This window comes from Rhipicephalus microplus, chromosome 1 (genome assembly GCF_043290135.1).
Source record: "Rhipicephalus microplus isolate Deutch F79 chromosome 1, USDA_Rmic, whole genome shotgun sequence".
NCBI classification, from domain to species: Eukaryota; Metazoa; Arthropoda; class Arachnida; order Ixodida; family Ixodidae; genus Rhipicephalus; species Rhipicephalus microplus.
In genome coordinates, this window is record NC_134700.1 from 188234608 (window position 1) to 188295555 (window position 60948).

Genomic DNA, 60948 nt, shown 5'->3' on the forward strand with positions numbered 1-60948 from the left:
CGGGCATTTTTTTAAAATGATTTTTGCCATGTTACGTGGTATACTGTTGAGAACGTCAGAGCAGAGTCGTCTACGTTGAGGACCAACGTTATTGCATTGCCGTGTACATTGGGCCATTCATACGCCCACGTCACGCCTCTATTGTGTCGCCGGCAGAGAGGAGGGGGAGCTGCGTTCATCTTGATATTTGACTCATTTCCGCGGCGCGTAGCGTTGCAAAGTTTGGCAGACGTGATCACGAACGCATCATCTACGCATTGCGCTTGTCCGCTCAAAATTGTCAAACCTGGTGAGTGGCCCTTTAAGGCATAATCCTCAGCGTCAGCACGAACCTCGCTTGAGGAGAGGGAGAAGGGGGGGGCGTTCCCGAGTGAGCCACTAGATGGCGCAGCACGAAGCAGAATTACAGTCGCCGTGTATTAACAAATCTTCTCGTTCAGCGTGTTGCTAACTCTTTATATTGTCGGTACTTTAAAGCTTTTTGGCATCCCTAGAAACGATCTTATATTTACACAAACGCTACCACTCAGAAATTTGATGTGGCGTGCGTTTCTTGAGTGGTAGCGTGCTTTATTGAGATGATAGCCTGCGTGAATAAGTGAGCGTTTCTAGCAACACCAAGTTGCGCTAAGTTACCTACAATATGTATATGTACTTTTTAGGTAAGCAGAGTTTGACCGCTTTCCACGTGCCACTCTTTCGAAGTTGCGCAAGTGCAGTCACGCGGAATAGCGAGCTGCGGTGAAGCCAACTTGTCGATCGTTCGTTCCTGAACATGGCATGTCTGAGATTGCGTGCACGCCTATTCCGATTTGAAGAAAAAACGTACAGTCGACCGCACAAGTTTACGGACCACGCGCATGCATGGCCGAGTGCCTCTTTGCGACACATCCGCTACGTCAGCGGTGGTCGACAGCACCGCAGTGCCTTGAAAGCATCCCTCCCCTAATTGATGGCCTGTCTTCTTTGTGATTGTGTACAAATATTTTTCGCCTTTCGCTTTTCAACGCGACACACTTTTGACATCTGCTTCTACGAGCTTATTACTGGAAAGCAGTCTATAAACATAACTGTTATGAGATTTATGACAAAGTGCCACCTAGCCAACGGAACGCCGTTCGAGGCACGCCGCGATAGTTTCAATCCTTCTGTGAAAACAGCGATGTGATGGCAATACTGCACATGAGCGCTTCGAGGGAGAAGCACGAACTAAAAATGCGCTACGTGGCAGTATCTGAAAGGCCAGTGAATAAGAAGACGACCTGTGTCCAGCCCAGAACTGCGGTCGACGGTAGATAGCGCACCGCTAGTGGCGTGGACAGGCAGTTTGGTACGCGCTCGCGTGGTCCACAAACTTTTGTGGTCGACTGTACTTCGAATAAGGATTCAGGAGCCCTTCCGTTTTTGGGAAACACGGAGGACCTTCAAGCTTCACTTCTAGTGAGTTGAACGCGATATCCTGTTCCTAGTGCGTTCTCTATGCATGTACTGCATAAAATCTTCGCGAACTTGCTGTACAGGCACTACGTGGCCTTGGTGGAATGGGCGCAGTAAAGGGTGTGCTTTTTAGAGTGAGTGACCGGTATTAAACCATGAAGTCTTGATAATCATATGTTGAGACGCCTGATGGCAATGTACACTTCTATCACGCATTATAACTGCAATATTAACGCGATAGTGCTAAAGAGTTTGTTTCGCAGAAGTTTTGCCGTCGATGTCAGTGTCGGCGTCGTGATTTGTGAGAGAAAAATCAACTTACGCATGACCGAAAAACCGAGAAGTATGCAAATAAAACACATGAATATAAAATCTTGGTTCAGAGTGGGGACCAAAATAAAATCATTGGGTCCGAGTGGCGATCGAACCCGGGTCGTTCGCGTGGCATGTGCATGCTCTACCACACAGCCACTTGTCTGCTTGCGAATACAGGGAGAAGGATTTCCTCTGCTTGCAAATGCAGAGAAAGTAGGTTTCACGCCTTGCAAACACACGCGTCCATGATTCACAATGCAACATAAAACATTGCAGTAAAAATGCGCGGTAGAAGCACCCATTGCCAGCGTGCCTCATGACTTGGGATTTCTGTGATAGCTTCGTGGCTTAAGTAAGGACACCCATTACAAAAGGCACACACGTTACTGCGCCTATTCTCTAAAGGCCATGTAATAGGTACATAGAAAGCCGAAAATCTTTCATGCACTAAGTGTTTGAAGTACGCGTTAGGAACAGACTATAGCTACCACGTTCAACTCCTGAAGGCGAACTCTTAAGGTGTCGTAACTTTTTAAATTTTGTATTGTGAAGCATACATACAGGGCGCGTTTATTTGTGAAGCATGAAAGTTACTTTCCCTGCATTTCCAAGCAGAGGAAATATATTCACGCTATTCTTAAGCAGACGCGTTGCTGTGTGGTAGAAGACTCGCCTGCCCCGCGAAGGACTCGAGTTAGATCGTCGCTCACACCCAGAATCTTTATATGCGGATCATCCTATGGTCAAGCTCAATTCGGTGTGCGGTGTGAACACCTTTACTGTGCTTGTGGGTGCTCTCCCCTGTCTTTCCTCTCCTACGCTAGACCGCCCCCCCCCCCTTCTCACGCCTCGCAGTGCCGACGCAGGCGGCGTCTGCTGGCCTATATACGCTCGCTCGCCCCTCTCTTTCCTCTAAGCATCCCTCCCCGTGGCGTTCACACACCTTTTGCGCATGCACCATAGAGAAAGAAGAAGACAAGAGCGGACACTCCGCGAAACCTGGCCTCAGGAAGTGCGTCACGACTACGTAACGAACTAGTGCTCTCACCAAACGTCAGAGGGCGCAAGCGCAAAAAAAACAGTTATAATCAATGCAACAAAATTGTTTTTACAAAATAATAATTATACGCCCAAATTTGGTATGTTCTTTATACATAAAAAACAATTTATTAAACACACCTCACGCGATTATTCTTCTTCAGCCGTACCATAGAGAAAGAAGAAGACAAGAGAGGACACTCCGCGAAACCTGGCCTCAGGAAGTGCGTCACGACTACGTAACAAACTAGTGCTCTCACCAAACGTCAGAGGGCGCAAGCGCAAAAAAAAAACAGTTATAATCAATGCAACAAAATTGTTTTTACAAAATAATAATTATACGCCCAAATTTGGTATGTTCTTTATACATAAAAAACAATTTATTAAACACACCTCACGCGATTATTCTTCTTCAGCCGTACCATAGAGAAAGAAGAAGACAAGAGCGGACACTCCGCGAAACCTGGCCTCAGGAAGTGCGTCACGACTACGTAACAAACTAGTGCTCTCACCAAACGTCAGAGGGCGCAAGCGCAAAAAAAAACAGTTATAATCAATGCAACAAAATTGTTTTTACAAAATAATAATTATACGCCCAAATTTGGTATGTTCTTTATACATAAAAAACAATTTATTAAACACACCTCACGCGATTATTCTTCTTCAGCCGTACCATAGAGAAAGAAGAAGACAAGAGAGGACACTCCGCGAAACCTGGCCTCAGGAAGTGCGTCACGATTACGTAATCAACTAGTGCTCTCATCAAACGTCAGAGGGCGCAAGCGCAAAAACAAAAATGTTATAATCAATGCAACAGAATTGTTTTCAAAAAATAACTATACGCCCAAACTAGGCATGTTCTTTATACATAAAAACAATTTATTCAACACACCTTACGCGATTATTTTTCTTCAGCCGTACTGTCATAAACACCATCCACCCAGCGACAAGCCCATGCATGACTGACAGCGAGAAGCTTTCGTCGCTTTCGTCAACGTCGGCTGCGTCGGCGTTTTCAAGCGTGAGATAACAGGTGAGGCACGTTTTCAAGCGAAGCTTGTTGAATGACATGTTGTTGGTCCTGTTGGGTCATTTTTTCAGAAAACGGTTACACTTGCGCGAATAAGACACCATGCAACAAACATAGAAATATGCACACACACACGTTGCGCTTCGAGTGTGCGAGTTTGTTTCTTACGTGGCGTCTCATTCACGCAGTTGTAACCTTTTTCTGTAGCTTGTGGGGACGGGGAGGTTCGCTAAAAAGAAAGTTGGCGGCTCTATGCGGCGGCTAGACGGGAACATTTTGCAACGTATGCAGTATAGCAAAGGCGGCACGGCGTCAAGCCGAGGCGACGCGTGCTGCGTCTGCCACGGACGCGAGCATCTGTACCTTTCATCAGTGAAAGCTGGCACTGTTGATAATTCCAAAAATCACAAATTACTTGTTTCCTTGTTGGTGCCTTCTCTTTTCTTCCACGTTCTACCAATTTATGCGTTTGAAAGAGTTGTTTACGTTTCCCCATGCTACAAGCTTTGTAACTTGTACCAACTGCACATATATGCAGGTTCTCTGAGCGTCGCTTCAAATAGTGACTGTGACATGACTGCAGAAGCTGCACTGCAAGGTGCGGATGAGCTTCATTTTGTGTTATTTTAAGCCTCTTACTGACACATTGTCGTAATTTCATTTCTTCAGGAGCTGCGGTAGAGGCTTTAAAAAGCGGCTCCCACACATTGAGGTGCCCCGATAAACAGGGTGCGTTCAGTGTCGCGATTTCTTTTTTTTTTACCCAAATTGACTGTTGACCAAACCTCTGCAGGTGGCAGCTCCCTTGTAGCTGGTGAAAGAATTTCTGCTGACTTCGTCTTGCCGGAGAAAACCTTAACCAGTCGTTCAGCTGTCACAAAAGGAACTTGTGTGACCGGTAAGTTGTATGTTCACTTCAACACCAGAGTGGATTGATATTGAGACTTCCGCAGGCCGCTCGCAAGATTGTTCCGGCAGCACTGTCCGAGGCACTGAACAAGCTTCACAAGACCCTCCAGAAGATGTCTCCGCCAACAGCTCCACGTCTGAGTGCCCTAGAGAAAATGGTGACTATGCTTTTATTGCAGCTGTTTTTAATGTGCTATTTTATGTTAAGGACATTCTGAGGAAACTATCCTCAAAAGGACACTACGTGTGCACTTACAAAATGTAAGGGTGGGCTCTCAGTGATTTTCATTTTTTTTGTGCATTGTCAACATTGTGAATGGTTTGTTTTTAGGTAGTGGAATCGAAAACTTTGCACCACAGAAAGTTGTGCACCTTGGGTCTGAAAGAGCGAGGAAAGTGCTCGTATGGGATTAGTTGTTCTTCGCTTTTACATTCATTTTTTTGTTTATTGCAGTGCGTTCCTGTGTGCCAGCGACAATGTCTCCATCAATGAAGTACAAGCAAACCATTAAACATCTGCAAGCCAAAGTAGCAGCACAGCGGAAAACTATCAAAAGACTGCGGAGACAGCCTCACCAAACTAACCACTCATTCATTGCATACATTGTTTTGGTTACCCGCTATGAGGAGTAGGGACGCTGTGTATTCGCTCGAAGTGATTTGCATAACCTCAAGAAGAATGTTGGGTATCCTGTCTATTTTCGTAGCAAATGCGGGCGAACTGTACACTTTACTGTGGGTTGCTTGGTCACTGTGTATGCTTTATCTCTCCAGCTCAAATAATATATCGATAACAAAACCTCTTGTGGAAATGTCTTCGAGCGGGTAAGGAACACAGTATGAAGTGGGCACGGTTCACGTTATCACGCTTCTCGTATTTTAGCTTCTCATCAACCTCCTCATCTCACCCATCAAAATTTTCAAAAGAATACCCAAACTTGTAGCGTTTGATGGGGCTGCGGACGCTGCCATTTTATTTTTATATAGCTTGTGAGTGATAACGTACGATGTAGAGCCTTTGTGAAAAATAATGAGCCAAAGTGGTTTCCTTCTGCTATTTATTAGCCCTGTAATACCGCTCTCGTAACACCAATTAAGGTCCACAATTCTGGATAAGTGATGACTACAATCTATTTTAGCTCGCAAGCATCACAACAACACCCAGACGCAAATCACTTGGGATCTTAAGTTTTTGATGATAAGAAGAGCCACAAGACCTGCCAGTGTTGTAGCATAAAGTTTGTCTTTCACGTAGTGAGCAAGCTGCAAAGCCCTACCTTTCTGAGGACAAGCAGGCATCAAGTCTGCTTTTTTTTTATTTTGGGCTAGCTGTTCTTAAGCACAGCCAGCACACTGCAGCTTTGCCTTTCTGCTATATTGTGTCGTGTGGTTTCTGTGCACTCTTTTTTTCTATGCATTATTTTGGTTAACCACAGGCGTGATTCGCGACTTCATTGCTGTGTATATGTCACTTCTTCCTTCTTCCTTCTTCTTCAGCATTGTGCGCTGTGTTTTTGCCATAGATCCTTACTTACCCACGGGCCCGGTGTGGCATACTTCACCAGCTTCTCGGCTTCTGCCAACTCTAGCGATGTGTGCGTTGTCTGTGTCCTCTCTGTATTTGTTACAATATTTGTTACAATTTATTTGTAAGGCGACATGCATTTGTTGTCTACCTTTGTCATATTGTGCTTTTTATATTCTCAGACTCTACCTTGCCTTTGAATAAATCATTGCGGATACTCTGTCTCTTTGACTGATATATACATTGATCACTTGTTCCAAAAGAACAAGTGATCAACAAGTGAACAAAAGAACAAGAACAAGCGCGATGAATAACATCGTAGTGAATTATCACTACCTGCATCTCTCTTTATTATAACTTAATCGAAATATAAAAATAAAAATTCAAAATTTGCGCCAGTGAAACCGAAACAGGAAGCGCATGCCACTTGCTCTCACCAACCACCAGGTGTGCTGGGGTCGATTGGGCCGCTGGGGTCCACGGGAGTGTCCACTCTTCACCTTTCTTTATTTGTCTATGCATGCACCCCCTCCCAGTCCTTTTCTACACATTGCCTTTTTATCACCTCGCAATGCCGACGCAGGCAGCGTTTGCGAATCTGCGCTCTCTCCCCGTCTTTCTCCTCTAGGCATCTTTCCATGCGGCGTTTACACCAACTACGCACGCGCCCCATTTACATTTCTACCGTCCCTCCACTCTCACCTCACAATGCCTACGCTGGCAGCGTCCTAGTTCTCTTGGAACAGAGACAAATCGCTTGCATTCTACCACCAGGGAATGTACGAGAGGGGGAGGGGGGCAAAAGTTTTTAGACTATGCTCCCATAGGAATACACGAGATGCTGGCCTGGGATCTTTTGACCCCCCTGTAATTCTACAATAGCCCGCGTATTTTCGACGTGAGGTATAAGAAATATAAATGTGGAGCTATTTTAGGCAGGACGCAGCTCCCACCAGTTAGGTATCCATATTTTTTAAGGGGCTCAAGGTGCCGACTATACTCGGCGACAACTTTTCTTGGCATTGGAGCGAAGGCTACAGAGCCCAATCGCGGGCAAACTACCACCAGTGAATCTAGTTTCTTAACAGCGCCCGTATTTTCTTCGTGAAATAAAGAAGTTCCCCCTTTATTTTCCACGTGGAGTTCTTTCAGACAGGACGCAGCTCTCACCAATAAGATAGTCGCATTTGCTTTACTTTATTCGTTGTTACTTCGCGTTTCTGAACGCGCGAGAAAGTCCCGCATTTTTTACGTGCACCTCAAACGCTAAGCGGCGTCTTTGTCTACATGAAACGCTGATGGCGCGCCCCCTTCACTTTCCATAGCGTTACGCGACGCGTGCCGAAATGGACTGCTTCGCATAGTGCTGCATGTGTAGAAGCTCCGCCTCCGTAGCTTTCCCTTCAGTGCCAAAAAAAGTACGCACGCGAGAGGAGCGGCTCCTGCTTTCGGGAATGTTTTCTTGTGGAACCCACAGATTTTTCGCCCAGTTTTCAGTTTCATCGTGTGCCTAATTTCTCAAGGAATCAAAAGATACCACCTTTGTGCCGGTGAGTGAACTTTTAAACAGTCTTTGGAACATTTTTGCACGGAAACGCCACCGGAGGATTTCTGCCTTTCCAAGGAGGCGATCACTGCCGATGCGCCGGCCCGATGCAACGTGGCTCAACATTCTGCGCGTTCAAGGAGTGGCCTTTGACAATGAAGTACCAAGTAGATGGAGAAGCCATCCCTCCAGAGGATTGATTGACCGGGAGACATGGGTTGGAAGGAAGCCCAAATGAGACGCTCAAGGAATACGCTAACCGCAGTTAGCGTTCCCACGGACAAGAGCTTGACCAAGGCTGGCGCTGGGGGAGACGCTCGAGCCAGCCGTAGTAGAAATGACACCAAGCACAAGATCGCGCAAGCGGGACGCATGCCGGCACTACCAAAGAACTTTAGTACCACCGCGTCGAAGATAAGATATCTCGAGAATTGGCGCTGGAGACGTGGCTGATGGAATAGTACTGGCGGCAGGCGTCAAAGAGAAGAAGGTCATGCAGGACGTCATCTAACCTAACTTGCAGCAGAATATTATGGTGGCAAGCACTCCGGACCAAAACAGAGCTTCAAGATACCTCAAGGTTAAGAAAATTGACATTGGATCGGGGGGGGGGGGGCAAGGTTTATGAGGTTAGCGCATAAGCTACGACACCCCACGACACTTCTGAAGGAGTGATTCGCGGAATCCCAGCAAGCAATACTCAGAAAATTGTGACTCGAAATATTGTGAACACGAACTACCCGCTGGCGCGGCAGGCCAAGAAAATCAAGGACACTGGGACAATCATCATAGCGTTCGAAGGACACAAAGTGCCGAGATTCGTCAGACATGGTCCTTCAATTTTGTAGTGCTTCCTTTACCGCAGTTTGGCCGCTAGGGGGTCACGGTGTGCGGACGCGCGTCGCATCGGCTCCGCAGATTTTCTATAGTTTTCGGCAATTTCTTTCCAGCCATTCAGTTCAGAGTATTCCCAAGTGACTGCGAAAGTCCTGCGGTCTCTCCCGATACCATTTGTGCAGGTGAGCCCGTGTTTCGGTCACTTTTAGAAGATTGCCCGTACCGCCACGCTGGCACGACAGTCAAGCCAGTAGACAAGGCACGGTAGGCCTGACAAGTCGTCGGAGCAAGCGGGTGCCCCATCCGCTGCGCCGGCGCCCGAAATGGAATTCGTGCAAGTCGAAGGGGAGGAGATATCGCCGACGGAGTTCGGAAAAGAGCAGGGATGGTGTGAGATCAAACGAAACACCAAGAAGGTGGGTGGAGACGCCTACCCGGCGAAGAACCAGCAAGCAACGCCAGCGTCTACCGAGAAAGAAGGTGGCGTTTATACAGAAAGCGACGCAGTACGTGCGGAAGATCACCATGACGAGCCGAATGCCCAACCTGCCGACGGATGACTACAAGATCATCGTGCGACCCCGGGATGGCTTCAACGTATTCCACTACCAGAAGGACCGCGTCCACTGCTGCATACGCAACGCTGCAGGGGTGGGGCGCGAGGTAGCCGAGGAGGACAGCGTCTGTCTCAATGAGCGACAAAACGTTATTGTGGTAAGCACGCCGTCAGAAGATCGCGCTAGACAATATAGAGGCATTTGCAAGTTGCGAATTGGCGACCGTGAGTTCGAAGCGAGTGCCTACAGAGAGGCTCCGGAGAACACGTCCAAAGGCCTCATCAGGGGCATATCGCTAGACGAAAAACCGGCGGACGTCGTGAGAAGTCTGGTTAACCACCGCAACCCAAACGTCCTGCATGCCAAGCGCATGGGAAACACGACCAACGTGATAATCCTTTTCGACGGCTACTACGTGCCTCGTTACGTGAACTACGGCGGGATGGTGATAAGGTGCACTCTTTACAAGAAACATATCGATATGTGCTACGAGTGTGGTCGTCTGGGACACAGGGCCGACGTGTGCCCCAACCCGAAAGACAAGAAGTGCCGTGGGTGCGGATGCGGCAACCCGCCTGACGATCATCGGTGCGAGCCGGTGTGCCAACTGTGTGGAAAGGGTCACCTCACCGGAGACCGCAAGTGCAAAGCTAAGTACAAGACACCCTACCTAGTCAAGCGCCGACAGTGGGAACGCAGAATGCGCGAGGAGGCTGAGGCCGCCTACAGCAGTAGCAGCACCGTCAACGACGGGGAGGAGGGCTACGGATGACGCCACGCACCGAGACGACGTCGCGGCAACAGTCGATCGGCCTCGAGGGAGACCCGCGCGCGGAGCCGCACTCGCTCCCGTAGTCGTTCTCGAGCCCGCTCTCGCAGCGTCTCCCGACCCCGTTCAGCGAAGCCTCGCAGCACGTCGACGGCCCGAGCCAACCACACAGCTGCAGCCAAAGGCGGAGGAGAGGTTGACCCCCATAAATTGAGGTGGGTGGACGTCGCCTCCGGACGCGCGCCCAGCGCACCGCTAACGCGAACCGAGACGGCCATTGATAGAAACCCAGATGTAGACAGACGCGGCAGCTCTGCTTACAAACGCAACAGCGACCCAGAAAGTCTAGTGCAGAAACGATTGGATCAATTCGAATCAATAATCCAAGAACTACAGAAGGAAAATGCAAGGTTAAGAAACGAAATTGCAACGTTGAAGGGGGAAGCCCCGACAGTTCTCTTTCCTCCTCCTCCTCCAATTAAACCCGTCGCAGCCGACGCGGCTGCTAGTACAGCCGAGAGAGTGGAGGAAGTCATGGAGGCTCAAGACGCGCACCCCGCACTCACCAAACGTAAGGCACTTGACCCGGAACAATTCGACGTCAAATCACAGGAACGCGAGGAGAAACTCCGCGAACGAGTCGATAGACTCGATGACAAGGTAGACGCGATGATGACCCAACACGCGCAGCAAATCGCGCAACTTAACAACGCAATCGCTCAGCAAACTGCACAAATTGAACAGTTGAGCATTGCAATATCTCAGCTCACAAAAATGGTCGCGACGCTGCAAACGCGCATAGACAATATCGAAATGCGACTTCCGGGCGCAGTGGGTCGCCCAGTACGAACGACTGGGAACCGTACTTTAGGCCGTTACCCGACGAAGAGGCGCAGGATCAGCCGGACGGCAAACCATAACACGCACAGTCACCATGGCTCGACATGAAACCACACAAACACAACGCGTACAACAGCATAACACACGGAACACGTTCACTATCTGGCAGTGGAAGTGCAGGGGGTACAGGAGGAAACGGGCGCTTCTCCAACAATTCTTACGTAGCCGGCAGCGACCGGACGTAATACTATTGCAGGAAACCAATGACCCGGTCAAGCTGGCGGGGTACAAATCTATAGACGAAGCTGTGACTGCGGGAGCCCCACCGGCCGCTGCAACGCTGGTGCGACGCAACCTCACCGTGGCGCAACGCGAACTTATGAACGTTAGCATACCGCATGTATTCATAGAGCTCATCCCGACGAAAGGGCGCGGCCCCGGCCTGTTTGTGCTGAACGTGTATAGCAGACCCAAAGCCAGACACCGCTTTAGCACGTTACTGCGAGAGGCACGCGAGGCAGCTGCCGACGGGCCCTTGCTCATCGCGGGCGACTTCAACGCGCCCCACGCGGCGCGGGGGTACGGTTACGAAACGCCAAAACGCAAGCGCCTTTGGGATGATGCGCAGAATGAGGGCCTTGAGCTCATCACAGACCCTTCCGCGCCTATGTGCAGGGGCAACAGCGTATGTGCAGACACCCCACCCGACCCCACATTTACCAAGAACGTTGCAAGCGCGCGATGGCACAGTACACAGGAGGACCTGGGTAGCGATCACTCAGTGATCGCGATCCAGGTCGACGCTGAATCTCGCCACCGCGTTCATCCAGAAGGTACCAAGGGCAAGAACCACCGGCTGGTTAATTGGGACGCCTTTCGCTAAGTCCGGAAAGAGCAGAATCGTGGCAGTGCGGCTATTGAGGATATAGATAGCTGGACTGCGACGCTCAAGGGGGATTTAGAAACGGCGACACGGGAGGTTCCGCCAGAAGCACAGCTCGAAGTGGTAGACAGCAAACTCCTACACATGTGGGAAGCCAAGCGCAGCCTGCAAGACAGGTGGAAGCGTCAACGCCACAATCGAACGCTGCGCAGACGCATAGCACAGCTAAGCAGGGACATGGAAGAGCACGCGTTACAGGTATGCAAAACGCAATGGGAAGAGATCTGCAATGGGATGGAGAAGCAGCTGGGACGGGCCAAGACGTGGCATCTCCTCCGGCACCTCTTAGATACAGAGGAGACGAAAACATCGCACGCACATAAGGTTAACAAGTTGCTGCACAACTACAAAGGCACCCACGTGGACTTTCTAGATGACGTGCGAAGCCGTTACTTTCAGTCACGTAGCCCCCTCGCGCACTCGGCATACGCCTGGGAGGGTGAGGGTAACGCGGAGCTAGACGAGGACTTCAGCGTTGCAGAGGTGAGGGCGGTGCTGCACAGGCTCAACACAAAGTCGGCGCCAGGCCCGGACGGGATAACCAACAAAGCGCTACGTAACTTGGACGATGAGTCGATAGAGCAACTGACGGCTTACATGAACGAGTGCTGGAATGCGGGCGCTATACCGAACTCGTGGAAAACGGCGCGCATAATTATGATCCCCAAACCGGGCAAACGAGTACAGATTGATCAGGACGTCTTGAGGGGCTAGTTGGTTCATTCTATTCAGGTAAAAATTGCGCTGAAATAGAAAGGACACCACAAAGAAGGAACACTAAAACAGATCGAGCGCAAACTACCAACTGTTTTTTATTGACTGTAGAACGTTGATAAATAGGGAACCCGTACATAGCTGCGCCGACGCGTCGAGGATCAACACGTGCTACTTAACGCACTTTATCAATCAAAAAGGACACTTCTGCACCGTAGAGCGATACCGAGGCCTCACTTACACAGCTATCACCTTTCATGTTGATGAAGAAAGCTTCCAACACCTCACGAGCACACGTATCTCTGCTATGTCCCAGTATCTTAGTCTCCTGAAATAGTGGTTCACATCCACATGCTGCGCAGTGAGCAGGCAAATTTCCCATTTCACTATTTTTGATTGACAGCTGGTGTTCACGTATGCGATCATTAACGCAGCGGCCTGTTTGGCCCACGTAAGATCTGCCGCAGGAAAATGGAGTCGCATATACCACTCCCACATCGCATTGCACCACCGGGTTGGCATGCTTCTTGTTACACAGGCTAGTGCGCTCATTGCCGCTCGAAATTCGCGCGCACAACCTCGAGAGCTTTTTAGGTGCAGAAAACACCATGTCAACTCCGTGCCGGTTAGCAACCTTCTTCAGGTTGTGCGTCACCCGGTGTAAATAGGGTACCACTAACGGCCTCTCACGCCCCCTGGGCGCGTCTTTCAGGCACTGCTTCCGTGATCGCCCTTTTAGCTTCTTCAGGAGGGTTTCGGCCACCGCCGCCAGCACAGACTGCGGGAACGCGGCAGCCTTCAGTCGTTCAATCTGAGCACGGAAGCTGGCCTGCCTCTCATGCGAGCACGACCTCACCAGCGCAGACTCCAAACACATTGAAGCGATCGCCCTCTTTACTACCTTAGAATGTGATGATGTATATGGTAAAGGCTTCTTTCTAGCACGCGGACAGTACGCATAACAAGTATGTTGATGCTTGAATATGAGCTTAAGATCTAAAAACTGAAGCGTTCCTTCCTGCGGTAGCTCGTAAGTGAAACATAGACCCCTCCCATACTTGTTAAACTTCTTTACAACGTTGTGCACATTAATGTTAGTACTCGTTTGTTTGTCCAAAACTACCAGGAAATCGTCTACGTACCTAAAAATTTTTTTTTAACACTCCGTCACTTCTAAACACCTCAAGCAGATCGCGGTCAATGTAGGCCAAGAAAATGTTACACAAAACAGGGGCAACACAGGAACCAATACAAATGCCTTTTCTTTGGAGGTACAAACCCTTGTCAAAACCTATGAAAGTGTGTTTCAGATAGAATTCCAAAAGCGACATAAAATTATCAACACTCAGACCCGTGGAATTTTGAAAACCAATAGCTGAATTCTCTAAAATGCAATCCATAACACACTCAAAAAGTTCAACATGGGAAACAGAATAAAACAGATCTTGCACATCCACTGAGAAAGTCGAGCTACCGCAGGAAGGAACGCTTCAGTTTTTAGATCTTAAGCTCATATTCAAGCATCAACATACTTGTTATGCGTACTGTCCGCGTGCTAGAAAGAAGCCTTTACCATATACATCATCACATTCTAAGGTAGTAAAGAGGGCGATCGCTTCAATGTGTTTGGAGTCTGCGCTGGTGAGGTCGTGCTCGCATGAGAGGCAGGCCAGCTTCCGTGCTCAGATTGAACGACTGAAGGCTGCCGCGTTCCCGCAGTCTGTGCTGGCGGCGGTGGCCGAAACCCTCCTGAAGAAGCTAAAAGGGCGATCACGGAAGCAGTGCCTGAAAGACGCGCCCAGGGGGCGTGAGAGGCCGTTAGTGGTACCCTATTTACACCGGGTGACGCACAACCTGAAGAAGGTTGCTAACCGGCACGGAGTTGACATGGTGTTTTCTGCACCTAAAAAGCTCTCGAGGTTGTGCGCGCGAATTTCGAGCGGCAATGAGCGCACTAGCCTGTGTAACAAGAAGCATGCCAACCCGGTGGTGCAATGCGATGTGGGAGTGGTATATGCGACTCCGTTTTCCTGCGGCAGATCTTACGTGGGCCAAACAGGCCGCTGCGTTAATGATCGCATACGTGAACACCAGCTGTCAATCAAAAATAGTGAAATGGGAAATTTGCCTGCTCACTGCGCAGCATGTGGATGTGAACCACTATTTCAGGAGACTAAGATACTGGGACATAGCAGAGATACGTGTGCTCGTGAGGTGTTGGAAGCTTTCTTCATCAACATGAAAGGTGATAGCTGTGTAAGTGAGGCCTCGGTATCGCTCTACGGTGCAGAAGTGTCCTTTTTGATTGATAAAGTGCGTTAAGTAGCACGTGTTGATCCTCGACGCGTCGGCGCAGCTATGTACGGGTTCCCTATTTATCAACGTTCTACAGTCAATAAAAAACAGTTGGTAGTTTGCGCTCGATCTGTTTTAGTGTTCCTTCTTTGTGGTGTCCTTTCTATTTCAGCGCAATTTTTACCTGAAAAGAGTACAGATTGACAACCTTCGACCGATATCCCTGACGTACTGCGTTGGTAAGGTCATGGAACATGTGGTTCTCGCTCGCCTTACCAACTACCTCGAGGACCGAAACATGCTCCCACACACGATGCTGGGGTTTCGTCGTAACCTTTCCACGCAGGACGTTATGCTTCAACTCAAGCACGATATCGTAGACAATCCCACACGATCCACCAAAGCGATACTCGGGCTCGACCTCAAAAAGGCGTTCGACAACGTTAGCCATGCTGCGATACTTGAAAGTATACGAGCGTTGGGACTGGGCGAGAGAACTTACCACTACGTACGGGATTTTCTTACGGGCCGCCGGGCCCGATTAGTGATCGGCGGACTAGAATCGCAGGACATATACAGGGGGTTTACGGGCACGCCGCAGGGCTCCGTAATCTCGCCCATGCTCTTTAACCTCGTGCTTGTCGGATTACCACGAAAACTTGCTGAGATAGAAGCCCTCCACCATAGCTTGTACGCCGATGATATCACCCTCTGGGTTGCCGAGGGAAGTGACGGCCACGTAGAGCAAACGCTGCAGGAAGCCGTCGACGTGGTGCAGGACTACCTTCGCGACACTGGCCTCGAATGTTCCGCCGCTAAATCGGAGCTCCTGCTCTATAATAGAGACCATCGCGCAGGGGCCGTAAACCCAAGAACGCCGATTCTGCATTCGAGTGCGCATATAGAGAAATTAATGTACGCACATCAGACGGCGCTGTCATCCCACAAGTTAACACCATTAGGGTACTGGGCTTGCGCCTGTCCGCCAACGGCCACAACGGCGAAACCGTTTGCAGACTAGTGGGCGCGGTCAATGAAACAATCCGGTTGCTGAAACGAATAACAAATCGGCATAGCAGAATGAAGGAAAGCAATACCATTCGCCTGGTACATGCTTTCGTTATGAACCATATAACGTACGTCGCCTCCTACCTCAAGTGGCAGGCGACTGAACGCACCAAACTAGATTGTCTCATCCGCAAGGCGTACAAACGCGCAATCGGATTACCGGCCAATACCAGCACGGAAAAATTCCTCGAGCTGGGGTTGCACAATACTCTAGATGAGATAATCGAAGCACACAACATCGCCCAGTACGAACGTCTGGCGAAGACCAGAACTGGTCGACACATCCTCGAGACACTGGGTATCAACCACCATATGCAGCGCGGCGAAAAGGTCGGGATACCCAGACGTATTCGCGAGCGCATCGTCGTTCTGCCGTTGCCTAAGAACATGCACCCGACACATCACATCGGTCGGCGCAACAGGAGCGCCCAAGACCTTGAAAAAAAATTCGGCAATAGCAAGGACACAGTTTACGTGGACGCGGCCCGTTACGACTGCCACCGCGGCTTCGCGGTCGCGATCACGAATCATGTAGGAACTTGCGTCACGAGTGCGACGATAGGCACGGAAGAGACGGAGGCGGCCGAAGAAGCTGCCATAGCCCTCGCGATAGCCACCACGGACGCCGAGGTGATAATAGGCGACTCGCAGGCGGCGATACGCAACTACGCCAGCGGCCGGATCTCCCGCGAAGCGGCCCACATTCTCCAAATTCACGAACGCAACATCTGCCGCAAAAACGACAGTTTCCTCGCATGGACCCCCGCCCACACGGACCCTCCGCTTGCGGGCAACGCGACTGCCCACACCGCAGCTCGAGGACTTACACGCCGAGCTGCGACGCCTGCCGACAGTCCCGATGTCTCGCACAGTTCGACAGCGATGCGGGAATGGACGTGGGGGGATCGCATGACCACTTTCAGAGACATCACGCAACACTACAGGCTGAACAGATGCAAATATACACCACCCCACGCCAAACTAAACAAGAAACATCAGGTTGCCTGGAGACAACTACAGACACACACATACCCGAATCCGGTGATCCTTCGCCTTTGCTACCCAGGCATTTATACGTCCGACGCGTGTAAGGCGTGCGGAGTCAGAGCGACGCTGCAGCACATGCTGTGGAAGTGTACCGGTAACGCGCAGCAGTCCCCTACGAACCCGGTAGACATGGCAGTCTCGAACCACGAGGTGCAATGGGAGGCGGCTCTGCTAAGCCACGACCTTGCCGATCAACTGTGGGCCGTCCGGCAAGCCGAGGATGCCGTCCGGGTCCAAGGACTCGAGGCCGTCACCTAGGCCGGGTGCTTGTAGCCCCACCCCGCTCAATGACGCCGGACATGTTCAATAAAGTTTTTACTCACTCACTCCTTTACCGCAAACACATCGACACTTGTTAGGTCTGTGGAAAGCTGGGACATTGGTGTGACCTCTACCTGAACCCAGCTGAAACCAACTGCAAAAATTGCAAGATCAAGAACCCAGATAAGGTGCACCAGTGCAGGCTGTGCGATGGTCACCATCCCACGGCAGACAAGAAGTGCAAGAACATGTTCTTAGTGCCATACTTCGTCAGACGCAGACGTTGGGAAAGATCGCGCCAGCCGAGAAAGTGTGTGACGCATCAATAACATCAAGTCCAGACTTCGACGACAAGCAGCTGTTCCCAGCCGTCGGGACTCGGAGGAGGAGGAGGAGGAAGAAACTTTATTCAAAAAAAATTTAAATGCAGGCAGTTTGGTCGGGCCCTCAGTCCAGGGCTCCGCTGGCACGAGCGGCTCGCTGGACCTGGTCAAGCAAAGCTATTTGGCAGACTACACAACAGGATGGGCTCCCCGTGAGCCCTGCACGGCGGTGGTTGGCCAGCGTCTGCAGGGCCGCCTTGCCTGTCGCACAGGGCAATTGGCTCAGCAGGGACGCGCTCAGCCAGCAGGTCCACTGCCAGGTGTAGTACCGCCAGCTCCGCTTCCGTTGAGCTCACCGAGAACGGTAGCCGGCACTACCTGCTGACGACCCGGGATGACACAAGCAGTCGCTGCGGTTCCATCAGGCATGATGTATCCGTCGGTGATTACTTTGAGCGGCCTGCCAGTTGCTCCTGGAGCTTGCAGACGGCGGCCTGTTTCAGTGCTCCAGAAGGCGTTCGGCACTTCGTTGCCCCATCCAAGGTCAGGTGGACCTCAGGTGTCCGGTGATGGGGCGTAGGCGTGGCCATCAGGACTACCGGATCTCTTTGACCATCTGGTGGTAAAATGCACAGATAGCGCCCATCCGTGACCTCGGCTAGTTGCGACGGTGCTCCAGGAAGGTCCTGCCGTCGGTGGCACGATGAAGGTGGTCGATGTGCCCCAGCGCACACTGGAGCATGCGCAGGGAGAGGGGCCACCCTCGGCCCTCGGCCAGAGTCGCCACCACGGGGGAGTACTTGGGGGACCCAGGATGGCCCTCACTGCTCTCCTGTGATGTCCCTCCAGGTCCATTCTCCTTGCAGGTGTCAAGGCCGCCAGTGATAAGGTGTACAGCAGTACCGAGGACGCCGAAGTCTGGGCGAGCCGTAGTGCCAACTGGGTGGAGCAGCCGCGGCCACGCTGTCGAAACTTGCTGATGGCCCCCTGGAAACGTCGGATCTCTGTGCTGGCGACCTTGGCAGCTGGGATCCATGTGAGCCGGTGGTCGATGGTGAGCCCCCGATACCTCACCGTTATCTTCCAAGGCAGGCAGTGGTTGTTGACTCTCAGCTGTTTCACGTAGCGTCGTGCGGCCGCCAGCGGATGGATAAGCAGAGCCTCGGTCTTGGTGGTTGAGACCTTGAGTCAGATGCCTCTCAGGTAGGCGATCACTGCGTCCAGGGCCACCTGCAGTGATCTCCAGATGGCTGAAGGTGTCGTTTTTAAATAAGAATGCATTTGTTAGTCGGGCTATATCATGCATCCGGTGTTGTCCGTGGAAAACGCAGCTCTCTGCTTTCACTCCCTCTGCCATAGTAACAGCTGCGGGCACGCGTTCTTATCCTCACCCTTAGCAATCGGAGTAGGTGTTGCGAGAGTGTAGGAGAGGGTAGATGCAGTGCCTCTTTGCTCTTATCTCTGGCCATTCGCTCTCTCTCCTCCTAGCGCCCGACTTTCCCATTCGCTCGTGCCCCACTTTCTCGTTCGCTCGCGCCCCACTTTCCCGAGCAACTCAGCCGTTGTTACTAACACAGTGGAACTGCAGAGGTCTCAAGAACCACAAGAAGCGGGCTCATTTCCGCCTCTATCTTGAGACCTTTGAGTTCCTTGTTGCCGTGGTTGCCCTTCAGGAACCCGGCTCGGACGTCAAACTCACAAATTACACTACATTTCAACACAACCCGGAGACATGTATACTTGTTCACAAGCAACATACCGCCCAGGAAGTCACACTCCCCACAACACCGCCTTTCCCATACACAATGGTGTCGGTGCTGCCTATAAGGCGATCTGACCCACCTGTTCATATTTTAAACATTTACTGTCCCCCAAAGCTTAAGAACGTCACGTTCAGCGAAACTTTCACACAAGCTATGTAGGTGGCAGGACGAGACCCCCTCCTGATCGTCGGCGACTTCAATGCCCCAAGCAGGTTATGGGGTTACCCACGAGAGGACACGCGTGGAAGGAAGCTTGCGGAACTTCTTTCTACACTTGGACTCACCCTCCACACTGATCCCGCCAGCCCAACACGTGTAGGCAACTCTGTTCAACGAGATACTTGCCCGGACCTCACAATTACACGCAACATACGCCATGCCGACTGGCTGAACACACAGGACACTCTCGGTAGTGATCATTGTGTATTAAACACAACTGTGTACATGCGTCCCTTAAAACGCCTACTTACACAAGCTCGTATCCCAGACTGGACAACTTTCCGCACCACTCTACCTATTGTAGACCCTCTCCAGTCGGGATACGACACCTGGTCTAAATCACTGACGTCTACACTGAAACAACACGAACAGCTGATACAGCTCACGGAAACTCAAACGGACGTAGACAACCACCTCCTCCATCTTTGGCAGGCCCGCCGCAGCCTCACCAAACGATGGAAAAAACAGAAACATAACAGACGCCTCAAGAAACGCATCCTAGAACTCACGGAGCAAGCTGCGGAATATGCTGCTCAGCTAGCCGACACTAACTGGGTGGACAGGTGCAACACGGCTGCACGCCAGATGTCTGGTCGCAACACGTGGCGCCTGTTTCGCGCTCTCATCGATCCAACACAAACACGCACGGAAACTCAACGTCACTTACATAAGGTCATGCACAACTTTACAGGAACGACAACACAGCTGGCAAACACGCTCAGGGACCGATACCTGTGTACCACCAAGGACCCCCGGACGGCCGCATACTCCTACGCAGGCAAAAAGAACACGCAGTTGGACACCCCGTTCCAGCTCCACGACCTCCAGGCGGCCTTACGCAAGATGAAGCGTGGCACTGCACCAGGGCGTGACCAGGTTACGGTCAAACTGTTGGCCAATCTTCCCGACGCAGCCTACGCCACGCTCCTCAAATACATCAATAGCATTTGGGACGGAGAAACTCCTCTCCCTCTTGAATGGAAATCAGCTCTCGTGACCTTCATCCCGAAGGCAGGTAAACCTATTGACGTGGAGAACCTTCGCCCCATCTCCCTCACGTCTTGTGTCGGCAAGCTGATGGAAACGATGGTGCGCGACAGACTCTCCGAGTTTCTAGAAACACAGCACACTTTTGTGGACACCATGTTTGGATTCCGCCCTCAGAAGTCAGCCCAGGATATACTTCTACAGCTCCACCATGACATATTAGATCCTGTTGAATGCCCCCACAATGACAAGGTAGTCCTGGCCTTGGATCTTAAAGGAGCATTCGACAACGTGAAGCATGAGGTAATCCTTGACCACCTCAGTCAGACCAACTGTGGTTATAAAACATTCAATTATGTTAGACAGTTTCTTACAGACCGTCGAGCCTACATACGCATACAAGATGAGGAACATGGGCCTTACGTCATCGGCTCGAGGGGAACTCCTCAAGGCGCGGTCCTCTCTCCTCTCCTATTTAATATAGCCATGCTTCATCTTCCCCCCAAATTGGCTTCTTTACCAGGGATATATCACGCTCTTTACGCGGATGATATCACGATCTGGGCCACGCAAGGTAACCTGGGTCACCTGGAGTCATGCCTGCAAGCAGCAGCGACTGTAGTCGACGACTACGCAACCTACTGCGGACTCCAGTGTGCCCCGGCTAAGTCAGAATTTGTGCACGTACGTCCCTCCCCTCAGGACACAACTCAGCTCCATATCAGTCTTCCCTCGGGACCGATCCGTGAGGCCAAGGAGATCCGCGTCCTTGGCCTCTTCATACACCACCAACGCAAGGCCGACACCACAATAGCCAAACTTCGCACGGTGGGAGACCAGGTGGGCCGTATGGTCCGCCGGGTCTCCAACAAGCGGGGCGGATTACGAAGCAGGGATGCAATGCGGCTTGCCCATGCTTTCGTAACGAGTAGAATACTCTACTCGACTCCCTACTTGCACCTACGCAAACACGAGGATGATCAACTCGAGGTCATCCACCGTAAAGTTATCAAGCGGGCTCTCGACCTCCCTATCACCACGTCCAACCAGAGACTTCTGGCCCTAGGCATGGTGAATACCTACCGGGAACTTCGAGAAGCCCACCTCGTTAACCAATACACGCGCCTTGCACAGACCCATTCCGGTCGCCGCCTCTTGGACCGAATACACATCAAACACGATTACTATATTGAGGAAAGGGTGAGAGTGCCAGAACCTTGGAGACGCGCCCTCCGGGTTCGACCCCTTCCCCGCAACATGTCCAAAGAAAACCACAGTGGTCGCCGCCAGGCGCGCGCGGAAGCGTTGCAGCGACACTTTGGTCAAGAGGAACACGTGTGCTACGTGGACGTTGCCGGCCCGCACCATGGGGGGTGGTATACTGCCGCAGTCATACACAACGCAAACACCGTAAACTGGCTCACTTTCAAAGCCTACAGCGCAACACACGCGCAGGAGGTTGCCATCGCTCTGGCTCTCACCTATCCCTCTTCTAAACATATCATCACCGACTCACGAGGGGCCTGTCGGAACTATCAGCTAGGGTGGGCTTCACCGCTTGCTCAGCGCATACTGGAACCTAGCTGCCGATACGTTAATACAACTCCGCGAAATCTGGTTTGGGCACCCGGTCACCAAGGACTCAGGGGTAACGAACAGGCCGATCAGGCCGCCCGCGCACTCTCTTCCCGGGCTATCTCCCTGTCTTTGGAAGCCTACTCGCAATCAGACAATTCGGCCCTTTCATTCAAAGATGTTACCAATTACTACAAGGAGGAGCACCGGCGCTATCCAGACCCTTGTAAGGGACTGCATCGCGCTGACGAGCGCCTCCTTTTAAAACTGTTTACCAATACTGTACTGTGCCCGGCGGTGCTAAAACATTTCAATTCATCCTTTGATGGCACGTGCCAGTTCTGTGGTGAGGTGGCTGACACCTTTCACATCGTCTGGGCGTGCCAGTCTAATCCATCTATCCCCCCCAACCCCAATCCCACGAGAGAGGACTGGGAGGCGGCCCTGCTCGGCTGTCAAGACCTGAAGGCCCAAGAGGCTCTGGTTCAACGTGCGCGGGCGGCGTTGCTTGCCAATGGAGCCCCGGAATAGGGGTTCCACCTAGTGCTGTGAGGGTAGGAGGCCAATAAGGCCCCAACCCAATCACCTCTCTGTAACCATTTAATGGTTATTAAATGTTTTCACCACCACCACCACCACCCCCACTTTCCCAATCGATCGCGCCTCACGCTTGAACGTTCGCTGGCTGGGCGCCCTCAAGAAATCCGGAAATGTGGGCTCGAGACGCCGTTGTGAAACGTCAACGCCGAGCCGAGAACGCATGTTGTTTTGTTCACTTCATATATTTTTAACCGTGCAGGCTAGCTACTAGAACTGAAAACGCATACCACGTTTCTCGCGACAAAAAAAAAAAAGAAGGCAGATCCCACGTACAGTGGGAATCGTGATATGCGAAGGACGAATGAGAAAGGTTGATATGTCACTTTGAATCAGCACAATGTTACGGGGTAGAGGCAAATCATGTCTTACGTGAGTTACGTGTCAAGATTATCATGTTTGGATGTCTCGTTTACCTTCGTCATCTCTTTAGGTCACGTGATACCAAATTTAGTATATGTTAAGCCTGCAAAACAGCCGCGAGCGCACGATGAAGGGCCCGATATACTCGAATGTAGTGCTGACTCACGCACACGCTGGGCACAGTGACGCTACGTTAGCAAAACGCGAGCACTCTATAGTCTGACGCCAGGCGCAACCAGCATCCGTCGGCGCGGTCCTATGGCAACCGGTGCGAAATGCGACATGCTGTATTTCGCGCTGATGCGCTACCCAGAGAACACTGCGTCTCCCTCTTTTCATGATGGAGGAACGCCGGACGTGCTGAAACGCGCATGCGTCAAGGCAACGCAGCTTGGGTCGCGCCTACGAGTATATGGCAGGACCGGCGCCTGGCCTGGCAACGCCGGCGTGACGCAACGAAATGAACGCCGGCGAGCACGTGCACTGCGTCACGTAGAAATGTATTGGCACCTTGATTGTGGCATGTAGTCATGTTCTCACATGACACGCATCTCATGATTATCTTGTTTGCACCAGTCACATACCTTCGTCATTCATTGACGTCACGTAAAACCAAATTTGGTATATGTGAAGCTAGCGAAACGGCCGCGAGCGCATCATGTGTGTGGCATGTAGTCATGTTGTTACATGACACGCATGTCCTGATTATTATGTTTGGATGTGTCATTTACCTATGTCGTCCGTTCGCGTCGCGTGATACCGAGTTTGGTACATGTGACGCTAGCGAAACGATCGTGAGCGTATCATGAGCATAGCATGTAGTCATGTTGTTACATGACTCGTATCTCATGTTTATCATGTTTGCACCAGTATCATACCCTCGTCATCCGTTCACGTCCCGTAATACAAACTTTGGTACAAGGGAAGCTAGCGAAACGGCCACCAGCGCATCATGAGCGTGGCATTTAGTCATGTTACATGACACGCATGTCATGAATTTCATGTTAAAGTCTGTCGCTTGTATTCGTCATGCAATCATGTCATACCATACCAGTTTTTCAACATGCCATGTGAACGAAACCACCATGAAATGTATATCATGACATTTATGACATAACACGTCATGATTTCTATTTTATGACTAGTCAAATATGTTCTTCGTACAGTCATGTTACGCCATACCAAGTTTGGTATTGAAACCATTATCGAAACGGCCAGGAGAGCCTAAAGTCGTAGGCGGCTAGATAGATAGATATGAGCTCAAAGTCGCCGAAGTTCGCTAAGAAATACTTCGCATTTAAAGCCGGTATAGCGTGGTACAATGCCGCAAACTTCTTGTTTTTAAGTGCGAAGCATTTCTTAGCGAAGTTCGTAGACTTTGAGCGTATCTATCTATCTATCTATCTATCTATCTATCTATCTATCTATCTATCTATCTATCTATCTATCTATCTATCTATCTATCTATCTATCTATCTATCTATCTATCTATCTATCTGTCTGTCTGTCTGTCTGTCTGTCTGTCTGTCTGTCTGTCTGTCTGTCTGTCTGTCTGTCTGTCTGTCTGTCTGTCTGTCTGTCTATCTATCTATCTATCTATCTATCTATCTATCTATCTATCTATCTATCTATCTATCTATCTATCTATCTATCTATCTATCTATCTAGCCGCCTACGACTTTCAGCTCTCCTTGGCGTTTCCATAATGTTATCGATACCAAACTTGGTAAGGCACAACTTGAGACTGCATGAAGAACATATTTGACTAGTCATAACAAGAAAATGATGACATGTATGTCCTTAATGTCATGATTTACATTTCATGGTCCTGCAGCTCTGGCGGTGGTTTCGTTCACATGACATATTGTAAAACTGGTATGGTATGGCATGATTGCATGGAAAACACAAGCAACAGACCCTGACATGAAAATGATGGCATGCGTGTCATGTAACAACATGACTATATGTCACGCTCATGATGCACTCGCAGTCGTTTCGCTAGCTTCATTAAACTAAAGTCGGCATTATGGTACGTGAATGGATGGTGAAGGTATGATACTGGTGCAAACCTGATAATCATGAGATGCGTGTCATGAAATAACATGACTACAATGCGCGCTCATGATGCGCTGGTGGCCTTTTCGCTAGCTTCACTTATACCAAGTTTTGTAAAACGGGACGTCAATAGATGACGAAGGTATGATACTGGTGCAAACATGATAAACATGAGATGCTTGTCATGTGAGAACATGACTACTACATGCTACGCTCTTGATGCGATCGCGGCCGTTTCGCTAACATCACTTGTACCAAACTCGGTATTACGCGCCCGCAATGAATTACGAAGGTATGTGACTGGTGCCAACATGATAATCATGAGATGCGTGTAATGTGAGAACATGACTACATGCCACCGGCAAGACGCCAATATATTTCGACGTGACGTGGTGCGCGTGCTCGCCGGCGTTCATTTCATCGCGTCACACCAGCGTTGCAACCCCAGGTGCCGGTCGTGCCATATACTCGCAGGCGCGCGCTGCTTGACGCATGCGCGTTTCAGCGCGTCCGGCGTCCCTCCGTCATGAAAAGAGGGAGACGCAGTGCTGTCTGGGTAACGCATCGGCGCGAAATGCAGCATGTCGCATTTCGTGCCGGTTGCCGTCGGGTCGCGCTGACAGACGCTGGTCGCGTCTTTTATCAGACTATAAGTGCACTCGTTTTGCTAACGTAGTATCGCTGTACCCAGCGTGCACGCGCGTCAACGCTACATTGGAGTATATTGGGACCTTCATGATGCGCTCCCGGCCGTTTTGCTAGTTCCACATACACCAAATTTGGTGTTACGTGAGGACAATTTACGAAGAAGGTAAACGACACATCCAAACATGATAATCAGGACACAGAAGTCATGTACGGCATCATGTACCTTCACCTCGTAACGTTGCGCTGATTTTAAAGGGACATATCAAGATTTCTCATTCGTGTTTCACATATAATCGATTCCCACTATACGTGGGATCTGTCTATTTTTTTCAGGATTTACTCGCGCTTACCGGTAGATTTGCTACGCTTTTGGAGGCCTTGGCCGATTATTTCATGAAAAAGAAAAATAAAGATAAGTGAGAAATTCTGTGTTAATATCCCTTCAATAGTGAGCTTTCGTTCGTCTGTAGACTTCTCGCGCTCGCGTTAAATCAGGATTGTGCCGCCGTAACCATGTGACGCTTAGGACGCTCCCGGATTGATTGGGCCATGCAGAAGTACGAAAATGACCTCACATGCACAGAATCATTATTGTAGATACGTAGCGGTTTGAATCGCGGCAATTCCAAGCTCAAAACTTCCGTATTCTACACTAGTGGACACTTTTGACGGCGCAGAAAGCAGTGCTCGTGACAAGAAGGCACGTCATCGCATGAAACGTGGTCACGCCAACTCCGCCCTCTTTGCAGGCTGTTCTTATATTGGCCGTATCGACACTGCCTTAACGCTCCGCCAACATCCAGCTGTCCGAGGAACACCGCCCCTTCAAGCCGCTTCACCGCCTGTCCGGGAGTTTTAAAGCTACCGAAGCCACCGAATTCGCACTATTTCTCACTTTTGAACGAACCACTCATCTGGTAGCCTAAGCTGAAATTGCACCGACACCACTTTTGGCAAGACACTGCATCAAACACGGTCATGCCAGCACCGCTCTCTGTGCAGGTTAGTTATTTACCGAATGCTTGTTGTACCCGTACAAGCGACCCATTCTTACTTGCAGTGTTGTGCCCACTTGAATTAATCTCCTCTTGCCGCAAATTGTTTTGCCAGAGTTGCTGAAATTGTATCAATGCCTGTGTTGTTCACCTTCTGCTTGTCATCTCTGGTGACCTTTAAATGAACCGTGGTTGTGGCACTAAAGGTACTGTACTCACGAATTGAAAAAGAACACTCGGAATGCGTGGCCATCGGTATACATGCAGCGGAGCTCGTGGGTGCTGGGGGAACCATCGTGATATAGAATGAGCGTGAGAAGAACTGCGAGGCAGTATTGCTGCTTCTGGTCGCCAAAGAGTCGGCGTGTAGTTAAGCATGTGCAGACTGCCAGCGTGGCGCGGCAAGGCCTGTGACTGCTTCTATTTTATTTGTCCCGACAGAATGCACGAAATGAACTCGCTATGCTTTTGTTCACATGTTTATCATGCCCGCAAACGCTTGCAAGCTGCAATATCTTAGCCGAATCGCGTTTCTTATTTACAGAGCATGCGTGCCGCATCACCGAAAGTCGCAGAACGAGAGCGTCGTCTGCTTGCGCCGCAATATAAGTTGTGAATGCATCAGCGATAGAGAGGTATACCGGTGAGTCGTTTCTGTCGGCATGCCAAAACGCGCAAGCCTTTCAGTGCTACGCTGGCAGTGTGCACATGATTAACTACAGGCCGACTCGTTCATGACCGGAAGGAGCAATCCTGCTCCACAGGTGTTGTCCCCCTCGCTCTACATACAATGCAGCGCCTTGGTTTTCCGAGCACCCACGGGCAGCGCTATCTGGGCCGACGGCCACGCGTTACGGGTGTCCTATTTCAATCCATGAGTACTGTACAATAGCAGCTCTGCAATTAGTTGCTGCAGCGATAACACAACACGAGCTTTCAAACATTTAGTGCACAGACCAGCATTGAAAAGCACGTTACCACTCTGCCTGCGCGTTGATGCCTTTGAAAACGTAGTACAAACACATAAACCATCTTAAAGATCTGTATCTCTGCGCGCTGATCTATCAAACCAACGAGCAAATCAGAGCGTAACCAAAAGGGGGGAGTCAAAATTTCCCCAAAACTTTCAATATTGCTTGCAGATATATACGCGCGCTTATAAAAACACGCACACAAACATACGTAATGTTGAACCCCCTGCTCCCCCCCCCGCCAAAAAAAAAAAACTCTGGCTGCGCTATTGAGCAGGCTGTATTACCGCTTAACCGGAACGACAAAATTTCCAGGCTTTCTTCCGAATCAAAGCCCTAACGTAGACGTGTGACGACGCAAAAAATCGCTTGCGCAGGTAGAACTTAACCTTTTTCGGTGTAACGAATGCAAACGGCGAAACCTGTAAGAGCAGTCGGTGGCGCACGTTCATTCTGTTTACAATATACCTTGGACTGTCGATACATACTGCCGACAATAAGAAAGCGTCCATCACATTGGCCACTTCCAAGTATGTGAAAAACATCCCTATATTGCTAAACTGATGCGTTTTAATGTCAAGTCGAAGATCTTTGCAGCAGGACTGACGCTAAAGGAAACAAAATTTTCGATTCGAGAAGAATATTCAGTGCGTGCACAATTCGTTTGGAAGAACTACACTTTGTTCAAGACAGAAAGGCCGTATTCAAAATGCGTTACGACAAGTTACTGTTTGACAACAGCAAGCAACACATAACGCTGCTACAGATTCCGTAATCGAACTGCTTTCTTAGCAATCACGGACCACTTGCCAGCTTCACCTGCTCAGCCTCCACAAATTTCACCTATAGCACACTAGCTTATCATAATATGGCTGTCATGATATAACAAACATTCGCAGCTACGGTAGTGACTTGATATTCTAGAGACTATACAGCTATTTACTTAAAAAGAATTGTATAGAAGCCATCCTTGAAGATAACTGCTCGGGAATTTCAATATTTAGCGAATCATGGCTTACCGCAGATATTCAAGACAACCAACTCATCGAGGAGAGTAAATTGTTTAGTGTCTTGAGATTCAACAGTGATGGCCGAATAGGCAGTGGTGTCCTCGATATCCTCTTCAAAGTGTCCAACTGTCTTCTCCCAAGTGTTGAAACTTTATCTATGTTCTCTCCCGAATGGCCACGTGCGGGCACTGGCCCTTTAACCCAGCCCGCGCCAATTTCCTATCAAGAATGCCATGTCACGCTGATAACACGCGCGATGTTTGTGGCGGCCTGAGACCTGGTAGTCTCACAGGCTGTGGTGGCGTCACTGAAAGTTTGTAATGCCTTCAGGCACAACCTCGTGGTCGAGTGCGTCTATAGAGGTCGAAGTACTCGGTACTGTCTGAGGTATCGTCGAAGAAGCTTCTGGCTAAGCTCCTGTCGTTTACTGGCGTCCAGATCCATACACGGTCACCGCACTGCTGTTCCACGTGGACCCATCGAAAATTGTAGGGACGGCTATCGATAGTTTGCTGGTTCTTGATGCGCAGATGGGCGAGTTGTCAGATTTCTCCGCTGCACTGAAGGTACAGTCGACAGCAAAAGTTTGCAAGATGGGCAGCGCGTGGCGTAGCGGCGGAAAACTAAAGCCTCTGGATGCTTTTAGGAAAGTACCGCCATTCTTTTAACCGAGCGGCCTCACCACGCACCCTCCTCTCCCGCATCTCAGGCCGCCACAAACATCGCGCGTGTTATCATCGTCAGATACCATTCTTGACACGACAGTGGCGCGAGCCAGGTTATAGGCCCGGTGCCGGCATGGTGGCCGTTCGGGAAAGGATGTAGATAAGATTTGGACACTTAGGAGAGGAGCGTTGGACACTTTGGAGAGGATATAGAGGAGAGTGCAGCGCCGTCTAGTGTGACGCGGCATGGTGTCGAGGCTACCGTACGCGGCCTTAGTGATTGGCAATGCTGCGTTTAGACAACACGCCGCTTCTGGATCTAATCTCGGAAGCCGTGGCCGATAACCTCAACAACATTGTGCACGTCACGGTAGGCGGCGCAGTAATGCAGTTTGTTTGCCGCTACGCTACGCGCTCCAAATTCCGCAAACTTCTGCTCTGGGCTGTACACGGTGTGGTCGAGGTTTTCTTCGTCGTTGAGTTTGGGTACACATGGTGCTGAGCGTCGTCACTAGACGGCTACGTCTTTTCCCAACGCCAACCATACACTGGCTCAATCAGGGGGCGGTCGCCTATCTTGTATACAGAAAATTAGGGGCACCAATCGTTGGAGATGAGAGGGCTGCACGACGCAATGCTGAAGACCCACCGCCGCTAAGAACGACGTCTCGATGAATTGTTAAAAACAAGCCGCAAGCCAAAGAGCGCCTGTACGACAAAAGTTCGCCACACACACACACAAAAAAAACTTCACGACACTACGTAGAAGCAGTGGAGCGAGCCGACAAAGCCGTCATCCGCAGCTGCGACGCAATCGCAACGCAAGAGGACGGACTATACCTATAAACGTTCTCATCGACATGCTCTCGTAGACACTGGGTCCAACTATTCCTCTATCAGTGGGCTTTCCATCGCAAAGATGAATAAATTAAAGACAACTTGCAATGGACGCGAAATTCGGACAGATGGAGGCGACCTGATAAAACGGTGACTGGAGCATGCACGGGGGAGTCACGATTTACGGCCAAACTTATTAGACGAGACTTGTGGTCCCGCAGCACTGTTACAGAGCCATCATTCTATAGGCATTGATTTTTTTCAATCAACACTTCGGCCATTGACCTACGATCTCAATAAATAACGCTTCCTTCATACAACGCCATGCCGCCGGATACAAAAATGAGTCACCATGCACTGGACGTGGTAAAAGAGCAGGTCACGGTTCCCGCTTTGTCCAGCGTCATTTTCGTCGGCACCGAATCACCCAAAACTTATAGGAGACGTCATCGAGGGCCACCAGCTCCTGTTTCTGAACCGTCAGATCTGCCTTGCAAGAGGCATAGCCGAGCTACGGTATGACAAAGTGGGGGGAATGCTGACGAATTTCAGCCACCAATATCTAGCTAGCACATCTAGCTAGCACCTCTAGCTATCAGATGTCACGGGTGGTGACACTGACGAACGAAGCGGTTGACTTGTCTAAAATACCTTTTCGGCTGAACTTGTGGCCGAGAATTAGAACGCCAGACAGCGCAAGTTATTCAATGTACACTGACATCGGCGAACAGAGTCAGCTCTCGTTAAAACTGACAAGCGGCCAAGCACGTCAGCTTCTATACATGTATCACCGAAGATCACAGCATTTTCGCTAAAGGCTGCGTAAACTCCAGAACTATCTTTCGTTTTCACGCCCTGAACGTAATCTCGTCGCAAGTTTCTCTAAATATTTAGATAGTTCCCAGCTTAGATAATTTAGATAGTTACCATTCATTCGGGCCCACTTTACGCAAGGCAATGGTTACATTGTAATCGGGCGCGGTAACATGAAAGCAAGGACGAGCCCATGTGCAATATAGTTGTACCCCTTCACTGTCGTCGTGTCTGCCACTGGCTTCCTCTTCCAAATATTATGAACCAACTCCCCAAGCATGCTACGTCAAAGACGTCTTGTTTCAAACATGGTTGCGACAAATCGGCATCTATATCTGATCAGTTCAATTTAGTGAGAGATAGAAAACGGCCAAAGGAAAGGCGTGGATTGCTCGGCTTGATAGCCTGCCGTAAGACATCGCGTGGAGTGCAGGACAAAGCGGAGAGAAAAAAAAAACGCAAGACATTATATGTGTATACCCACAGTTCGGTGTTTTGTCCGCATATATGTTCTGTGCGTCATTTCACACTAACTTTATGGTGATCTCCATTCGGTCTAATTGTCGACCTTGTTTAATAGGCGAAGCTGTTGGGTGGGGCTAACTTCTGTTTGTTACAGCGCATTTTGTATACTTGTGCGTTCCCCTTTCTTTCTTCATTACAGGCCATCTGTTCCAGTTTTAAACTCATTATTTCTAAGTATGTACGCCTTAAACAGCATTCTTGCTCATTTGGACTGCTGAAAAATATAATCAAATGCTTTCCTACGCATACATTTGAAATAAAAGCCGCGGACACCAAATTTGCAAACGCGATATGCTATGTGTTGTTTGAGAGGCCTTCATGTGGGGGCACTTCTGACTGATTATTAGTGACTAGCGTTGCCTATGAGATATTTTCACCACCATCAGTCTGACTACGCCTACTACAGGGCAAAGGCCTCTCCCATGATCCGCCAATCAACACTGTCTTTCTGCGGTCACGGTATACCAGCGAACTTTATCTCATCGGCCCACCTAACTTTCTGTCTCCCTTTCTTGTGTTTGCCTTGTCTGGGAAACCAGTCAGTAATCCTTGATGATCAGTGGTTATCCTGCCTACGTGCCCGGCCCATGTCCATTTCTTCTTCTTGATTTGAACTATATGATATCCTTAACCGCGGTTTGCTCCCGGGGAAGTAAGGAAAGCCCTAGAGAGAGTGCAAAGAGGCAAAGTCGCTGGTGGGGATAAGGTAACGACGGACCTGCTGAAAGATGACGGGCAAATTGTGTTCAAAAAAAAAAAAAAAAACACAAGACTTGCATGGAACGCGCAGCACTGTGACAGCGAAAGCTGGAAGAGCGACCTTTCAGAACCTCTTCTAAACACTCTTTGGGTAACTGCTACAAGCACACTTGCTGGATACCCACTGCGTCATAAATAGTCATAATTTTTGTGTAGTAGGACAACATTCGCAATACTATCCTTCGTCATTCTTCAGAGAAGCGGGGTATTTGCTACACACCTGCTAGAAATAGTGTGCAATTTTTTTTATGCAGTGACTGACGACGATGAATTCTGCCTGAAGTGGGTATGCGCCCCAGTTAATGGGGAAACAAGTACAAGCTAATGGGTTGGAGCACAGGATGACCCACTCGTTACGCAATTCGTATTGTGTGACGCCTAGTTGCTCCTTTGATGTTCTAAAACGCTTTATTACTCATATCAATGCGATTCTTTTCCCAACATCAAGCTTGCCTAAGGCGAGTTTAGAAGCGAGTTCCAAGCACCAGCGTGACCCAGTGGCACAATACTGGGCTGGAACGCAGTAATCCTGGTTCGAATCCCATTGTGTCCTTGGTATTTTTATTTAGAGTTTTCTTTTTATTTCTTGCGATACTGGTTACGGACACCAGCGGTGGCGGCAGACAACTACGGCGCAGCACACAAGCCGTGTTCTGGTCTCATAACACCTTTCCCTTCAAAACTGGGCACCTTATACACATAGTGTCTTTTGGCAGGAAGGGTACCAAAATCTTGGAAGAACGCTGCCATCATCCTAATTCACAAGAAAAGAGACGTCAAGGACTTGAAAAATTAGGCCGACGAGAGAAAAATAATAGCTAATAGTGTGCAGGTGACATTAGAGTTCAATCAACCAAATGACCAAGCTGGTCCGTACATGCTACTCCACTCTAGACCATATTCATCTTATCAATCAGATTATAGAGAAATGCGCGGAATACAACCAACCCCTATACACAGCTTTTATAGATTAAAAGAAGGCGTTTTACTCCGTCGAGACATCAACGGTAATGCAGGCGCTACGGAATAAGGGCATCGATGAACCCTACATAAACATACTGGAAGAAATCTACGGTTCATGAACGTCAAATTAACTGTAAGTTCGAATTAACCACGCCATTATGAACAGGAGTTTACTGTATTTCCTATACTAGCTTTGTAATATACGTCAGTTACACTTACCATTTTTTGTTTTTACTTTTCCAAAAAAATTGGCATGTCGTGGAATTCCGTACAATACTTTTAAATTCAAGAAAAGTAAGCCGCCATGGCGCTTATCATGGCAGGCATAGATTGGCGTATTCTGGGTATTCACGAGAGTATATAGTTCGTCGTTGAAAACAACCGTTATCTCGCAGGCGATGAGTTCGGATACCAACTACGCAAAGGTGCTTTTCCACGTGCTTTTATGCATTGTGACTTCATAATTACTACATACAGTTATATGCAATAATAATTGTCTCCAATACTTTATTTTGCCAAGTGGTCTGTTCTAACCATTTAGCTTGGAAAAGAATACTTTTTTTCATTTCTTACCTCTGGGACACACGAGAGACTTGTATGTATTCATATTCGCTGCGCAAAAAACCAGACGCAGACACAAGTAAGAAAGACATACACGGGCGGGTGCTAGAACCTGATGCACTCTGATCCACCTATGTGACCACAGCACACCGTTGACGAGAAAATTAGAAAATTGGGGTATAGGGTGAGCGACACCAGAAAGGCGAAACAGTGCGTTTTGTTTTCTTCCAGGAACCAAAAATCAACGTTTGACCCCTCATAAAACTGCATATCCTCCCCCCCCCCCCCCCCCCTGAAGAGGTGGCTGTTTCATGCTTATCGCGGAATGTATTGATGCGTTCCTTAGAAGAAGCATAGCAAGGTGGCCTCTACACGACGAAAGTTGATGGCGGTAGTTAGCAGAAGACGCCTGATTTCCGCAGCCCTATAGGGAGTACGGCACAGCGCCTTGGAAAGGGGAGGCACTCATTCTCAACAAACGCTTGCTTGTCAGGTGATGACTCATCGGACCAGCGAGAGAAAAAGAGCTTTCGGGATTGGTCCAGAGGACATCATATCTATTGTAAGGTGGTGACTCATCGTACCAGCGAGGGAAAAAGAGCTTTCGAGATTGGCCCAGACGACATCCTATTGTAAGGCGTACCACTCATTGCTAAGCGAGAGAACGGGTCACAAAACTGACAGTATGCCCGTACACTTCTTCGATTCGGCTCGGTGAATGTCTGGAAACCTGAGGTTCGTACAGAATTTTCGTATTTTTTTTCTTGCTTACTCGGGTTGCTTGGTTTTAAACAGGGCGTGTGCTGAAATTTGCGTCAGCTTGTCGGGCCTAATATTCATAGAAGCATCAGTATGCAATGCAGACCGTGCATTGTTGTTTAGCTAAAACATATTTACTAATTTGTTTTCCATCGTATTATTACCGTTCATGACTTCTCTTTCGTGTCACGTATTTTGAAGATCTCATATGTTCTAATGGTTTCGATCTCTGATTTCACCTGTACACCATTTGTTTTGTTTGTCCACGGCATGCATTTTGGATGCAGTGCTTGCTCATGTACTTCCAAAATTTACTCGTGTTTGAGTATACCAAACTCCCTCAATATCGCCACACAAATTCGCAGCATGGGTTGAGTGCCTAAGTAAGGACATGCAAAATGTACCTCTTAAATATTTATTTTTTGTTTGTTGTTGGTGGTTCGTGCACTACGCATAAACTTCACTGTGGCGTCATGTGTGGCACCGGTAAGACAAAATTTCCTAAAGGGCTTCCTCAGCACAAAGGAAAGCTGCTTTTTAGCTTAAAAAAAAGCTTAATTTGCACCCGTTTAAAAGCCTTAAAACTCGACTGACCCAGAAGAACGTTTTGTGTACTGGTTTTTCAAAAAACGTGTTCAAAAATCCACCCCCCCCCCGCCTTAAAGAAAAGCAAAGTTAAATATCTCTTCGCTGCCTTAGTCTTCACTTTTTCTGCAGCCGCGTGCTCCTAAAACACTTGGAAACATGAATTGGGTGAGTAAGTGAATGAATTAAAATGAATTAAAAGTAATGAAGTCCACTGACGCTTTGAGATTTCGTAGAACCGGCCTCTGGTAATTTTTGCAGAATAATAAAAATCAACCAAAATCACCCGTGAAACTGAAGCACTGATGAGTGAAACTGGATGATGATCATGCAGATTGTCGTCACAGTTCACAACTGTTGCTGTTGGGTGCGCTATCACAGTCCCAATATTTGTCATCGTGTGTGAAGTCCACCGGGTGGCTTTATGCTCTTCCATAGTAGATTACGAAGTACTTTTAGTCGTTAACTACTTTATCTAAACACATTGCTTAGATATCGGGATTGGCTGTGTGCATGGCATTCTACAAATCGGCGTAATTTTATTTTCACCCAACCTCATGAATTTTGAGACCCACGGGACGGCTTTCGATTTTCATAGTACAATACCAAGTACTATAAATTGTTAACAACCTTTTCCGAACTCACGTAGGTGCTTCATGCACGTCATTATCGCAGGCTAAGCGAAGTATACTGGTGGCTGATATAACGACGCTCGCTCATTCTGAACCTCTTGCAAAAATACTGAACTAGTGCTCTTCGGCGTTTCGAATTTGCCGAGGTGAATTGTATTACTCGGCCATTAGTACTATATGCCTCTTTATAGCCTGTTTTACCTACAACAGAGGGGCGCCGCTGATTCGGGTTGTTGATGTTTTTTGCAGTCTTTCTATACATTGCGATGTGAATTAACAAGGTCATGCACCATCGGATGCATTAACTAAACCGTTCTATAGCGTGTTCGTCTATCATGAAACTTTCCATTTAGTAGTTAAAGATGCAAAGCACAAAGGCTATCAGCCAAACACGGCGGCACTGAAACTACTTCGTGAAATAGTCTATAGAAGTCTCACTGAGACTTCGCAATGACAATGAGCGTCGTGGCAATGAGCTTTTGGTGGGAAGGACTTCTATTCTTCCGCTTATCTGCCCGCATGACTGAACTGCTAAACAATGTCGGAATTTAAATTGTTAATGGTCTACCTAACTGATGATTCTCTTGTTAAAGTACGTGCAGCTGCAGGAAAAGTAGTTATACGTCTCATGGATCAAATTTTGTTGAGCGACAATGACTTGCAGCGCATGTCTAGAAGCCCCACTGCCCGTTCAGCCATTCTCACTATATTTTTGGCAGTTGTGAAGGAGCTTAGAGAGACTTGGAGGTGGGTAAAATTTGTTTGCATGAATGCAATTTCAAAACTTTTAATTATTCGGCATTACATAATAGCTGTGGGTGTCAAGAGCACGAATTTGGCAGTCGAATTACCCCTGTCGAGCACATTATGGGGTGAATGGCTCTCAACTTGTCGTACGGCATCACGCGAATGGTGTTAAATCTCGGGACATTGGGAAGTCAATGCAATTTTTTGTGCGCATCTGGCACATGTATTGCCTATCCAGCAACGATATTTTCCAAGCAAGAACTGGCGTTTTTCAAAATATTTTTTTTCTCGCTCTAAGCCCGTTAATTGCTCGCCATTTTAGTGTAGATGGATGAGCAGCGCAAACGCTTTCCAAATATTTTTGCGGGAATGTCACGCTTCATAGTAAGCTCTATACGGTGTACAGATAAAACAGAAGACAAGTTATAAGATGAGTTTCGAACGGGAGAGAAAACGGCTTGTTCATCTTTGATGTTATCACGATCTCTCGTCTTGAAAAACAAATATACTTGCGTAGCCACCTTTTAAAGTGTCAACTCTATTAACTGAAGTCGCAAACTCGCCTATAGGAGCAAAAATGAGCTTGCTCTGATTATCTCTGCGGTCGCACAAAGAATAAAGACACTTCCTTGTGCGAGAAGCACGCCACGTGCGATGAGCACCCCCACTCCACTCAAACAATGCGTCCTTCTTTTTTGTCTGCTGACATAATGGTCGTCCGTGACTAAAGGTACTCCTGAGGACTGTGCGTGAACAGCAATGACTCCCATAATGTCGCTCGTATCGGAAGGCACTCCCTCACGCCATTCTTGAGAAGTTTCGAAAGTTTTCTACACGGCTCTAGAAGACGTGCTATATTCTAACGACCCTTACAAAACCGGTTCAGTCACCCATCTTAAGGGACAGTGAGTTACTGTGAAGACAATGTGTGACCACGGGATTGTTTATGGGCATTCCTCTTTTGAGATGAGATGGAATAAACATTTATTTTTTGAGATGAGATGGAAAAAACATTTATTTTTCCAAATGGTGTAGCGGTGTGGGTTCCGCTTTCACCCTGGGTGAGAGGTCTCCTCACTCCAGGAACCCTCTGGGCTTTGCTACTTGGGGAAGAAACGAAGAAGAAAAAAACAGCTCCGTAGGTGCCACTGTAGTTCTTTCTGGGCTCCGCAAATTGGCGCACCCCCTTCCCCTGCCTCCCAAATTGTAGTGTCGAGGCTATTGGCAATGACCATGGCCTTATGGTCGCGCGCCATGCAATCCAATATGGTTGCGGAGGGATGATCAACCCATGAACTCGCATAAGGAAAGATAGGACACATGGAAGTGCTCCCCGTGCCGCGTTCACCAGTTGAACTCTTGATCGTCAAATGAATATATATCGGACCAAAGCACTTTCCCAAACTATAGGAACTGCTGAATGTTAACTACCTTATGTCTTGCTGCGCAGTGCGAATGGTGGTGGTGTCAGCCGATCGTCCATGTATGAATAATGCTTTGCGTAAACTTGTGCGTGCAACAGAAAACTGCGCGAACTAGATTCCACGTTTGAACTGAACAGCACTCGGGGATAATTTGTGCCGAGCCTGCCTGGCGAATTCGCCATTGTAGTAGGCCACTAGCGAGTAGGGCGCCGTTGCGGCTGCGCAGGACCGAATGTTAACCGTAGCGATGGTTTGCAAACATATTACGCCGTCGTCATTACTTGCGCTGTAAGGATCATGCAGCTGCTTCTTCAACGGAACAGAAGGATTTACCTTCTCGTTAAGTAGCACTTGTGTCACAACCATGAGCAGGCTGCAACAGTGTGAAATTTGCTGCACTCGGATGTTGCAGGTTCTATCAGCGCAATCGAAACTAACATATGGAAACGAATACACGCATACGCTTTCCGCAACGTCAAAATTGTGAAAATTTGTCGAACAACAACGTCGTGCGGACGGCACCGGTGAAGTTCAAGTGAAGTTAATTAGCGTGGACTGTAGTCGTAACTGCATATTCAATTGCTCTAATCAATTCGCTTCACTGGTTGAGCTCAAGTGTATCGGCGGCGTGCGGCAATTTGTAATATTCACGTAATTGGGCTACATGCAATGTACAAAAACAGTGTTTCTTTATTTCGCTTAAGGATATTATACAATAAATACAATCAAAGTGATTTAACAGGGTGAATAAAAAACAATAACGCATGACGGGACGGGAAGTGCAACTCTCTGCTCGTGAGGTAGCAGCTGATCGTTCATCGTCGCTGTCACTCTCAGCGCGTTGACAACCATCTACGTTCAGTGAAATGCATTCTCGACGTCAAGACGGTTTCTTTGAACATCACTGCTGAAAGCAATTTGAGGAATCCTCTCCACCGAATAACTTCAATAGCACCAACAACGCGTCATTACACAGCCCTAACAAGGCGTCACTCACCACGTTTACCTGGGGGTACGGAGAACATTTCACTCCGATACCTGGCAAGAAAGAAGGAATCGCTTGCAGTGTGCTGCCATCTATAAACGAATGTGAAAAAAAAAATCAAGTGGCGCAGCGTAGGCCAAGGTTTGGTTGATTGATTGATTGGTTGATTGATTGATATGTGGGGTTTAACGTACCAAAACCACCGTATGATTATAAGAGACGCCGTAGTGGAGGGCTCCAGAAATTTCGACCACCTGGGGCTCTTTAACGTGCACCCAAATCTGAGCTCACTAGGCCAAGGTTTGGAAGTGCAAATTAATCGTGAGCCTGCGCTACTTTCCGCTTGCAATGAATGCTATGAGATTCATGCAATACAAAAGCCCTGACGAATGCTATACGCACGTAAAACAAGGTGAGTATCAACTGCAAAGGTTAAACAAAAACATTTAACTATCCAACGGGGCAGCAGAAAATCTTGCAAAGCTGATATGTGTACTTTGCGGGCTATAAATGAAAGCGCGAGTTGCCATGTATTTTCACAAAAACTTCGTCTCTCGCAAGAACGAATAAGATTTATCGTGTCACGGGTGGTCCAATATATATTCACTGATGCACAAAACATACAATGTGGTTTGTGTTTGTTTTCTGCTAACGCGTTAACACTGAGGTTAGCAGCGCCGAACAAGGGAGCGTTGGGAGCGTCTGCCTACTGATCATGCTTGAGAGGACGCTCCTGAATTCCGCTAGGCGGCGCGACAGTCTATGAACAATGCGAATGACTCCAACCTTTGTACTCTCGCGCGAAGCCCAACATGGCGGCGTTTTTTTCGCTTTGTGAAAACGTGCATATTCGCAGACAATTTTTCTGTGCAACGTAAGGAAAGCTATAGATGTAGAGCTGCTGCACATGTGCTTCTCTGTGAACTAGTCCGGTTCGACATGCGTTACGGATGATGGCCGTGGTCTAATAATAACATTGCATACCGTTCACTTTGTGTGCTTAGACAAGCACTTGAGTGAAAGTCGTCACAAGCTGCTTCGGAGAGTCGTCATAGTATACGGAGGACGGCGAGCGTTGACCGGAAGACGAAAACGGCATTTTTACTTTGACGTGCATGTAAAACATGTGACGTGCTCACACGTGTAAAAAGCACGAAACATTGTGCATAAATATGAATATATCCCTGGTGCTTGCTGCGCCTCTTCACAAGCGGCATCCCGTAAAAGAAAAGGCAGATCCCACGTAGCTTGGGAATCTACGTTGTGCAAAGCATGCGGAGGGAAGATGACCGTGTTGTACGTTTTTTTCTTGAGCGTCCTAAAATTACGCTAAATATATATGTACAAGTGTCGCACTCACAGACATATGTTGAAGCTCTGCAGATGTTTACAGAACCAGTTCTTTGCACTTGCGCAACGATGCCAACTGGAATATGCCTATTAGCAATACTAATAGCGATAAGCTGATATGAAGCGTGGCCCTGCTCGCGAGGATGACAGCCCTAGACACTGCTTCATAAAACAACTTCAGTGAATGTCGCCTTGCAGCGATGGACGTTAGCCAGATGGGACGGTCGTACGATAATACATATGTAGTTTATAAAATAGCTTATCAAGCACTACAACAATTGACGTTTCCCAAATATTAGCGTCTATTTTAGGAGTAGTTACGAGACCTGGTGTGGCGCTGTTGTAGAACGCTCGATTACCACGCAGAATGCTAGGGCTCGATTCCTGCTGGGAACCTGACATTTATTTTCTGGATTCGTCGGGTAAACGCTGGCGATGCCAGTTTTTTATAAACGCTCACGTGTGTGTTCTCACCGTTCCTGTGTAGATACTAAGTCTACGTCACGTGTGACACATACCCACATGCTAGTCACACATCTATGCTCCGCTATTTAACGTGAAGTGTATGACGATGTGCGCGATGACATTGTGAGATTATTTATGTCCTGACCAGCGCTTCATATTCGTCAATTCATCTTACGTTTCCATAGTAAATTTTTGTTCACGCCAAAGTAAGGGTGTGATCACGAGAGCACATATAGTCGTAAGCTGCAAGAAGATAGATACGTAGCCAGACGCCAAAAGTGCTTGCAGTTTCCACACAGAACTTCTTGGCATTTAATAAGACATTTTTTTTATTATTTTCATGTGGCAATGACGGACACGATAGTAGGACATATTCTTAAGCGGTGGCACACGCCCAGTTTGCCTCCATATCTATTTTTTATTGAATGTATATATCACAGGCAGCGTATCCCTTCCTTGCCAAGAACGTTGTCCACAAGTACAGTTACTATAGCATGTGCGTACAGGTACTCGAGATAATGAGTTCAATTCCCGGCGGTAGTGCATATCAATGTCACTTTTTTATATCAGTCAGAGTGCTCGTTTTGTGTTTCCTGTTTTCCCTTGAACAATCTGCGCAATAAATGCTAGCCTGATTTCTCTTAGCTGCTATCTTATCTGCATGACCTGCTGTTGTTTCCCTATTAGATTATTTCTGGATGTTTAGGGTCTTCTTGTAGAATGAATTCCTGTTGAAGAATGGGTTCTTAGCAGAAACACCAAGAGCGCACTTGTGATTACGTTGACTGACATGGAAATTGACTGAAACCGTGTCTCCAGCATAATTTATAATAAGAGTACATGTCTCTGTGGTCCGCGACAAATTCAATACTGTCTGCATAAATGCGGGCTTCCGCACCCCAAAATTTGGCATGAAGGCCATTAATGCATTAGGTAACGTTAGTATCGAAATTGGGCTTAAGGAACATCACGAGTCGTTTTAAGTTTGCCTGATTACCAATCAATATTTACGCAATAAAATTAATTACTTCGAAAACTCCACAAACTTCGCATTCATACATTTTTTCTGTGAAGCTCAAAATGTGTTGTATATCCAGGAGAATATAAAGTTCGACGATTTCGGGGATTAAGCTGTTGTTGTTGTTGTTGTTTCCCTGTGCAAATGGCTCGTACCCAAAGAAGGGGATTGGCCGATTATAAGGTGAATTTGCCCTAAACTTTCAGCATTGCGTCATTCCTACAACTTTTTTGTAACTTAATTTTGATTTGAAATACCGATATCAAGTTTTCAGAAAAAAAATAAGAAAAATAGTGAGACAGCAATTTAGCAAGAAAATCGTTTAGTCGCAGTGATGTATTCTTGAACGGCGAATAAAACCTCCCTGTGGCTGAAACCCAGTGTAGAGGCTCCAAATGAAAGAAGATCAGGTTGTGATAGTTGCAAGCCCAGTCTTTGAAGAGGTGGTGCTAGTATGCTTTGCCTGAATAAATCGAAACGGCGACAATGTAATAAAAAATGACTGATCGTTTCCTCTTGATTACAGTAAATGCACATAGGGGAATTCAATATGCCTGATCTATGCAAGTAAAAATTGAGGGAGGTAACGCGGCAACGAAATTTCGTGATGACAACTTCCATCATCCTTGATTTAGTCAGTTCACTGCGCCAGGGAAATAACAAGTGTTTGTACTCTGGAGAAGCCGTCAGTGCAGGGTCAGATAAATTTTGCCTGATTTTAAGTGTGCGAAATCGCGCCACCGTAATGTATACTGTATGAGGGAAAATAGGAATAATTGGTGTCGAAAAGGATGCCTTCGCAAGAGAATCGGCTATTTCGTTTAACAACAAACCTTTGTGCCCTGGTGTCCAGATTAAATGAATACTTCGGAGATGACAGGGGATCAACGATTTAAAAAGTTTCACTATAGGTGAGTGACCAGATGCGGACAGAGAAGAGCACACTGATAATGAATCAGTTATGACTGCTACAACTGAAATGGAAATACTTACCTTTCGCAAAGTTAACATTATTGCCATGAATTCAGCCAGAAAGACAGGAAGAAAGTCCGGTAAGCGAAGTGAAAATGACCAATCAAGTACGGGGCAATATATTCCAACGCCTGATTTTTCATGTGATTGAGATGCGTCTGTTGCTATAATGACATTTGTTGGCAGAGTACTTAAATGGTCCTGCAATAAACCATTTAAAATGCCTGTAGGTAATAGCTTTGCGTGAGTTGGGAAGATATCATGGTAAACAATTTCTGGAGAATTTTGTTGCTCAGTTAAAGGAATCAGATCACGAACGTGTACATTTAGGGGCTCAAGTAACGATTGAACAAATACTATTTGTGGTTTGGTAAATCTGGGCCAATGCATGGAGAAGAATAGGTCAGGATTGGAAATAAAAATAATAAAAATAATTTGTTCAGGGTGAAACGGTGCTTCATATAGTCGTAAAAAGGTCTGCACAGTAGGAATGTTAAAGCGACATAATAAGGTTGGTATTCGTGCTTCAAGGTATAACACTACATTTGCAGTATACTTTGGAAGTCCTAAGCAGAGCCGTAAAGCCTCTCTTTCCAACAGAACGAGCGGCTGAAGTTTCTAGGCTGGCGCACCAGAAAAAAGAATGCAGCCAAACTCCTACACAGGTCGGACATACATTTTATATATAATCAAAAGTGCCTTTCTTCTCATACAATTGCTCTACAATTCTCTACAATTGCTCAACCTCCGCAATACGCCCATCGCGCGTACTGCTTTTGTCGCGATGTATTCAATGTGAGGGCGCCAATTTAGATGCTCATTATACATAACTCCAAGATATTTCAATGATTGTACTTGTGGGATATCTTGAAGCTTGTAATTAATAGATATGTGCACGGGATCTTTGATTGGAAAAACGAGAATAGCACATTTACCGGTATTCAGGTTCAACATCAATCCATCCAACCAATGTTCTATTTTATTAAGATATGTTTGCAAGATAGTGTAGAGACAGTGGAAGTCATGTGTCATAGCAAAGAAAGCAATGTCATCGGCATAAACATAGATTTTCACTTCTGGATGAACGGGGATGGTACTAAGCAATATGTTGAATAAAACCGGGGAAAGTACTGACCCCTGAGGTACACCTCGGGTTTGCTTGTGCTTACAGGAAGAGCAACCGCCTTGATAACAATAAAATTCTCTTCTACTTAAAAATTCCGTCACCCATGCTACTATATAAGGTGGAAGTCCATGACTCCATAACTGATTAGTCAAGATAGAATACTCTACACTATCATATGCTTTACATAAGTCTAACGTTACTAAAGCCGCAAAGTGCTTTTTGTGACGGGCAATATGAATACGACTTTCCAGATCTACATGTGCATGCCATATGGAATATCCAGATCTAAAGCCAATTTGGGAAGAACTCAACAGTTGTTTCTCGTTAATAAACCTAATTATACGACCATGAAGTACCCTTTCAATAAGTTTTACTACATTAGATGTTAAGGCTATCGGTCGTATGTTGTCTAAATTATAGCCTGCCCCCTGTTTCTTAAGCAATGGTATAATTTTCGCAATCTTCCATTCAGAAGGGATCCATGCTCTTCTAAGGGAATAAATGACGAGACCTAACAGATCATTCGGATATTCCCTGTGAAGTATTTTTAGCATTGTATTTGTTTTTCCATCGGGGCCTGGTGCTGCATTTGGCAATCTTTCCATAGCCTGATTTAATTCGGAAGTCGATATTTCTGTGTAGTCATAGATAGTTGCTGTGTAAGCCGAATTAGGAAGATGCGTTGAGAACCTGTTTTCTAATTCTTTAGCCAACTGATTCAATGATTCCTGTAGTTCCTGTGAGGTGTAAACTACTGAGTCAACGTTTCCTGGTATAGGGGTCTTCTTCCTACCACGAAGGAAGTTGAATAAAGCACGTTTGTTATTTGATTTAGACAGATAACTACTGAGTCAACGTTTCCTGGTATAGGGGTCTTCTTCCTACCACAAAGGAAGTTGAATAAAGCACGTTTGTTATTTGATTTAGACAGATACTCGAAATGTTCTTGGTCATATTGCTCTTTCGCTCGCGATACAGTGTGTTTAAATGTTGCCGCAATGAACTGATAATCCTTCCAATTTTTTGGACTCTGATTACATATAAGTCTTCTCCATGCAGCTTTTCTTCTTCTATAATCTCGTGTGCACTCATCATTCCACCATCTACTAGGTTGGGCACTTTTTGATGATGACGAAGCAATTACAAATTTTGAAGTGTTCTTGGAGATTTTTAAAGCAGAACAGAGATTTCTGCCGAGGTCTTCATTTTGACCACTGGACACTGCCCTAATGTTGGAACGCAAGCAGTCTTTGATCAATGTTTTCTCTGATCAATTGATCAATGTTTTCTCTGTCCTTTCAATAGATTTCACAGCACATGAGATTTCAAAGTATACAGGAAGATGGTCACTGTTTGAAGAGAAATCAATTGTTTTCCAAGACTTTATTGAAACACTTGGGCTGCAAAACGTGAGATCTAATACCGATCGTGTCCGTCCGCGAATAAATGTAGGCTGTCTTTTATTTAGGCATGTAAGATTTTTATTAATCATCCAATCCCACAGAAGAGTACCAGAATGGTCTGTTCGAAATCCCCATGAAACATGATGTGAGTTGAAATCACCAATCACAAGGAAATCATTCTTGCAATTAGCTAAGGCAGTATCTAATTGTTGAGTCTTATGCAAATCCGTTGGAAAATATGCGTTTATAAGTGAAAAAGGGTGGTTCCCGGGCAGACAGAGGTCTATTGCCAAAATTTCACAGTCTGTGGACATAAGCTGAAAAGCTATGCTCGCTGTGCGGCAAAATTTATTCGAGACTAGTATAATTAGACCACCTCCTAGTGATGGACGGTCTAACCGAAATGCTCTAAAATTGTTTAAATGATAATTCTTAACAGGGTTAAGCCAGGTCTCTTGTAATAAGATTATATCTGGGTATAACTGATTAATTAAGCAAAGTAAGTCAGTAGAAGCAGAAATCAAAGACCTACAATTCCACTGTAGTACTTTCAAGGTATCTATGTTGACGAGCGAAACACTTCAGCAACGGCAGCTTCTAAAATACTCTCCTTAAAAAGTGCACTGGCATTTTCGCTGCCCTTTTTGGGTTTTGTGTTTGGGCAAGGAGATTTTAATGGAGATCCAGTGCGCTTCTGACGCCTGAAATCTTGGCATACGTCCATTTCATTCTGATCCTCCACGTGGGTCGACGTAGAAGGTACGGACAAAATTGGGGTTTTCTCCTCGCGGGATTGTCGCTGTGGGGCTAAATTCGGTATAACTTCCACTGCACAAGGTGCCGACTTGGCCATCGGTACTGCTATTGCAGAAGCCAGCTGTGTCATCTGTGAGCAAAACACTTGAGAGATGCACTCACTCACGCTCGTAACTATGTGTTCCAGCGCTTTCGACATCGCCTTTTCTACTGCAGCCTCAATAAGATTAAGAATCTTCGTCTCACTTAGTTGTTCGTGCCTCGACGCGACTCCGGCATATCCAAAGGCTCTATCCTTCACAACTGTTATTGCTTCTCGCCGCGAGCAACGACGTCTGTCCATGATTTCTAGAAGTTGCGTTTCATTAGACCTTGCGGTGCAGTTCAGATAATCGGCCGCGTTATTTCCTGCACAGAGGCAGCACTTTTCGGTTTCGGCGATGCACTCCTTCGATGGGTGGGTATCGCCACAGATGCAGCAACGTGAATTTGATTTACAGCCCCCTGCACTGTGACCAAAACGCCAACAGTTTTGACATTGGAGAGGACGAGAAGCGAGACGTTCGACTCTGAAAATGAGCGGCCATATTTTCAACTCGGATGGACAGGAAGTGCCGGCAAAGGTAGCAATAACCGACTCAGTGGGGACTTTCTCACCGTTAACTAATCGGTTGCATCGGTACACAGCTATGACCCCAGCATCAGACAGCTTTTCCAGAGTCTCAGCGGGCGTTAATGTAGAGTCGACTCCTCGTACAATTCCCTTAGTGCACACTAAATGAGGCGGGATAAATGCACTTACCGGGACCAAAGCAAATGTCTTGCATTTTAGGATGTCAGAAACGCACGAAGGATCTGACGATCTGCATACCAAACCACCTCTTCCGAACTGACGAACATCACTTATCAGCTGAAAGTGCGGCGTCATGGCCTGAAACCCCACCTGGATCGCCTTCGGGTTGTTGAGCCTAATAAATCCACCACTCGAGGGCACCAGCGCAACAGGGATGCTTCCAACACCACTGCGGAAAAAATATTCCAATGGCAATTCATCATTAGGCAAGGAGGCTGACCAAGGGCTATGCCCTTGGCCAGGAGATGAATTAGACATTAGCACTAATTCGATCGCTTAAAGAAGCAATATGCAACATCAGCAAGTTTCAACAGGTCAAATTCACCCAAAACTCAGCCAAACCACCGTCCGAAAGAGTCTGAAGGGACGAGCCCGGTTCAGAACGAAGACGCTTCTCTCACGGCTCTCTCACGACTCTCTGCTGTGTCTGGTATCACTAGAGCACTTAATTGTCTTCTTTTTCGAGCAAGCTGGATTCATCAACATGAACCCGCATGAGCACACCACTTTGAGCAACACTCTCGAAAGCCTACTTGATTTGAATTTAATGCAAGATTGTGTTCCATCCAGATTGTCACTTTTGCATGTAGTACCTCGTCCAAGTTTGACAATGTTAGACAAAAGCAGATATGTCTGATAATTTCGATGTTATATTTACGTAGTTCTTGTTTTGAGGGTATGGAAATTAGTGTAGTTGCTCTACAGTGGTGTATAATCAAAACTTCGTTTAAGAAGTAATTTAAAAACAGGAGTTCTAAACTAAGTTGTGATAGTGGGCCGCAGTCATAAAATTTAGTTTTGTAAGGACTGGAACAATGAAGGTGGGTAAACGGGGAAGGATTTGAAAAGAAAACAAAAAGGTAATTGTGTGTCCAATATATAATCTCTCAAATTTCATGTTTGCAATTATATTTTAAGAGAGAATTTGTCATCAGATTCTAAAAGATTTAAAACCTGTTTGCCACAGTGACTAAAATCTGCACTCCAGTTCTGAAATATTGAGTTCTTCTTCCGCGGTTATACTTGAACACGCATGCTATCCGCATGGGCTCCTCAGGAAAAAAAAACTGCTCGAAAGAATTTAAGTCTGTGTAGCTTAATCGAATGGTCTATAGCAGGTTGAAAGTTCGTAAACATTCTTAAAAGGACGCTGCACCACTTCAACCACTAATCCTCCATTCACCCCCCCCCCCCCCCCCATTGGTTGACTCAAGAAACACACACCACATACAGTGCTTCTTGATTGAAAGAGTGTGTGAATGTGTGAGTGTTTTGTGGGATTTACAAGTTGCGCTACATTTATTAACTATACTAGTCAATTACATCAAGATCAATGACAAGTTTGAATAACCCCCAGGAGGACTCAGTGACGTAATTTATCGCCGCACGAATCTATTGCCTCGAACACTTTTAGAATCCGTCAAGAACGAGCAGAGATACGGGCATTTGTGGCACGCTTTGAACGTTTTTTTTTCCTTTGGTGCCAGCGAGCGTGATCAAAGCTATGTAGGAAAGGCTAAGGGGAAGTGGCAAGGAGCCCCCTTTATGACTTTCAGAACTAATAATTTCTCTTCTAAAGTGCGGGTTACTTTCAGCGTGATCACCAACATGTCGCAGGGGCCGCGCCAATTTTGCAGTTCATCATACTCAAATCAGCGAACGGCCATACACTTTGTGTTTATGGCGCAGACGTCTGAGTTTGTGGCACAATTTGTTGAGAGAACAGCGAGCGATTTCTAGTTGACTCTAAGAAAGAACTGTTAATTCCAGGCCATTTGCCGCGCTAAAATTTTTGTTCACATCTTCTCAGAAGCGTCGATTAGCAAAATGTAGTGTTCTCTGGCCATGCAGAGAAAGTGCTGCAGGGCCTCTTTAAAATATAAAAAAAGTACGTGAAACAAAGACAGTAATGTGCGAACCGGGTGAGCCTCTAAAGCGTAAGGTCCGGTGACCGTGCGTTTGAGACCCCATAAGGTTACTCCTGTCATTTTCCATTCCGTCGCGCAAGTTATTCTCTTTCGTTTGTAATTAATTCTCCATACGCTTGAACTGGCAAAACTCTGAATGTCCCTCAGGGTAGGATCACTGGAAGGCGAAAGTCATCTTATTTGCTAGTGCAGCTCTTGGTTCCCGCATTGATGGGCATCGCTGTTGGAACCGGCGATAGAGCAAATGCGGACGTAAGAAGGTGAATGCGGAGCCAGCGCCTCCTCCAGAGGAGACGCTAACGGGACAAGAGAGCGGGGCAATTGCCCCGCTCTCCCGTCCGCACGCGCTTTACTCTCGACCGTTCAATGGCTGGGCGCCTCTCAAGGCGATAGTAGACGTGGGTGAAGGCGAATGTCTGACTGCAACGGTACCCTCTCTCGGCGCAAGAAATGCATTCGCATTTTCTCACGATTCCCTTCGGGGAGGTGGGGGCCTTTTTTTTTATTTCATCCCCCTACCCACAAGAGAGGCTTGGGAGGAGTTTCTGCTAGGCTGCTTCACCCGGAACGCTCAGCGCTCCTTGGTGGCCCGCGCACAAACAGCGATGACCTCCAGTAGACTTTTGGAATAAGAAGACCACCCAAGTGCATTTGCAGTGCAACTCTTGCTGCTTTTCCCAATAAATGTTTTTCCGCCACCAGACCGAAACGTCAGAGTTGGCGTTGCCCAAACACGAAGATGGGTCGGAATTGGCTTAAGCCAGTACAGTAATTGTCGGTAAATTTTTTTTTTCTCTCCACCGGTGTATTATTCCTGCCCCTCCACCTTCCGAACGCTTTCTGCAACTAACGTTGTTTTGCATTGTATCCAATAGGGACTGTCCCGACTTCTCTTGTAGCCTCCTGAATTCCACGCCCTCATCGTTGGAACATCTAAAGGTCCCGGATTCGTTCTGCAACGTCGAATAAAAAATTTTCATGTGATCCAGCGCATGCCGAACAACGCGTTTTACGCTAAGGAACACGAAGTTCGCACGAATCGCGCGCTCAAAGCAATGTTGTGGTGGCTGTGGTGGATATATGCGATGCTTTAGCCACTTTAGCTTATCTACCGCGTAAAATTTGGTACCTTTGACGGGTACATCGTGCAGCAAAATAAACAGCATGTATTTAGCTGAAGTGGTTAAATAGGGCACAACTATAAAGAAATAACTTGTTTGTCTGCAATATACCACAATATTGAAAAACGAGTTTACTGGATTGGCTATTGTAACGTAATCCCCACTCCGCCCCATCGCGACTTTTTTCATTGAAGAGTTGGCATCCCTAACCTCACCTGGTTTTGTACTGCCTCTGCGGCAGGCCCACTCTTGAACGAACTAAAATGTCATCCGATAAAATGTCATCCGATAAAATGTCATCCGATAAAATGTCATCCGATAAAATGTCATCCGATGAAATGCCATCCGATAGGTTTCGCCGATCAGGGACGCAATCAAGCAAACATGACTTTTCACATCACTCGTGTTCACGGCGCCCACGAGCGACGCTGGTTATTGTTCACGATTGACGAGACTTTCAAGGATATGGCCCTAATACGGAGCGATTCTATAGTTTTCGCTTTAATGATGGTCACATATTTCGTATAATTGTTTGGGAGTGCCTGCACAATTTGCTGCAGTGAAGTCTTATGCTTCGGCGAATTCACGTTTTGGAATTAGGCTTCGGTAATTTTTTTTAGTTCACATGTTATGTACGTACTTTGTTATACATATTGTACACGCCCCAATTTGTGTTTACAATGGTGAAAACTTGTTCAGCAATGTTATTGAGAACAGTGGCAGGTTCCGGCTAAAGAACCACGTGCAGTTAAAATAATCCTGAGCCCTCCACTGCATGCCCGCCTTTTAAGTGGACTGTGGCTCTGACGAGCAACTTGTGAATAATAATAATAATAATAATAATAATAATAATAATAATAATAATAATAATAATAATAATCGATTACATTAACGCAAATGTTACTTTTCCGAGATTGTACCAACACTTTTTTTTGTTTCCTTATTCCTGCAGCCTCGGTCACCGCAAGAAAATTCTTTGAGAGCACAAGAAGCACCATGCCGTCATTGCTGCAGTACCGCGACCTCCCTGGTGGCCCGACGTACATCGTGTTCGCGGATGAGGTGTCTCGGCACTGCATCTGCAGCAGTTGCGAGATGATATCCCTTCGAATGTTCCAGGATACAGAAGAACACGTCTTCTGCGAGCACTGCCTCGTCCTGCAAGGCGCGAAGCACGGGAAGTCGACCATCTTCTGCGCTCACGAGCGCAAGAACGTCGGGCTTGAAGAGGTAAGTAGTTATGTGATGGATCTAAGGGGGTTTACGAATGAACTAAATAAATAAACAAAGAAATAAATTAGTAGAGCGTATTTCAACGCGCTCAATCGTTACTATATATAAAGCCGTTTTTGTCGTTTGTCGGTGGCAGAACTAGTATCCGGCCATAACTGAATAGAACTACTCATGACTACTTACCTGAATAGGTTAGCAAAAAATACCTAAGGAAAAAAATAGTTAACACTCGACTGCATGCAGGAGAGACCCGCTGCGGCATTCTGGTAAAAATGTACCGCATTACAAAGAGTGCGATTTTTCAGGACAGTTGAACACTACCTATCGGAAACAGTGAGAATCATTGTAAACTAATAAACAGCCCTGGAAGCAACGTGGTTTTTAACGCGACACTGTATTTCATTATAATTGCTCCAATACGTACCTGTTGCATAACCGAGAATTCTTTTTGTAACTAACTTTTTTTCGTCAGACGTAATTTTTTTTCGCTTATTTCTTATTCAGTTACGGTAGGCTACAGGAGTCTCCAGCGATAGATTGCGCTGCGTGCACCTGTCACAAAATATTGGTCATCAAAAAAAAAAAAAAAAACTGTCGACAAGCTAGACTCTTCCCAGACAAAATAATTAGCCCAAATGAAAATGAATTGACGTTTTGTATTCTGCACGAATCACGAGATGTGACTTTGTTTTGCTTGTGGTCAGTATAGCCTTGTGCTTCGTTTCTCGTGATTTAAACATTGTATTTACTTTAATAAAGAAAAAGATGTGAGCATTTACCTGAGTTGTAAATGTGCAGGTGTACGGAGCACTACATCGTAACTCCCGGAAGGTGTGCGTGAAAGTCGACAAATATTGTTTTTCGTGCAGTCATAGCCAAAACATGCGTTTGAAATATCGTCGGGAATAGTACCTCTGTCTAATGCTAAAATATATACACCTCTGGGCTCTTAAGAAAAGTGCAAGGTGTTTATTAACTGCGTAAAATTGATTTGGCTGATTATTTAGGTTCAGCTACACGCTGTATATGCCTGCTACCACTTTTTAAAATGTTTGTGCGAAGTAAATACTTGAGTTGTTTTTCATCCGGTTAAAAAACGGAGTGCTGTATTTGAGACGAAAGCTAGATCAGTGTAATCATTTAAAATGTGACAGTATCGCCGCTGGTGCGAAGCAAATAACGCGACAATGCTAGCTTGGGGATTTATAGGACCACCAGCAAACTCGTTCAGTATCCGACCCGGCGTAAGTCGGGAAAACGATGACGAAGGGGAACGCAGCCGCTACAGCAAGCAAGTAGGCCTTTCTGCTGTGTTTCAATTTAGCTCAATCTACAAAATTCGCACAAGTTTTCGAGTGGTCTTATTGATCCATGTCAAGATAGGGCGCGCACGACTTGCTGTTTTGCGCCATTGTGACTACTTTTTCAAGCAGCTGGCGGCGGACCAAACTCTTGGCTAATTTTTGGCTAGTTTTTTGTTGCCTCTATTTGAACCAAAATATCTATGGACGTTGCCGCCATCGGCGTTCGAGTATGAGGTGTATGTGGATTCAGTGCTTGCATTACACAAAATTGAGTAAACAACTTTGACGAAGGAAACGCTGTTGCGTGGCGCTGCGTTACACGTGCTGAACGTGACTTCAATTTGTAATTGCAAGAGAACAGGACAAAAAACAAGCGCACCGCACTCAAAACGCTCTGCACTCATCGAGATTAGAAATCTGATTTCGGACGAACTGGGTGGGTCGTTTCTTAGAATTTGCTATGCAGTGCGACTCGGGAATACTGAATATGCGGACTTTCTCCATCACGAAAGAAGCGATTAGATGAGTCAGTCGAAGTACCAATTATATCCAGTCACTGCAACAGTGAATTTCACCACACACACGCGGTACTCGTTTTTATCGTCAGTGGTATTTGCTGCGCTCTATAAAGAAATTCTCGAAAGACTCGGGAAGAGAACACCATTCCTGTAACAGCGCAAGAAACTTCTTCGTCCTGCACGAACTGAATGCATAAAGTCGGCAAGTTATGCTTTGATTTCGGAAATTATGATCTCGAAGTATTTTAGCTGTACTTGTGTAGTTTTTCACCAAAATGCTTTTGAACTTAGTCGCTTCACTAGTAAAGTCGCAGTTATTTTCATGTATGCGTGGCTATTTTCGGCTGGTTTTGATGCCTTTATTAGCTCGAGTTTTCTAGATTTCTGGCTAGTCTTTACAATTTGTACTTTTTGCATTTTTTTACCTTACAACCATGCGCTCTGGGAACCTATTCACCCCATGGGCCTTTTGCTCTACAAAATACTGCCCCTCCTCTGGAGTCGTGACGGTCGGTTGCAAACGCATCCTTTGACTCGGACGTAGAACAATGCGATTGCGAAGGGCCATGTTATCAATTTGGGTTTTATACGTAACGTAACGAAGACGGTGAGAATGCACCTAGTGTGCCCGTAAAGTGGCTATCAGGTAAGAACAAGCGATAAAGGGAAGAAAGGCGCAGATGTCGCAGTTTCGCATTTTAAAAAAAAAAGCGATGCCCGTAGCATTTCTGCAACTATGCTTAACTAAGTTTATTATGAGCTTTAAAGTATTTTTGAAAATAAGAAGGCATTATACAACGAGATGATGTCGCTTTATACAGCTTCTGTGTATTTGTACCGCCCCCCCCCCCCCCATCGCGGTGGTCTAGTGGCTAAAGTACTCGGCTGCTGACCCGCAGGTCGCGGGTTCACATCCCAGCTGCGGCGGCTGCATTTCCGATGGAGGCGGAAATGTTGTAGGCCCGTGTGCTCAGATTTGGGTGCACGTTAAGGAACCCCAGGTGGTCGAAACTTCCGGAGCCCACCACTACGGCGTCTCTCATAATTATATGGTGGTATTGGGATGTTAAACCCCACATATCAATCAATCAATCATGTATTTGTACCGCATTGCGTGTGCCTGTGCCCAAGGTTGTAGGGCGTTTGTCGTGGATGGCTCTCGACACGCGAGCCAAGTCGCCGAAAATGTCATTGTACCTATGCGCTGCCATGCCGACTAGCAGTACACGTCATTTCTGAGACAGTGTGTTGGTAGAAAAAAAAAAACACCTCGCTCCAAAACCTTAGCCACGCGGAAACTGCGCGGACGGTTTTATGAACACGCAGAAAACTTGCTCAAGACGTTCTGACGACCATGGGATGATTACGTCATGCGAAGGCACCACCACTTTAACGCGTACTACGGACACAGGCCTAGATGTGCATTTGAATACTATCAAGAAAACTGCTGACATTGTTCACTAGTTTGCGTTCGAATAATTAGTTCCTGCCACCAGGTGGCACCACAGGCTACTTTCCCGATTTTCAATGAAGGAGTAACTATATGACTCCACTTTTCACAAGAAAGAAGGGTTGGTTTGAGTCATGAAGGACAGTCTTTCCACCCATGCAGTCGTCTCATTTGATATTCTGGGCAGTCGTTGACATCTGCAAAAAAGCCTCTAGTGTAGATGGTGTGCTAGCTCGTTGTAGATATATCTTACCCGCAAAAGTGAAATTGCAAATATACCATGCTCTTTTTCTTTCACACATAAATTACTGCAGTTTGGTGTGGGCAACCATGACAAAAACTAACATAATGAAACTTCAGACCATGCAGAAAAGAATTATCAGACATGTCGCTGATTTAGATTATTTGTCATCAACACAACTTGTGCGTCAGGACTACGGTATTATTGAAGTGGAATATATGTATATCTTTCGCATTCTGCGACCCTGCTATTTCTCTTCCATTTCGTTTAAACAATTCATTAAAAATACCACATGTCTAACTGCAAAAAATCTTTTGTTAGGAACAAGAAGCAGTGATGTTTGTATTGTTCCGAGGTTTCGCAATAATTACAAATCTCAAACATTGAAATACAATTTAGCAATTATTCTCAACAAATACAGTCACGTAAACAATTTCTCATTAAAAGAACTACGATCCTTTTTTGTAATTATAGGCTAACTTTTTTACGTTGTAAAATGTGCTGCCTGTACAATAGTACAATTTCATTTTTCTTTCAGTGTGTGCATCCATGCAGTACCGTATAGGTTATATGATATAACTCTGTCTGTATAAATTTGTTTGTCTGACATGTGATGTACATTGTATGATGCAGCACATACACAAGGAGCAAATTTGTATATATCTTCCCTGGTATTTTCATCATTTATTTTTTTTATTATTTTATTTTTTGTCAATAATGGTAGTATGGTCGCTGAATTTTCTTTTGTTTTTTTCTGTGTTTTTTTCTTTTTGCTCGCGTTCATGTAATCTTCTGTGCTATGCTGGTATCAGAATGTTTCGTAGGAATGTATATATATGTTTTTATTACACCGTATTTGGTATTGTAATGTTAGCTTATGGTCTTTGTTATACACATCTTCGTCATTGTCCCACCTGCCTTGTATAGGGTTCACTGGCCTCGTCAAGCTGTCCATAAACAGCTTTTAGATAGTGAACCTCTCCAGAACATGTTTCTTTCTGGGAAAATAAAATGATTTTGATTTTTGATTTTTGGTCAGTCCCTTTAAGCTTGTTGTTTTCACCGCTTCCTCTCGAACAGTAAAACACACCGATATCGTGGGGAGAACCCGTTACAATTTTATTTCTACAGAGAAACCACAGTTTTTATTTGGACTAGGGCGACACACAACGGCAATTTTTGGAATTGGAAGTGACGTTTCACCACGTGCGAGTGACGACATTGGCATGACGCCCCGCCGCGGTCGTCTAGTGGCTAAGGTACTCGGCTGCTGACCCGCAGGGCGCGGGTTCGAATCCCGACTGCGGCGGCTGCATTTCCGATGGAGGCGGAAATGTTGTAGGCCCGTGTGCTCAGATTTGGGTGCACGTTAAAGAACCCCAGGTGGTCTAAATTTCCGGAGCCCTCCACTACGGCGTCTCTCATAATCATATAGTGGTTTTGGGACGTTAAACCCCACATATCAATCAACATTGGCATGACGTGACAAGTCATGCGTGTTATTCTTACGGTCCCAAATAGGCCACATCATTGAGCACTAAGAATTATAAAACCACTCTTTCTGCTTGTGAGAAGAATTGCACGACTACACTAGGAGCGCTGCACAACAGCCAACACCAAGCCAGTCCTCCGGTACGTCGCTGTGAGAGGTGCGCCGCGAGCGGAAACGCTCTTTGAGGTCATTGGGAAATCAAATGTGAAAGGGAATGTTTCTTTCTCGTAGTGTGCTGTGGTTTTGAACCTTCAAGGCTAATAAAATGCGTTAGCGTATACAGATATCGGTAATTTTTCTTGCGTTCATCGAGGCATTCGGCACTACACAAACTCCAGTACTGCGGAAAGCAGACGAAAAAGGGTCGCTGGATCCTTTTAAGTTTGTGGCCTGTTTTTGTTTGTGCGATGTTTTTAAAATGCGTGCGCATCAACAAGCCGAACTTGTACAGCTTGCTATTTGTTATCGAAGTTTTACATTTATTTTGGTATCTTTGTTTTTATCAGATGTTCGAGACTCGTGGTGTGATCATCGTAATCCGCGATCAGTACGTGGGTTGCCCTAACCAGCCCAAGTGCAATATGAATGTGAAGCTGCAAGATCTGCATGTAAGTATGCGTACAATACAGAACGGTGGTTACTAGGAGTATTTTATGGGATAATCGCGTGGTTTTTTTCTTTTGTTTGGTAATGAAGATTATGACGATTCCTAAAAAAGCAAGGTATCTGCGTAGCTTTTAGGGACCCACACTGCGGCCAGTCAGCAATGCATGACAATCATTTGCATCGATGGGTTGTCACCGAAATCAATCATAGCCATAAATGGCAATGACTTATATTGATACTAACCGTCCTATTCAATATCGTAACAATATATGGCTACGTGATTAGCATTTGTGTAGGTCTGCGTGAGCTGTGGGGATGACTGAAGAAGTTTACGAACTTAGATTGCTTCACCTTGTTTAGTACATCCACTATTTATATTATATTACTCATCATATTACTCACTCCAGCAGTTTTCATATTTCTAGCAATAATGAAGTTGAGGCAGTTGAAGGCTATTGGGTTCTTGGGCCTCTATACAACTGTTTCATGTTAATTTACAGACTACGCCACTAAGACTTGTGGATGAAGACGTTTTGCCACTCTTTCACCAAACGCGGTTGCCCCGCCGCGGTGGTCTAGTGGCTAAGGTAGTCGGCTGCTGACCCGCAGGTCCCGGGATTGAATACCAGCTGCAGCTGCTGCATTTTCAATGGAGGCGAAAATGCTGTAGACCCGTGTGCTCAGATTTGGGTGCATGTTAGAGAACCCCAGGTGGTCGAAATTTCTGGAGCCCTCCACTACGGCATCTCTCATAATCATATGGTGGTTTTTGAACGTTAAACCTCACATATGAATCAATCAATCAAACAAAACGTCGTCTTTGTGACATTGAGCACATGTGAACAATCCCATCTACTTACTACAGAGTTATGCAACAACAGTTGGTCGAGTGAGTGTAATATTTGTTGCTACGGCTGACAGAACATGATAACTTTACGTTATTTTGTGCGGCCACGCCCCCCCCCCCCCCCCGTGATTGCCTCAGAGATCAACGCACACATGTACTGTGTTCTTTTCCATTTCTTTGCATTCTAGGATCACTATGTGTCCTGCAAGGAGCGCGTACGATGTCCCAACTGCGATCACAGCGTCGAGACAAAACAATGGAAGGATCATCCTTGTACTTTCGAAACTACAAAAGAGGATCCTGGCACATGGACGACGGTGGCTAAGGTAATCATTAAAATAGTCAATGTATTTATATTTCGTTATGGACAATCATGTTATGGGGGGGGGGGAGAAAATTCTATTGATTAATCAGCATTGTAATATTCTGTTTAGAATGTGGCTAAAATAAAAAGAATGATGATTTGTAACAAGTTTAGTCAACGTCATCACTAATAACAGCCAAGACATGGCCTTCAAACATCGTCGTTTTTGTTATGCCAGCGGAAGTAACATAAAGTATTTGGTGACGCAGAAGATGAGTAGTGTTAGAACTTGGACGGGTTGAAGAACGGATAAGAAAGCAAAAAAAAGTTTCTATGCTGTGTCTTCCAATGTGTTCGTCTACAGTGTTAATAGGCAAGAAATAAAAAGTATACGAAGCTGAGACATGATGATGCTTATGTATGCCCATTCTTAATCTTTCGTACTTCGTCTCGCGCTATTCGACGATCGTGAATATTGAGTTAGATATAATTTCGACCCGATGCAATGTGTATTAGGTCTTCATAGAACACTGTATTCAGAGAGCTTTAATTATTCTCGTATACAAATGGCGACCATATTCCGTCAACAATAAACTTCATTCACCCGACACTGAACCTGGCAGGCGTACCACATAAGAGGGTACATTGCTTATTTGTCATTCGGCTAACTGAGTGCAAACGGAGGCATTTGTAGAGGTTGTGACTTTTATCACTATTATCATTTATTTTCACATCACGACAAGCAGTAAATTAAAGCGACGCGTACTGAGATTACAAGAGTAGCAAGCTAGCAACTGTGGTTTAGTCGTAATGGTGCTCGACCCTTGACCTGAAGGTCACGAGATTGAATCTGGGTGGCCGCAGGTCGATGGAGGCGAAATGCGAACGCCCCATGCACTTATGATTTAGGCTAATGTTAAATGGCGCCATATGGTGAAAATTTCGGGAGGCTTCCGTCGTGGCGTCTTTTATAGTGATGACGCGATTTCGAAACTTGAAATCTCGACAATCGTTAGTCATCCCAAATGGAAGAAATGGAAATTGGAGGACTTGTTTTTGTTTGTTAGACACACTATTAATGAGAACTTGCAACAAGGTCACGCGCTATACGTGACGCCAACAGGCAGAAAGTGTTCCACACTAGCCGTCATGGCTACCAGCGGCTCCGACTGACACACACATTTAAGTGCACAACTTTTAACGTGGACTGGTACGTGAGCGCTGCTGTAGCTCAACTAGTAAAGCATCGGACGATTTATTCGGAGGTCGCAGGTTCGTTCCCCGCCAGCCGCAAGTTACCGTTTCGTTCACTTTTCTTTCTTGATATGTACATTAAATTTACCACTAATAGCGTTCTGTATACCTTCTCCCTGCCATTCTTTTCCTCTTATTTTCTTTTCTTCCTTTGTTGTATTAACTGCCACTTTTTATTAATTATCAGTCATTTTAAAGGGACTCATCGCTTCCTCGGTGAAAAGTAATGTAAAAAACCAGAAGTGTTGATTCAGCAGCAACAACACGCGCATCGTACTCACATGAGCACTTCGGGCTCAAGTCTAGCTTCCTATGACTTGTAGATACCAAAGCCAGTGTCACAGAGACAAAAGGTCCTGTATACACAAGGAGAAAAAAGAAAAAAAAGGTCCAACAACCGTTTGCTTTCCTCATTTAACTCTTTATGCACGTACATTCGACCCCGTTGTGCCCGATCTCAGTCAATATATTCTCATTACCTTGCAGAAAGGATCGGCAGCCGCATCAACAGTACCGAGTAAGGATTTCGTCTGCGTGCTCTGGCGATCATGCACTCAAACTTGATGTCATCTTGCATTTTACTAGTTTTATTGGATTATGAGATTAATCCTCCAACGAGACATTTTCTATTTTCAGGAGCACAAGTCAAGCGTACAAACAAGCGACGTAAGGGCAAGAAATGAAGACACCGGCAGCATGTAGACTTTTCACCGGAACCATGACGAAGATTTGAAAACGTATGCAAGCAGCGCTATCTCTCGACAGTGACAGTGGTAGCCGGCCATCACTGAATTGGAAATGGGTGAAAAAAAGTATTGGAACGAAGAAACTGGTTACCAAAAACGACCCCCTCTTCGACACAGCAGATACTTGTGGGAACATTCTGTTGCGATTAGTGTCGCACTACAAACCACATGACTTTCTAGAGTGTTTATATATTGGGCATAGCTCAATTGTCCTGTCATGCCACATGCTTTATAATACGTTACTGCGATTTCGCCAAAGTGTTTTAGTGAGTGTTTGCTGTTAGAAATGAGAGTCGTTTTATACCTAGGTTTTTGGAGACATATGTACTTTTTTTTTTGCCGCTGGTTTCCTATTCAGTTATGACAGGGGGCCGTTGCTGTCACCGAGAGATGGCGCCACCTTCATATGTTCCACAAATCCTGGGAATCCGAGTGTTCAACAGTAAACCAAGGTTCCATGAAGAAACATTTTCATGTATTCGCCTTATATAAAGGGGTAGACATTTTCATCAAGAAGCTGCTTCAAATGACCTCCTTCTTTGTTTTAATAAACTTCCGTGTAACGTCACTGTGAGTCTATATGACGTCATTTTATTTATTTCAGCACGATAATGAAATTATTTTTTTTCTGCACACGATGAGCGTTCAATTCGATAAGAGCCCATATAAGCTGGGTAAGAAAACGGCTATCGGGGCGTTATGCGATCGGGTTGTATATACGATGACGTGCACTACATGCGTATCATGGATGTCGTATTACTTCAAGTAGTTTTTTGTGCGCACTGAGTAGGCGAAAGATAAGCCTAACGTAAAAAAAAAGATATGATTATGGGACACGCCGTAGTGAATGATTCGTTTTAGGTGGCGCTAGCTCTGTATCTTCAAAGTAGGATTTACGTCATTATTTAACAGTTCAGTACAAGCATAATTTATTTACAGTCTAAATACGTTACTGGCAAAGTGTTTGAGCACGACTTAAAAACGACAATACAGTACGAAATATATACAGCGGGACAGTTTGTTTGTCGTTGTGCTTGGCATTGCGAAAAAAAAAGCTATCATCATGACG

At 46.6% G+C, this 60948-nt stretch overlaps 2 protein-coding genes and 1 long non-coding RNA gene across 6 annotated transcripts in view; all 3 read left to right on the forward strand.

Annotated features, from left to right (window-relative positions):
• The window catches only part of LOC142766375 (uncharacterized), a 3738-nt gene extending 2184 nt beyond the window's left edge, over window positions 1-1554 (forward strand). The window contains exon 4 of the mRNA XM_075867990.1: window positions 1521-1554. Within this exon, the coding sequence (XP_075724105.1) occupies window positions 1521-1554 (34 nt within the window). The remainder of the gene's footprint in view (window positions 1-1520) is intronic.
• A 3014-nt stretch (window positions 1555-4568) lies between these two features.
• On the forward strand, window positions 4569-6208 carry LOC142769056 (uncharacterized). Its single transcript, XR_012885629.1, has 3 exons — window positions 4569-4718; window positions 4774-4887; window positions 5184-6208. It is a non-coding gene; the product is annotated as an uncharacterized LOC142769056 (long non-coding RNA).
• A 20114-nt stretch (window positions 6209-26322) lies between these two features.
• Window positions 26323-60447, forward strand: LOC142769058 (uncharacterized). 4 transcript variants are annotated; one of them, XM_075871913.1, is made up of 7 exons: window positions 26328-26663; window positions 27201-27299; window positions 50837-51114; window positions 56629-56730; window positions 57764-57901; window positions 59620-59650; window positions 59770-60447. In XM_075871913.1, exons 3-7 carry the CDS (start codon window positions 50881-50883, stop codon window positions 59814-59816), a joined length of 552 nt encoding a protein of 183 aa, XP_075728028.1. In that variant the 5' UTR covers window positions 26328-26663; window positions 27201-27299; window positions 50837-50880; the 3' UTR covers window positions 59817-60447. The 4 variants fall into 4 exon arrangements, with proteins under 4 accessions (XP_075728016.1, XP_075728028.1, XP_075728033.1 ...); XM_075871908.1 differs by lacking the exon at window positions 27201-27299 and having other exon boundaries at window positions 26332-26663; XM_075871901.1 differs by lacking the exons at window positions 27201-27299; window positions 56629-56730 and having other exon boundaries at window positions 26323-26663.
• Window positions 60448-60948: the final 501 nt, after the last annotated feature.

What these genes read in the sequence shown, in the direction of transcription:
- LOC142769058 (XM_075871913.1), top strand. Translation starts at nt 50,881, where the DNA reads ATGCCGTCATTGCTGCAGTACCGCGACCTCCCTGGTGGCCCGACGTAC. An exon ending in TGAAGCTGCAAGATCTGCAT is followed by an intron (nt 56,731 to 57,763) that starts GTAAGTATGCGT and finishes TTTGCATTCTAG; the next exon opens with GATCACTATGTGTCCTGCAA. An exon ending in CATGGACGACGGTGGCTAAG is followed by an intron (nt 57,902 to 59,619) that starts GTAATCATTAAA and finishes ATTACCTTGCAG; the next exon opens with AAAGGATCGGCAGCCGCATC.